Source organism: Carassius gibelio, chromosome B11 (genome assembly GCF_023724105.1).
Source record: "Carassius gibelio isolate Cgi1373 ecotype wild population from Czech Republic chromosome B11, carGib1.2-hapl.c, whole genome shotgun sequence".
NCBI classification, from domain to species: domain Eukaryota; kingdom Metazoa; phylum Chordata; class Actinopteri; order Cypriniformes; family Cyprinidae; genus Carassius; species Carassius gibelio.
In genome coordinates this window covers 2,908,224-2,980,312 of record NC_068406.1, presented here as the reverse complement: position 1 = coordinate 2,980,312, position 72,089 = coordinate 2,908,224, and the positions used below count along the sequence as shown (strand labels likewise).

The 72,089-nt window shown below is 37.5% G+C and overlaps 1 protein-coding gene across 1 annotated transcript; it reads right to left on the bottom strand.

Annotated features, from left to right (window-relative positions):
- Positions 1-13,205: 13,205 nt before the first annotated feature.
- gdf11 (growth differentiation factor 11) lies at positions 13,206-61,664 on the bottom strand. The gene is made up of 3 exons (XM_052568989.1): positions 60,990-61,664; positions 14,056-14,429; positions 13,206-13,866 (listed from the first exon to the last, which is right to left on the bottom strand). The coding sequence occupies exons 1-3, from the start codon at positions 61,405-61,407 to the stop codon at positions 13,486-13,488; spliced, it is 1,173 nt and encodes a 390-aa protein (XP_052424949.1). The 5' UTR covers positions 61,408-61,664; the 3' UTR covers positions 13,206-13,485.
- Positions 61,665-72,089: the final 10,425 nt, after the last annotated feature.

Sequence of the window (72,089 nt, the reverse complement as noted above, 5' to 3'; positions counted from 1 at the left end):
ACTGAACCTTTGTCTCCTCCATCCACAGAACCTGGTGATGATGCCGTACCTCCTCCTCCGGCCATCGAAGACGACAACGACATCTTCCGGGTGAGAGCTATCCTCGACTCTCGACGACGGGGTCCTCAACTGGAGTACCTTGTGGACTGGGAAAACTACGGCCCGGAGGAGCGTTGCTGGGTTAATCGTAACGACATCCTGGACCCCAGCCTTCTCACTGACTTTCATCAAGACCATCCAGACCGCCCCTTTCCCCGTGGCCGAGGTAGACCCCGTCGTCGCACAAGATCCCAGCCATCAGGAGCCGCCTGTGGAGGAGGGGGTACTGTCACAGCCACACCTTCTACACTCCCGGAATCGGACACTTACGCCACACCCACTCGTCCCCAATCACCCGAATTCTGAACTCCTGTGCATCATCACCAGAACCACATATAAAGCCATCAGTCACCATCACTCATCGTCTGGTCTTGCACCGATCTCCTCACTTGCCTGAACGCCATTATTAAACCTACCTGAACTCTTGAACCCTCTTCATCCTCGTCAGTCTTCCTGTCCCCATCGTCTTCATCTGAGCACCATCTGGATCACCGTTCACCATAAGGGAAGTTGTGTTGTCACCGTTCTATCCACGTGTCAAGATTCACCTGTGTCTGAAACCTCTGATTCACATTAAACTACCTTATCACTGAATCCTCTGTGTCCTCGTCTGTGTCTGACAATCAGAGGGCTGTACGTGCATTTCCATAGCAATTACAAATGTATAATGAAATAAGATGAATGTTTTATACAACATTTTTAATATAGAAATATGAACAAAATGAAATGAAACTTGAATTATGAAAGTAATATCACCACTAGGCGGCGGTATTTTATTGTGTTAATAAAGGAGCCTTTTATTCAGTTATTCATCGTTATTTATATAATTAATCATTAATTCAGGAATAAAATCAAAAGGCTGTCTATAATAACTGGCCATTGAATTGTTGTCTATAATAATGGGTCTTTCAAAGAGTGTGATTATTTTTAAGGAACAATACACCAATCACACCTACTGTGAGTCAGTCACAGCGGTTATGTGATGTGGGTTTAATTGGCAGAGAAAATTTTTTTTTTCTATGCTATGAGTTAGCTGGACAGCACCCAATATTTAATTAAATAAACTCAGCTTATTGTGTAAAACTACCTATGTTCACATAAATTAATAGTGGTCTGCGCTTGTCTAATACATTCTCCCCACGCTGCAGTGCACAAAGGTGTGCCAAAGGACCTGGTTTCCCGATAACGATTGATCTTAGCGTTTTCTACGAGTCATTTTGCGATTGTTCGTTCACATGTATTTCCCAACTAGAGGTCTTCACGGGTCCAAACATTCGTGCTCGAACCCGAAAGAGACCCGTAATGTACTACACCAAACCGACCCGGACCCGTCTATTATTTCAACAGTTGGACACTGCAGTTTTCTTTTGGCTATAAATACGCAGTGCTTCCGGCTTTGCTACCGTTGGGACGTTCTAGCTTACTGCTCTGTGCTTTGCTTCTTATTTCTGTACTTTTCTCAGATTTTTCTAAGATTTTTACTTCAGCAGATCAGCACAGTGCTCAAACAACAGATTTTTGGCACAAACGGTAAAACTAAAAACACTGGGACTGGAATAATACTACAAAAAGAAGACTTCGTCTCCCACTGCGAACAGCTTACATTCCGGAGACGGGAAAACAACTGCCTACCAAACAGTAGAGAGAGAAAATGCCTGCTGTTGGATCTACTTGTTGCATGAACTGCTGCAAACTTCTACAAAGGATTGTGATTCTTGAAACAAAGTTACTTTCTGGACTTCCAAAACAGACGGAACACTCAGCAGACCGTCGTCATGGACCCTCTCAGCATACAGCCGGTGAGTCCCACAAATCTTCTGAATCTCAACAGTTTATACCAAGTGTAGAGGAACAAGCCGAAACTGATCACCACACTAATCGATGGCACAAACAGGGAGCAAGACCCAAAGGAACACGAGACATCAGATTGTCACGAGTTTCTCGTATTGCTGCCATAGCTTCCTCTACCCCAGATTCGACTAGGATGACAAGGCTTGTAAATACTGGTATTCTACCACCCCCTATACATCTGGAGAACAGCATTAATATATCAAGCATTAATAAATGTGGGTGAGGAATCCCCAAATGTATTTAAATATGGATCTGATCAGCCAGCAGCAAACACCGCTACTAACAGGCGCTCAATGTGGAGCAGACAGCGACATTCAGCTCAGAGCGCAGCCGAGCCCAGGACTCTGATAGTGGGTGACTCTGTTATCAGAAACATCCGTAGCAGGACTACAACAACATGCTGCCTTCCTCAAGCAACGGTCTCTGATGTGAACAAGGAACTTCAGAACATTTTGATGAAGCACAAAACTGCAAATCGAATCATCATCCATGTGGGGAAGAATGATATTCGGAAAGAGCAGTCAGAACTCCTTAACAAGGACTTCAGTGAACTCTTTGAAACACTTCAGAGACTCAAAGTTCAGTCGTTCATCAGTGGACCACTCCCAGCAAGGGGAACAAATATGTTTTCACGGTTGCTTGGGCTGAACACATGGCTACAAAGATCTTGTAATATAAAAGGAGTAAATTTCATCGACAACTTCAATCTTTTCTGGGGCCATAGACAATTGTTTAAACCGGATGGCCTCTACCCAAACAAACTTGGTGCAAGAGTGTTTAAGGACAATATCTTCTTCTCCCTTCGTCATCCTTCAGCAGAGTGTGTCAATCCATTCAGCACACACACACTGGGTCCGAATCATCATGTGGTTGACATATCCCACAAGGACACTGATAACACCACGCAGCCAAAACAAGCACTGTGGACGGACACCATCCCAGCTGAGCCCTGCCCACAGAGCTCCTCACAGACTGACTGTGATGTATCAAAACAGCTACAAGATTCACCACCCAAGGACGACTTTCTGGAAAACAGCCAGGGAAGCCAGGACAACACATCACAGCCACCGGAAACACCAGAGACACAGCCCATCTCACCAGACACATTATCCCTCTCTCCAGCATCTCCACTTCTGTGCTTCTCACAGAAAATGGAGGAATTGGTGTATGTTGGGACTAAACTCTCCCACTCATTCGCTGCTAGCCCGCAGATATCAACTAAAAAACGGCGGGCCCCCCAACCACCAAAGCCTGTGGGCCCTGTTCCTATGAGAGATCTCTGACCGCTGCCACAACGCCAGGGCCCAAACCCTCTATCTGCTGAAGGTGAACCAAAAACAACTGATAGCAGCTCTCAGTGATATGTGTCGGGTCCCCGCTATAATAGCAGCAACATTGACAAATGCCTACTGAACAAGCGGGAACCCAGTGTGCCTGTAGCTTTCTCTATTTCAGTTTTATCACGTGATAGAAAGTCTAAGGCCTTCTCAAGCCGAAGGGCAAACTCATCTAATCTGCGGCCTATTATGCATCAAACTAAGATTGATGTAAAGACACATAGCACTGCCATCAAGCTAGCACTTTTAAACAATCGCTCACTAAAAAATAAATAATTTCTAATCAATGACTTTATAACCACAAACAATCTGGATTTTATGTTTCTAAATGAAACATGGCTAGAAGACAGCTGCAGTGCAACAATCCTAAATGAAGCAGCCCCTCCTAACTTCACTTACATGAGTGTTTGCAGGACTGTTAGGAGAGGTGGGGGTGTAGCTGCTCTATTTAAAGATGTCTATCAATGCAAGCAAGTGTCATTTGGTCAGTACTTGTCTTTCGAATATCTAGGGATTGTGCTGAAAGGTGCTCCACGCATTCTGTTTATTATTATTTACAGGCCTCCAAAATACTCTCCAGCCTTTGTTGAAGAGGTCACAGAAATATTATCAATAATTTCCTCAGAGTTTGACTGTTTTGCTATTGCAGGGGATTTTAATATTCACATAGATAATGCAGAAAACAAAACTACAAAAGAAATGATAACGGTTCTAAACACCTTTGACCTGATTCAGCATGTGCATGGACCCACACACAAAGGTGGACACACTCTGGATCTAATCATCAGTAGGGGTCTAAACATTTCATCCATTGTTATTAAGGACGTAGCACTATTTGATGACTTCTGTATTTTCTTTGATATATTGATCTCTGCTACCACTGAATCTAGATCTGTCTCTGTCAGAAGGAGATGCATAAATGAGAACACAAGTGTACAATTTATGGAGGCTATATCTTTAACACCAAGCATTTCTGCAGACTCTGTTGATATTCTCCTTGATTCCTTCAACTCAAAAGTTAAGAATGTTATTGATGATATTGCACCAATAATAGTCAGTAAGAAAACAAACAGACAGAAATCAGTTTGGAGAAGATCAAAAGCAGTTCAGACTATGAAAAGACAATGCAGAAAAGCCGAGCGGATGTGGAGGAAGACGAAACTTGAAATTCACTATAGCATCTATAAAGACATCCTTCATGCTTTTAATGTGAAACTAGCCACAGCTAGACAGAACTTCTTCTCAAACCTTGTAAACAGTAACTTAAATAACACTCGTACTCTTTTTGCCACTGTTGAGAGACTGACAAAAGCAGATCTCTTCTTTCTGGGACATTTCCAAAATCCCTAAAAACTGCAGTTGTAAAGCCCCTCCTGAAAAAGACCAATCTTGATAACACAATTTTGAGCAATTTTAGACCAATATCTAATCTTCCTTTTATAGGCAAAATTATAGAAAAGGTAGTTTTTAATCAGCTGAACAAATACTTAAACTCAAATGGATACCTGGACAATTTTCAATCTGGTTTCCGACCACATCACAGCACAGAGACAGCACTCATTAAGATAATAAATGATATTCGCTTAAATTGTGATTCTGGAAAAATATTGGTGCTGGTATTGCTAGATCTCAGTGCTGCGTTTGACACTGTCGATCATAACATACTACTAGAGAGACTGGAAAACTGGGTCGGGCCTTCTGGGATGGTACTCAAATGGTTCAGCTCATACTTAGAAGGGAGAGGCTATTATGTGAGTCTAGGAGAGCATAAGTCTAAGTGGACGTCCATGACATGCGGAGTCCCACAAGGGTCAATTCTTGCACCGCTCTTGTTTAGCCTGTATATGCTTCCACTAAGTCAAATAATGAGAAGGAACCAGATTGCCTATCACAGCTATGCTGATTATACCCAGATTTACCTAGCCTTATCTCCAAATGACTACAGCCCCATTGACTCCCTCTGCCAATGCATTGAAGAAATTAATAATTGGATGTGCCAGAACTTTCTTCAGTTAAACAAGGAAAAAAACTGAAGTCTTTGCATTTGGAAACAAAGATGAAGTGTTCAAGGTGAATGCATACCTTTACTCTAAGGGTCAAACAACTAAAAATCAAGTCAGGAATCTTGGTGTGATTCTGGAGACAGACCTTAGTTTCAATAGTCATATCAAAGCAGTATCTAAATCAGCATACTATCATTTAAAAAACATCGCAAGAATTAGATGTTTTGTTTCCAGTCAAGACTTGGAGAAACTTGTTCATGCCTTTATCACCAGCAGGGTGGACTATTTTAATGGGCTCCTCACTGGCCTTCCCAAAAAGACCATTAGACAGCTGCAGCTCATCCAGAACGCTGCTGCCAGGATTCTGACTAGAACCAAAAAATCTGAGCATATCACACCAGTCCTCAGGTCCTTACACTGGCTTCCAGTTACATTTAGGATTGATTTTAAAGTACTTTTACTCGTATATAAGTCACTAAACAGAGCACTCAGATCATTAGGATCAAGTCAGTTAGAAATACCAAGGGTTCACACAAAACAAGGGGAGTCTGCCTTTAGTTACTATGCTGCCCGCAGTTGGAATCAGCTTCCAGAAGAGATCAGCTGTGCTAAAACACTAGTCACATTTAAATCTAGACTCAAAACGCATCTTTTTAGCTGTGCATTTGTTGAATGAGCACTGTGCAATGTCCGAACTGATTGCACTATATTTTCACTGTTTTATGTTTTATTATTGTTTTATTATTATTATTTTTATGTAAAATAATTTTCTAACTGTTTTTAAATGTTTTAATCTTTTTAAAAGTTTTAAAATTACTTGTTTTATTTTTGTTATTATTTTTCTTCATGATTATTTTACTTTCTTTTATGTAAAGCACTTTGAATTACCATTGTGTACGAAATGTGCTATATAAATAAACTTGCCTTGCCTTGCCTTGCAGTCCACTTTCATAGACATGCAAATAATGCCCAATATCATTATTCATGATTTGTGAATTCAGGTGACGCTGTCCTTTGCGCCGAAATCAGTTTTTTTTTTTCGTAGCCACCCTTATTTTTATAATGCCTATAGCTCCGAAAGTTGGACACTTAGAGGAGTGAAACCGATGTCATCTTTACCAGCTTGATCTGTGAATTTTGTCACAGCAAAGCTCTTGTCCATAAACCCCTTGGTAAGTCCGCCAGTAAGGAATGTGAAAGAAAGGCGTTCTTCTTGTTTAACCTCTATTACCAATAACCAAGTAATTTTCTGGAATAAAAGAACATTGTTTTAGATTGAGCTCGATTTTTGAAAACTTCCACAATATAGCATTTTATCGCGTGGCCATGTTTCTCTTTGCTCTTCCCCCCGTTTATTTGTCTAATATTGTCATAGTCGACCAGAAAAATCCTTAGAAGAGGGCAACTCTACAAATAAACTGTATAATAAACTGATTGGCACAACCATCAGCAGCCTTACACATCTGGGCCCGTATTCATAAAGATTCTAAGAATCCTCTCAGAAAACTTCTTAGCTTAAGAGCGATTCGGGACCGATCTGAGAGCAACTCTGAGTAAGGAAAAGTCAAAAAATTTCATCTTCGTGAGGTGGCGGGGTTGACCCCGTTGCTATGTATGACACAATCTTTTGAAAACTGTGATTGGTTGGTTGTCCATGAAGGAAAAAAATAGTTTTAAGTATAGGGTCTATTCTAATTCTCAATTTGAATTTACATGTGTAAGTTTTCCTATTTGACCGTTCTCTTTCTCACAAACACACACACACACGCACACACACACACACACACACACACACACACACACACACACATTATATGTGTGTATATAAATCCTTTTTTTATTTACCATGCTTTTAATTTCCTATAAGGTATTTGATTGGCTTAGAATGATAAAAATTGTTCCATTCTTTCCAATTACAGTGATTGCTGTCCTATTTAAGTGGCGGTTTGAATGTTGGTTTTAATGTATCAAACATGGAATCAAAACCAAGAAGGGTGAGAAAGCCAAACTGGACAGAGGAACAGTGTTTACTGTTAGCCCAGTTAGTGGATGAACACAAGGCCATTCTTAAAGGAAAATTTGGGCCGGGTGTCACAGCAAGGGACAAGAAGCAGACATGGGAGCGTATAGCACAAGCTATTAACAGTTCATTCCCCCTGCTTGTGCGCATCTATAAGCCTGCTATATTCATAAACGCAGTTTTTTGAGCCTGCAAGGTGGGAATGTCCAGTGGAAATGAAATGAACTGCGACACAGTAAGATGTTCTGAAAGTGCTGTAATTGTTTGTGTGATCACTCTGCTTACAGAAGGTTGTGACACACCCAAATCATCACTATTGCATTGTTGCATTTTCCCAGTTGCCGAATATTGTAATGTAGTGATTACTTTAATTTATATATTAAATTATAAATTAATATATAATCTATACCATCTTATTAACTCACTGTCATCCGTTGTCTGCAACACATTACTTCTGCCTCTTTGTCTTTCAGCCATTTTCTCCCCTGCTAAAGAAACTCTTAAGCCTGTTAAATGTCCTCGTCTGTGCTCCTAACAAGTTTGACCTTAAGACCTCTTTTAAGGGTTAAGATGCTTTCTGAATTACTTTTTTCTTTACTAGGATTTTTTCTTTATTTTTAAGAGTAAACGCACACATTTCTAAGAATTTTCTTAGAATTTTGTCTCTAGGTGCTACTTTTTGCATTAAGATTCTTTATGAATACGGGCCCAGGTGTTCTTAATCTAAGCCAGCCCACAGCACCCTCTCCTAAGGACATATCCCGGCAATATCCTGGTACAGATTGATTTTTTTAACCGCAAGTGGCAAAGGACTAAAATTGGCAAAAATTGGCCAAGGGCCATGCATTTTGTTTTGTAAATCTTTCGTTGTCATCAAGCACAGAAAGAGAGTATTTACACACAATGGGTATCAGAATTTCAAAACATATTGCTAGAGGTGACCATGATTTTAGTACAACATGTTCCTGGCTCAACATCCTCGTTGTTCCTGGAACAACATTCCAATTAACCAATCAGAACTGAGGGATAACTTTTCAGGAAATACCTGTTTGAGGCTTATGATTAGGGTTGGGTCGTTCTGCACTGACTTTAGGAATAAATTATGGGTAGGGTAAGGTTTAGGGGAAGGGTTTGTGTTTAGTCTATATTTTTGGACCGTAATTTTGATCCAGGATCAACAAAAGATGTTGATCCAGGAACATGTCTTGCTTGGCAAATCACAGTGGCCTATTACTAGTGCAGTGCAAAAATGCTTAGTGGAATACGTGGAATGAATTTACTATTAGAAAAGAGAAATGTTAAAGAATAAAATTTTTGAGTAAAGTTCATGTAAAAGTAATACATGAAAACAGATACAAGCAGTTGCTGAATCATGTACCAGACAATTGCACTAAGAATCCACAAAAATGCAAAACACACACTACAATATACTAAACAAACTTATTGAATTAAATAGGCAAATATGGTGAGAGATAAAATAAGTAGTGAGATTGAGGCCCCGTCCACACGGAGACGCGTTTCTGTGAATACGCACAAATTTTTTATCGGATAGGCTTTTCGTCCACACGCATCCGGCGTTTTCGTAAGGTGAAACCGCTATTTTTTGAAACCGGGTCCCAAAGTGGATAAATTTGAAAACGCCGTCTTTGCGTTTTCGTCTGGACGGCTAATCCGTATATTTTCAGAAACGGTCATCAGCCCACGTCTTTCCCCTAGTCAGACACCTCTACGTCTAGTAACAGCAACAAAAACATGAACAAACACTGAACGATTGTCTTTTTATTAACTAACATTAACACAGATTAATACATGTATTATTCCATGTTCGATTGTGTTCCACGCGCAAGGTTTATGAGCATAGTCCAAGTCTTCTTCTCTGTTTTTAGTGTATCTCTGTGGCAGAATTACAGCGCCACATACTGGTCTGGCATGTATACAACATCATTTTGCGGTTTCGTGTGGACGTGGATATTTCTTGAGACGAGGAAAAAAAAGATCGGATTGGGGTAAGCTCCTTCTCCGTGTGGACGGGACCTGAGATTGGACTGTTTGCCTTAATAGTGGATGAGAGCAAGCATGTCAGCAAAAAAGGGCAGGTTTCTGTGATGATATGTTAATTGCACAAATTATTTGTGCTCTTATTACTCTTATTACTCTTATTGCTAATCAGTCAACACAGTCAATGAATTAAGAAAAGGGCATTCATTTTGTATTCTAAATAAAGTATTTATTGTACAAAACATGATCAAACAAAAATAAGGACAGATATAATGATGAAGTATTCTTATTTGCATGAAAACCAAACTACATAATTTCTTTACAAAACATAAAGAATGGTTGAACATGACTAAAACAAGTAGGCAAATCTTCAAAACAGAGTCTGTAAACTGTATATAATGTAGAATGTTTTCATTTGGATTTTTTTCTTTTTTAACATTTACAAATCACAATTCTTTTTTTCTCAGCATATTGTATGACAAAAACATTTAGAACATCACATTATACAGAAGTTTGAAATTGTACAGCTTAACAGGGTAATGGCTTACGTTCTCCATATCATATTTTCCATTCTTTGTATCCTTAAAGGACATTACTATAGAGACCCTGTGGCATTTTATAAGACTTGTACATAATTCAAGTAATAATGTTCTAAAAACATTGATAGAACTGAAATGGCAAGAATAAAAAGTCTGAAGTAATTACATGCATTTGTATTTTTCAGATGTTCTACAATTTGTCGTTTTTTATTTCATAGCAAGGTTTCAAACTTCAAAAGAACTGAAATGGCAAGAATAAAAAGTCTGAATTACATGCATTTGTATTTTTCAGATGTTATACAATTTGTCGATTTTAATTTCATAGCAAGGTTTCAAACTGTTTTGATGAGGTAGGTTTGAATTATTTTGTGATTTAATTTTCAGTAGGAATAATTACTTGTGGCCCATATAACCTTCCTTCTGCTGGGTACCAAGTTAAAATGTTCATTGCTAGTTAATACATAATTCAAGTCCTGCAAAACTTGCCTTTCAAATCAGATGTTATCTAGAATGTTAAGGCTTTATAGACTTCTGTTTTGTGAATTTGATAGTATTATAAAACAGCAATTTAAAACTTCAGGCATAGATGAGCTTTTGAAAATTAAGACATGATTTGTTTTAAATGGCATAAACTCCATAGACATTACTAGGTTATTAAAATCCATCTACAAGGTTCTTGTGCTTAAAAAGGTCAAATAGAAATGGAAATAAAAAATTCTCGTGCCATTTTTACTTCCCATAGTGCAAAATTTATTGTTGGTACATAGAGTGCCCAAAATAATCTTTTATGCCCTTCAGCATGATCACACTGCCATCTTTTTCTCTTTTGTGATATATCTATATATTACTTAGATTTAGTATAAGAAGGCTCCTCTTTTATCCAACATCATAGTGCTTTTGTTTTCAACAATGGGACATATTTGAAGAATAGAAAAGATTTATATTCTACTGTACTACTACCCCTCTCCATCCTTTGCTTTTTCAGCTCTCCCAGAGTTTACTGTACCATTAAAGTTTGGTACGGAACAGGGAATAGTATTTAATTAAATACTTTTACTTTTCTTTACTAATTACTTTTCTCTATATTTCTCTAAACTGCAGACAAGTGTCTTATCTACAAAGGATAGAGTACTGTTGTGATCCACAGTGACATCTGTTCTTTGAATTCATATAAATACATGTGCCAATATAGAGATCTATATGTTATTGTATTAAGTGCAGATGAAAACTCATCTTTATTTAGTACAACTGCATATAGTCATGAACATTTTTATGTTTTATTTTGGTTTACCTTGGCAATGATTTATTGATAACAGATTTTAAAGGCAGAGTTAATGTAAGCAAAGACATTTCTGAAAATAGCATTTCTGTAAAATCGAAGAGTATGGATTTATTTTATTTTTTTTGCACAATTACTGTTTGTGTCACATTTCACTTCTTTAAATAATAAATTTTTAATTTGGTGTAGACAATTAGGTCTACACCATAGTGAAAACAGCTTTAGTGGAGGGGCTGAGGTGCATTTGTCTCTTGTCACGATTTCTCTAATGCATAACATTAGCATTAAAATACAATAAAAAATACATGTAGGAAACCTAGAATGAGACTTAGTATGCTGGCTTAAACACTTTGGACTCAATTTCAAAACTTACAACTGAAAGATGCACACACACACACACACACACACACACACACGTACGTAATAATTAAAAAATATATGATAATATTTTACTTTCCTAAATTATAGATCAACACTAACAACTCCACAAATGAATGAGTGTTTTGTCTTATGATCTATTATATCTTGCACTAAATTTTTATATCATCCTCCATTCCGACAGTATCCCCTTACCAGCTGTAATTCAACAATTTTCCAGCATTTTTATTTTCTATTTTCTCTGAATGTGTAATACTGCAAAAAGCAACAAGACAATGAGGATATATTTGATGTAAAGCAAAATTGTGGACCTGAATCTCAGAACTACCTAACAAAATGCATCCAAAAAAATGTGTGTGTATACAGTGGGTAAAGTAAGTATTGAACACATCACCATTTTCCCCAGTAAATATATTTATAATGGTTGTTGAAATTGAATTTTCACCAGATGTTGTTAGCAACCCAAGTAATCCATACAAATAAAGAAAGAAATACTAATTATTTTAGAAATTAAGTTCGGTGTTATAAAGTGGAATAACCCAGGGAAAAAGTATTGAACATGCTAACTGAAATTTAATTAATACTTTCATACAAAGCCCTTGTTGGTAATGACAGCTTCAAGTCACGCATCGAGAAACTAGTCGTGTGCATTGCTCAGGTGTGATTTTGACCCATTCTTCCACACAAACATTCTTCAAATCTTGAAAGTTCCGTGGGCCACTTTTTTGAACTCTACTCTTTAGTTCTTTCCATAGACTTTCTATTGGATTCAAGTCAGGTGATTGTCTGGGCCATTCTAGCAACTTTACTTTCTTTATCTGAAACCGAATGAGAGTTTCTTTGGCTGTGTGTTTGGGATCATTGTCTCGCTGGAATGTCCATCCTCATTTCATCTTCAACATCTGGGTAGATGGCAGCATATTTTTATCAAAAATGTCTCTGTACATTTTTCCATTCGTCCTTCCTTCAATTATATGCATTTTACCAGTGCTAGACCATGATTTTTTGGGGTGATGTGCAAATGCCATGTGACCCCCAAACATGGTGTGATAATTAATTTCACTCCTCTATCAGAAATCTTGTGAGGAGCACCTGGCGGTGGCCAGTTTATGGTGAAATTTTGTCCTTTCCACTTTCAGATTATGTTCTAACAGTGCTCACTAGAACATTCATATAGAAATCCTTCTGTAACCAATGCCATCAGCATGTTTTGCAACAATAAGGTTGCAAAGGTTATGAGAAAGCTCTTTGCTTTCACCCATCATGAAATGTTTTCTGTGTGACACGTTGGTCAGACAAGGGGCAGGATTGCTTTCTAATTACTGATAGATTTCAGGTGGTGTCTTGGCTTTCCATGCTTTATTGCACCTCCCTTTCGTCATCTGTTCAGTACTTTTTCCCTGAGTCATTCCATTTTATAACACAGAATTTAATTTCTGAACTTATTTGTTTATATGGATTACTTGGACAGTAACTGACTTCTGGTGAAAATTTAATGCCAACAGCACCTTTAGAAATATATTTACTGAGAATGTTTGTGTTTAATACTTATTTTGCCTGCTGTATATGTATATATATATATATATATATATATATATATATATATATATATATATATATATACACACACACACACACACACACACACACACACACATACATACATACATACATACATATACACACAAACACTCAGACAAATACACACACACACACACACACACAACACACACACACAATTGTGGTAGAACTAAAATTCAGATTCAAATAATAAAGTGAGAAATTAGGATCCTGGATCTAAGAGTGCTGTACTAGAGTTAAGAAGGATACAAATGTCTTTTTGTTCTCTGTACATTATGAAATACTATTTCCAAGGAGTGTGAGGACAATAAAAGGTAATTGCAGAGACTTGTAGGTGCTAGATTCATCCCTAATACCCTCCCTCCATCAATTTCCCTTAGCTCAACCAAAACATATTATTCTATGAACAGCCACAACGGTCCACCACCATTCCTGGGATTTTGCCATGGATTATCTGCTGTTTATCATTGAAGTACAACATATTTATCGGTGACATCTTCGTCGGTGTGCAGCATGGCCCTGCCGAGCCTCTAGGATTGGCATGCTGAACCAGATGAGTATGTGGGTACTTCTGCATGAACATGTACTCACACTGGCCTGAACAGTAGTTTGCCTTGTAACGTTTGGGTGCAATGATCCAGTCCCAGCCAAAAGCTTCAAAGTCCACTGTGAGCGGGTAGCGACAACAGCGGGATTCCATGGAGTGCTCATCACAGTCAAGACCCAGATTTCTCCGTGATCGCTTGGTTGTTTCAAGAACCCTGACCTCCAGGAATGGCTGCTGGAGATTACAGGAATAAGGAGACATACAAGAGATGGGTCAAGTACCTTGTATAAATTGTAGACTCATATGCTTCTCAAGTGACATAAAGCTAAAACAAAATAAAAATAAATAATATTTGGCTCAGTATGATGATTATTGTTTCCACTATAGCAGTATTTTTTATCTAGCAGGTCTAAGGGTCCTTACCAGTCCTTCCTCTCCAGGCCTCAGAGATGTCACAGCCAGGTCATTGCCACTCTCGTCATAGGCATTTATATCAATGCCCCAATTTGTGTGTGGTTGCTTGAACCAGTTCTGCAACACATGTTTGAAATCAATGCTCTGCCAATGACCAGCTTGGGAACTAAGCTCGATTTTGAGCGACCGGATGCGGATGTGTCGGCTTCCCTGCTCAGTGATAGGTTTAAGGCGAAGGATCTGCAGATAAACAGTGGACGTTTTCTGGAGTGGACGCAGATAAACCCACAGCTGGGCTTTCAGAACCTTGGTAAACATCAGTTTTGGACTGAACTTGAAGAAACAACAGCTGGGTTTCCCATCCACCTGCACCAGAGGTTCAGCTAAAGGAAATAAAATAAAATGCTATTATTCACTGAAATTGCATTTAAAATGGTCAAATAGTATGACACTATGATATAAACAAAACAATATAAATCTAAAATAGAAATATAGCTGGCAGCAGCTTCAGGAAAACAATACACGGTGGCCACATGCATTTAACCCTTTCTAATCTTTTACCCTTACATCTAATCTGAAGGCGAATAGTAGGCATATTTTGGCATGCTGTCCTGGGGGAGGGGTCCGGGCCCGGAGCAAAGCCCGAACCCAAATAACTCCCCCTATCCCTAATTTGGGATAAATAGATTAGAAGTGAGGAGTTGGGGTGGAGGAGGGATGCCGAAAAACTGTTGTGGGACAGGAGGTAGGAAGAGTGGATATATATATATATATATATATATATATATATATATATATATATATATATATATATATATATATATACGCTTGTGTGCTAGTTAAGATGATTAGCTAAACGAGATGCAACTGTGCAAAATTGGATGATTATCTGATCGTGCTCCTCCTGAACTTTGTTAATAAAACCCCATTCAGATGCTGGTGTCTGAAAATGGAATAATATATGGTGCCAATTGTCATACTTGCAATACAAAATATGACTGAAAAAGAATAAATGATTATTTAAGTATAAATATATCTTAAAATTACCTCCATATCAAACAAATGAGGAAAAAAAACACAGCCTTTTAATTAAATACATATTAAGTACTGTGACTGTAAAAAAAAAAAAAAATATATATATATACATTTTTTTTTTAATAAAATATTTCAGCCACAAAACTTCAAGAGTATAAAACAAACAGACAAAGTTGAAGACAGAGTGAGATCAAAGTCCCAGATGGAGACTGATTACCAGTTATTTATAAATTTAAAATAAATTAAATTTTAAGGGGTCATATGATGCAATTTCAAGTTTTACTTTCTCTTTGGAATGTTACAAGCTGTTTGTGAATAGATAAAATCCCTAAAGTTACAAAGTCTAAAGTCTCTAACCCAAAGAGATATTCTGGTAACACTTTAGAGTAAGGTTCCATTAGTTAATCTTAGTTAACTACTTTAGTTAACATGAACTATGCAAGAAAAATCCTTCTACAGCATTTATCAATCTTAGTTAATGTTAATTTCAACATTTACTAATGCATTATTCAAGTCAAACGTGGTGCCTGTTAACATTAGTTAATGCTCTGTGAATTAGCATTAACTATAAATGAATAACTGTATTTTCATTAACTTACATTAACACACTCTGTCAGTTTAAATCTAGATTAAAGACCCACCTCTTTAACCTGGTTTACACATAACACAAGGATTTCTAGGCTGCATTAATTAGGAAATCCGGGAACACTTCCCATAACACACAATGTACTTTCTACATCATTAGAAGAATGGCATCTACGCTAATATTAGTCTGTTTCTCTCTTATTCCGAGGTCACCATAGCCACCAGATCCAGTCTGTATCCAAATCCAGTTTCAACTAATATAATGATAATGGCATAATAACGCAGGTACACCATTTCAAAGATCAATAAGCTTTTATTTTATTTTATCCCACATGGAAAAAACCTATATAAACATAAATGTTTCAATATAGGTTTTTAATATATGTGACATATATGAAACTGGCCGTTTTCCTATATTATATGTACATATATGTACTAGTGCTGTCAAAATTAGCGCGTTAACGCATTCGATTAATTTGAAATATTTAACGCGTAAAAAAAAAAAAACGCAATTAACGCGGTTGCAGTTTTTTTATTTCCAGTTGTGGCCTATGTGTGTTCATCGTGCAAAGAAATATGGATAAGACCAAGGAATGACTTTTAGACGGAAAGTTTCAGTATAAAACTCTGCCGGATTACTCTTCAGTCTGCCACAAGAAACATTACTCTTCATTCAGTCTGCCACAAGAAACAGCAACATTAAAATCATGAACTCAAATGTCATTGTTTAAAAAAAAAAAAAAAACAATGACTGTAACAGTGCGTAAATCAGACCTTTCTATAATGCTAACGTTAATAAGCTTAAACGAAAATAACGAAATAATTGTGTAGCGGAGTATTTTTTGTACACAGTGCCGCGAACTGTCAATCTCTCCTGTACGCGCGCATCACTGTCCTCCTCAGCTGCAGCAACTTGCGCTCTCTCTCTTCATCAAGCTTTAAAACAAAAAGGGGACAAAAAGATCATATTGTCTTTGTGCATAGGCTATAGATTAATTAGATAAATGAATATTTAAATTTGTGCCTTGCCATCTACAGTATTTTTTTAGAACTTAGAAAAAAGATGCTGCAGCCAATGAACAGCCAGCGGGGGCTGCAGGACGACTCAACCTCCGCAGACAGTTTTTAATGTTTATCAGACAATAAATACTCAAGATTTTGCTTTAGTATAACTCACAACTAGTTTCACACACCTTCTCCGGCCACGTTGAGTTGTTGACACTTAACAGTGGGAAAAGCGACACATGCGCTATTCACTTGTATAACTTAAGGGTGAATGGGTAATGTAGTTTCTGCTCTGTGTGGGATGAATTAGGAAGCTTGCATTGTGAAGGGCGCTCTGAAAATCGGCAGTGCAGGTAAAAGATTAAAACCTCTATTAAAACAGATGTCCAAATGAGCGTACCGGTACGCTACAAGTACGTTCTGGGCGCACGGAGAGGTGGCGGTACGCTCAAGAGCTATATTTGGAAGTGGCGGTACTGAGTACCTGTGCTCTGGCCCACTTAAAGCACTGGCAATGACTATACTTTGGAATTTTTTTGCAGTCCACTTAGAATTCAACATGGAAATCATTTTTGTTTTTTATTGGCATTGATTGTTTTGAAATTCAAATGGTAATTACATGCCTGTGTTTTTATTTCTGTAATAAATATGGCTTTCAAGCCAACAGTTAACTTGGAGGATATTGATGGTTTATTGCAGGTATGTTGTTTACATGAGAAAATCTGTGTTACAACTTAAACAAAAATTCCAATAAACAATAATATTTTGAATTTAAATAGTTTCTTTGTCTTGAGTTTACTTTAATTATTTACATTTTACATTTACATATCCAAAAAGTTTCAGTCTTTTAATTGCGATTAATCGCGATTAATCGCGATTAATTTTAAAAAATTGTGCGATTAATTAGTTAATTTTTTTTAATCGATTGACAGCACTAATATGTACATATATATGTACAAATATATGTATATATATGCACACATATATTTACACATATATGCACACATATATATACACATATGTACACATATATACACATATGTACATGCACACATTGCATTTGGTGGATGTAACGGTGAATGTGTGGATGTGTATGAGCTGTGATGTGAATCTGGAAATGACTTGAAATTGAAAAAAAAGTTTGACAAAATAAAAATTAAAAACCATTTTGTTATACATTTCCTTATTTTCCACTATCTTCCTACAAGAAAGAATTGACCTTGTAAATATTTCTGGAAAACGTGTAGATATCATAGTTAATATATCATGTTAATATATTGCCATAGTTAAATTCCATCACACGCCAATTACATGTGATACCAATTTCACATGTTCGCCACATACATAATTCTTGCATCATTTTTTTTCATTAATTCTTAGTTTTTGCCTTGATAATAGAAAATATGAGCTAGGCATTATGTATGACAGTCAAAAATGAGATATGAGCTACAAAATTACCAGATCCTGCCATTAGCTATATAGAAGACATATCTTGTATGTATAGGGCTTATATGTGGATATGAAGAAGCAATGCAGGAGACCTATATTTCCTGTATATGCACATATATGCACCTCAATTTTACCTATATGTGGCATATATACGAATATATGCAACATATCTACGGCATATATGCAGCATATATGCAGTATATATGCAGCATATACAGTATTGTTCAAAATAATAGCAGTACAATGTGACTAACCAGAATAATCAAGGTTTTTCGTATATTTTTTTATTGCTACGTGGCAAACAAGTTACCAGTAGGTTCAGTAGATTCTCAGAAAACAAATGAGACCCAGCATTCATGATATGCACGCTCTTAAGGCTGTGCAATTGGGCAATTAGTTGAATTAGTTGAAAGGGATGTGTTCAAAAAAATAGCAGTGTGGCATTCAATCACTGAGGTCATCAATTTTGTGAAGAAACAGGTGTGAATCAGGTGGCCCCTATTTAAGGATGAAGCCAACACTTGTTGAACATGCATTTGAAAGCTGAGGAAAATGGGTCGTTCAAGACATTGTTCAGAAGAACAGCGTACTTTGATTAAAAAGTTGATTAGAGAGGGGAAAACCTATAAAGAGGTGCAAAAAATGATAGGCTGTTCAGCTAAAATGATCTCCAATGCCTTAAAATGGAGAGCAAAACCAGAGAGACGTGGAAGAAAACGGAAGACAACCATCAAAATGGATAGAAGAATAACCAGAATGGCAAAGGCTCAGCCAATGATCACCTCCAGGATGATCAAAGACAGTCTGGAGTTACCTGTAAGTACTGTGACAGTTAGAAGACGTCTGTGTGAAGCTAATCTATTTTCAAGAATCCCCCGCAAAGTCCCTCTGTTAAAAAAAAGGCATGTGCAGAAGAGGTTACAATTTGCCAAAGAACACATCAATTGGCCTAAAGAGAAATGGAGGAACATTTTGTGGACTGATGAGAGTAAAATTGTTCTTTTGGGTCCAAGGGCCACAGGCAGTTTGTGAGACGACCCCCAAACTCTGAATTCAAGCCACAGTACACAGTGAAGACAGTGAAGCATGGAGGTGCAAGCATCATGATATGGGCATGTTTTTTCCTACTATGGTGTTGGGCCTATTTATCGCATACCAGGGATCATGGATCAGTTTGCATATGTTAAAATACTTGAAGAGGTCATGTTGCCCTATGCTGAAGAGGACATGCCCTTGAAATGGTTGTTTCAACAAGACAATGACCCAAAACACACTAGTAAACGGGCAAAGTCTTGGTTCCAAACCAACAAAATTAATGTTATGGAGTGGCCAGCCCAATCTCCAGACCTTAATCCAATTGAGAACTTGTGGGGTGATATCAAAAATGCTGTTTCTGAAGCAAAACCAAGAAATGTGAATGAATTGTGGAATGTTGTTAAAGAATCATGGAGTGGAATAACAGCTGAGAGGTGCCACAAGTTGGTTGACTCCATGCCACACAGATGTCAAGCAGTTTTAAAAAACTGTGGTCATACAACTAAATATTAGTTTAGTGATTCACAGGATTGCTAAATCCTAGAAAAAAAAAAATGTTTGTACAAAATAGTTTTGAGTTTGTACAGTCAAAGGTAGACACTGCTATTTTTTTGAACACACCCCTTTCAACTAATTGCCCAATTGCACAGCCTTAAGAGCGTGCATATCATGAATGCTGGGTCTTGTTTGTTTTCTGACAATCTACTGAACCTACTGGTAACTTTTTTGCCACGTAGCAATAAAAAATATACTAAAAACCTTGATTATTCTGGTTAGTCACATTGTACTGCTATTATTTTGAACAATACTGTATGCACATATATATATTATCATATATGTGCATATATGCAGCATATATGTGCATATATACTGCATATAAGTTTCATATATGCGCATATATCCACATATAGGTTCTTTCCATGTGGGATGGCAGATTCAGAGCAAGAAATACCAACATTTTGACTTTTTGTGTATGTTATTTTATGTTTATATGCCAGTTAGGGATGCTGACCGTTTAACCGTTAACAAAAAGTAAACATTTTGACCGATTCGAACGAAGGGGCCGTTCACATATCACATCTTTTTTTGTGCTCAAGTTCGTTATTTTAAATGTGGTTTGCGCGCTCATAATGGAAGAGACGTGCTGCGACGCGCTCATTTTTACCAGTATCGTCCGCACCGCATCTAGTTAAAAAACATCTCAGCTTTTCAGAATGACGCAAGTGCACCAGGCCATGTGAAAAGAACCAACTCAATCAGCTTCTTTCAGGGTGAAATTCCCTGTTGTTTTTGAAAAATGTACCCAAACACTGCAGATTTTTTTTTTACTTTTCTTCGAAAATAAATCTTGTAGCAGAGTTACGGCAAGGGTTTTTTGGTGGTGGAAATCCATTACTGAAACGTCCTTGTTGTAACGGAGATCGCAGCTAATGGATGCTTAGCAATGACAGACGCCTCTGGAGCGCAACTGCCCGAGCGCTTTGGAAAGAAGGAAAGAAAGACGTGCACGCGTGTGTGTGCATGAACCCCCTGGGCGCATTGACACACGCAACTACACGCCAACAGACATATTTAGCAGAGCAAGCCAAATGAAGCAAACGAAAAGTAGGCCCATTTCGAGAAAAAGGGCAAAAGTTACTTGCAAAATATGCTACGCGGTATTAATATAAAGCAGTAGTGCAAGTACAATGCAATATCACTTGAGACGCAAAACATCCACAAGCAAATAAAAGGCGCTTCCCAAAGCTGGTCACTCTAACGAGACATTATCTCTTTATTCCTGGGACATCTGTGCTATCGGAGAGATGTCCGATACTGTCCGATCCTGCAGATTTGCTTTATTCAACATCAAGAAGATCAAGCCCTTTCTTTCGGAACATGCTGCACAACTCCTTGTTCAAGCTCTTGTTCTGTCCAGGCTGGACTATTGCAATGCCCTCTTGGCAGGTCTTCCAGCTAATTCTATCAAACCTTTACAATTAATTCAGAACGCGGAAGCAAGATAAATTTTTAATGAGACAAAAAGGATACATGTCACACCTCTGTTTATCAATTTGCACTGGCTTCCAATAGCTGCTCGCATAAAAGTCAAGGCATTGATGTTTGCCTGCAAAACTACCACTGGCCCTGCACCCATTTACCTAAATTTGTTACTTCAGACTTATGTGCCCTCTAGAAGCTTGCGTTCTGCAAGTGAACGTCGCTTGATTGTGCCATCACAAAGAAGCACAAAGTCACTTTTATGGACTTTTAAATTAAATGTTCCCTTCTGGTGGAATGAACTCCCCAACTCAATCCGAGCAGCTGAGTCCTTAGCCATCTTCAAGAATCGCCTTAAAACCCATCTCTTCCATCTTTATTTGACCCTCTAAACTTATTACTCACTATTCTAATTCTAATCTTTAAAAAAATCTAACTACCTTTCTAATCTTTTTGTATTCTATTCTATTTTCTTTTCATTTATTATGCAATTGTATATGTATGTGTGTGTGTATGTGTATGTGTAGAGACCTATGAGGGGCCGTACAAGCCATAATTCATTCTGCCACTCTCACACACATACATTCTCCATTCACATACATATATTCTTGCTTTCACACACACATTCTCCTTACACATAAATATATTCTTGCTTTCACACACTTACATTCTCCTTACACATACATGTATTCTTGCTTTCACACACTTACATTCTCCTTACACATACATACATTTCTACTCTCTCACACACACATACATTCTCCTTTCACATACATATATTTCTACTCTCACACCCATACATTTTCCTTTCACATACATACATTTCTACTCTTTCTCACACACATACATTCTCCTTACACATACATTTACTTATCTTTTTTTGTATCCATTACTTGCTGTTTAAGCAGGAATTCATTCTCAGACCAGGAAATACATGTGCAAGAACTGATCAGCTCTTCCTCACAATTTTACAGTTATGCTATTCAAAGTCATCCTTTTTCTTTTCAAGTACATATTTTAAGTTTTTAACTTGGGCATATCATTATGCAACCTATGTGTTTTACAGATCTGTGTACAAGTGTTAAGACACTGATTTTGATTGTATTAACAGGGCTTAATGCTAAATAAGTTTTCTACTGGTCCAGTTCGGCCAGTGGTTTAATTTTTTTTACTTGCCCTGGCAAAATTTTCACAGGACTTGCCACAATCAATCAATCAATCAATCAATCAATCAATCAATCAATCAATCAATCAATCAATCAATCAATCAATCAATCAGACTTATTTTTTTCATTGTTGACTGTAACATTGTATTTTAATAAATAATAACCATTTTGCACAAATAGGTACAATAGTTCAAAGATAAAACTAAAATAAACCATTCTTTTTCAGGCCTAACTATTCCAGTTAAGGATGCACTGATCAGGATTTTATTTATTTTACAATCAAATGAGCCGATTCCCATTCTCATTGGCAATTTATTTAGTTCTTATTCTTTTGCTCCTTTTTTTTTGTTTTTACATTTATTAAATGTTTATTTTGCTCTGTTACTGGCCAAACTAACCTTGAGCAAACAAACAAACAATATATGCAACATGAAGCAAGTGCACAAAAACATCAGATGGGCTGAATTAATATTTTATTATTACTATTTATTATTATTAGTTTTATTTCCTTAATTATATGTGTGTGTGTGCACTATGTTTGTACTTTCTGTACTGGAAGCTCCTGACGAAATTTCTTCTGTGTGTAAACACTTGGCAATAAAGCGCTTTCTGATTCTGATGAAAATGCTAATTCAATCTCTGACAGCAGGTGGCGCTTATAGAACACTAGTCTAGCACTGAGTTATTGCTGCACGCAGAGCTGTGCAATTGAATAAATTAGTAAATAAAAATCTAAAAATAAATAAACCGCAATGAGTCTTGGGTTATTTAAATAATATAAAGATATCGCTGTCCCTAACTTGCTGCCTCCCACTTAATCCACTTCCTAAATTAAATGAAAGAAAAATAAATTAAAATAAAAAATTATATACATATAAATATATATATATGTGTGTGTGTGTGTATGTATTTGAGGAGCAGAGAAGAGAGTAATTGCATTTGCTGTCAGTTTACAGTCAAATAGCTTGTGCAAAGTGCTAAATCTTTTATAATATGATTTTTTTTGGCCAAATAACAGAAAAAACTGAGTGCTTACATAGTGACTGAAAACTTACTCATTTACTAATGTAACCTTGGTTCCCTGAGATACAGGAACGATTACTGTGTCTGCTTAAAACGCTATGGGAAAAAGCCTTTTTTCTCCTGAACTGAAGCCTTTATTCGCAGTGTATAAAAGTCTAAATAAAAACCAATGACCAATGACCTGGCAGCAGATCTGCACAAGCCTATGGTAAAAAAAAGCCCACAAGAGCATGCCAGGAGTCATCTGGCTATATAAGCAGGTATTTGCGAATGCAACAGGTTTCTTAGGTTACTTCGTCTGAAGCGATGACTGAGTCATCTGTCTACACAGTATGGCTTGCAATGCAGTCAGGTCAAGACACCTTTATTTATATAGCACTTTTAACAATACAGATTGTGACAAAACAACTGAACAGCATTAAATAGAAAAATAGTGTGTCAATAAAGCAAAAAGGCAGTTCATCATTTAATTCAGTGATGTCACCATCCAGCTCAGTTCAGTTTAAATAGTATCTGTGTAATCAAGTCGATGATATCGCTGTAGATGAAGTGACCCCAACTAAGCAAGCCAGAGGCAATGGCGGCAAGGAATCAAAACTCCATTGGTGACAGAATGGAGATAAAAACCTTGGGAGAAACCAGGCTCAGTTCTCAGAGGGGCCAGTTCTCTTCAGGCCAGATGAAACAAAGAGTTCAATTCCAGGCTGCAGCAAAGTCAGATCATCTTCAGAAGAATCATCTGTTTCCTGTAGTCATATCCATAGGCCATCTAGGATACAAGTGACTGTGGATCTGTCTCTGGGGCTCATCTCATTACTGCACTGACCATCTGATCTGGATACAGACTGGATCTGGTGGCTATGGTGACCTCAGAATAAGAGAGAAACAGACTAATATTAGCGTAGATGCCATTCTTCTAACGATGTAGCAAGTACATCGAGTGTTATGGGAAGTGTTCTGGGTTCCTGTTTTCCTAATTAATGCAGCCTAAAAATCCTTTAACAGATTTAAATATCAGAAATGTGTTAGTGTGTTATGTGTAAGCCAGGTTAAAGAGTTCTTTAATCTAGATTTAAACTGAGATATTGTGTCTGCCTCCAGAACAATAACACAGGTTATTCTAAAGAATGGGCACTATATAGGAGATCTGCCACCCGCAGCTGATTTTGATATTCAGGAATTTGTTGTGTATTTAAGGTGCTCCTGTTACATAAAAACATGGATGCATACATACGCATATGACATGGGAACAAAACATAAAAATTGATTTAGCAAGAATCTGGAACAGTATATTTGATTTATATACAGATTTTGTGCATTTTTATTCTATATAGAACTGTGTAAATAATATATATATATATATATGCATATGTATTTCCATAATACTTGAGAAGACAATAATTAAAGATGTAGAATGATTTACGAAAAATTAATTATAGAACACAGAATTACAGAACACAAGTAATTATTGATATGCTAGCTGTTTCAGCTGTAGATGGCATGGGGGAAAAACAGATTTTATGTCTAGATGTTCTAGTGCCCAGAGATCTGTAGCATCTGCCTGAGGGGATAAGTGTAAACAGGTTGTGTACAGGGAGAGGGGTCTTTTGCCGCATTTCCACCAAATTTACCTGGACTAATTGTACCAGGAACTTTTTTTCCCCAGGAACTATTTCCCTCCAGACCTGTTGTGTTCTGCGTTTCCACTGCGGTCTAAAGTTCTGTGAAGATTATGCAAACAGTCTGGTGACGTAGGTCTGTGTGGGTTTCTCAATACACAGTATGCTAATTTTGGACTTCCATCCTCGATAGTTCGCATTTGACTCGGGAGTGTGATGTCCGCGCCGACGCAAATCCAGTAACGTAATTCTGCAAACAGCAGCGTCCTTGAAAATATCAGTCAGCTCACCTTGGCTACTGCTATTTTTCTCACTGTATATTTACAACAAAATGAAGTAGAATATCAAATACTACTGTCTCCTTTCATTTTCATTTAAACATGAAAATAGCCACAGAAATGTACTTAGTTCAGGGAAATGTGTATATATACAGCCATTACAACGAAACAAAATATTATATAAATTGCTTATTTTTATTTCATTTTAACATATAGATACATTGAGATTACTTTTTAGATTTACCCAAAAGGAATTATATTTTATGTTTAACCACTAAAGAAACATCAGAGCCAGTGGCGAATGTCAAAAGGACTAGCTGAGTTGAGACTGCTCTAGGCAGATACATGGGCACTGAGCTCCTGTTGATCGCATAGAGCTGATCGTCTCTGAAATCGGCGAAACACAGTTTTTTAATAGGCGCTGTCTTTATAAATAAACCACGGATTTGAGTTTTAAACAACTACATTCTTGCCTGAAATACTTTTAAGATTACATTTCATGACGCAATTACAGAAATATTTTGAAAAAGATCCAAATAAATGGTGGTTGAAATCAAAATGCTGCATAAACTCAACAAATCAGAACGTTTAGTGCCTAAGTCCCGCCCCTGAAAGTTCCGGAACTTTGAAAAAGTACTACCTCGCCAGCAGGGACTTTCTGAGGAACATTTTTTTTTACCCGGAACTTTATTTAGATCCTGGTTCCTGCGTTGGAAAGACACTGAGTACCAGCCAAAAGTCTCTAGTTCCTGGGTAAAGTTCCAGCTGTGGAACCACGGCTTTTGATGATGTTACCTGCCCGCTTCTTCACTCTGGAGTTACTCAAGTCCTGAAGTCTGGGAAGGGGCACACCAATGATCCTTTCTGTGGTCCTAACAGTCAGTTGCAGTCTTCTTATATCTGATTTGCTGGCTGACCCAAACCAGACAATTTTAAAAGAGCACAGAACATATTTAGTAATAGCAGAGTAAAACTGTGTCATCTGTTCCTGTGGCAGATTGAACTTTTTCAGCTGACGAAGGAAGTACAACCTCTGCTTGGCCTTTTTCACAATAGAGCCAATATGAATGCCTCACTTCAGGTCCTGAAAGATGGTTGTCCCCAGGAATCTGAACGACTCCACTGCAGCCACAGTTCTGTCTATGACAGTGAGTGGAGGGAGAGTAGGGGGGTTTCTCCTGAAGTCCACAATCATCTCCACAGTTTTCAGCGTGTTGATTTCCGGTGCTGATGGTATGGGTGCTGGATGCGATTTTTCCCAGCCTCACTAGCTGTTGCCTGTCTGTCTGGAAGCTTCTTATCCACTGACAGATGGAGGTGGGTACAGAGAGCTGTGTGAGTTTATTCTGAAGGGTGTCCGGGATGATGGTTTTGAAAGCAGAGCTGAAGTCCACAAACAAGATCCTTGCATAAGTCCCTAGTTTGTCCAGATGTTGGAGGATATAGTGCAATCCCATACTGACTCCATCATCCACAGACCTGTTTACTTGGTAAGTAAACTGCAGGGGGTCCAGCAAGGGTCCAGTAATGTCCTTCAAGTAGCCCAGCACCAGTCTCTCGAATGACTTCATGACCACAGATGTAAAAACAACAGGTTTGTAGTCATTAAGTCCTTTGATTTTTTTTTGGGGGGGGGGGGGGGGGGTAAGGGGATGAGGTGGTGCATTTGAAGCAGGAGTGGACTTCACACAGCTCCAGGGATCTGTTGAAGATCAATGTGAAGATGGGTGATAGTTGGACAGCACAGGATTTTGAGGCAGGCTTGAGAGACACCATCTGGGGCTTTGGCTTTCCTTATCTTCTGCTTCCTGAAGACTTTGCACACATTCTCATTGAAGATCCTGAGTACAAGCTGATAAAAATAGGGGGAAGGGAGGGGAGGGTGTTGTTGGCTGTGCTGTGAGATGGTCAGAACAGATGTGGGGTGTCAGACCAGGCTTATGCTTTTCAAACCGGCAGTAAAACTCATTCAGGTTTTCAGCCAGATATTGACTGGCCTCTGTGCTGGGGGATGGGATCTTGTAGATGGTGATGGCTCTCAGGCCACTCCACACTGATGTAGAGTCATTACTTGAAAGCTGTGGTTTTAGCTTTTCAGAATAGTTTAACTTATCTCCCTATTCAGTGTGTATTTGGCCTGTTTGTACAAGCCTTTGTCCCCACTCCTGTAGGCATCCTCTTTGAACTGGCGAAGCTGTTTGAGTTTTGCACTGACCCAAGGTTTGTCATTGTTAAAAGACAAATAAGTCCTAGTGGGAACACACATTTCCTCAGAGAAACTGATGTAGGATTTCACGGTGTCAGTAAGCTCATCCAGATCAGTAGCTGCAGCCTCAAAAACACTCCAATCAGTAAGTTCAGTGCAGGCCTGTAAATCTTGCTCTGCTTCAGCAGTACATATCTTCACAGTTTTAACTAAAGGCTTAGTAGATTTGAGTTTCTGTCTGTAGGCTGGTAGAAGATGAACCAAACAGTGATCCGAGAGTCCAAGAGCTTCTCTGGGGGCACTGTGGTATGCATCCTTTAAAACAGTGTAGCAGTGGTCCATTATATTGCTGTTTCTGTTGGGGCATGTGATGTTCTGTCTATATTTAAGCAGTTCACGGGGGGAAATTTCCTTTATTAAAATCACAGAGAACAATAATGGAATAGTCCAGTAGAGTTGTTTTATGTGTGTGATCTGATTGGCCAACAGTTCTAGCGCGATGCTCACACACCCATCAGGAGGAATGTATACACTCACCAGAATAAACCCGCGGTAAATAAAAAGGCTTACAGTTTAATGAAGAAAGCTTCCAAATTTGGGCAGCACATATTTCTCTGAAACTGTCAAATCTGTACACCAGCCTTCATTGATATAAAAACATATTCCACCGCCTCTTGTTTTCCCCGATGACTTGGTGATGCAGTCTGCTCTGTACAGCTGGAAGCTCGTTAGATGTAACATACTGTCCGGGGTTGCTCCGTTCAGCCAGGTTTCTGTGAAGCAGAGTGCAGATGAGTTTAAAAAAATCCTTGTTTATGTGTGTGAGGAGTCATAGTTTGTCTGATTCATTTGCTAGGGAGTGGAGATTCGCCAGATGAATGTTTGACAATGGCGTCTTAAATCTGAATTGTCAGAATTTAACGAGCTTGCTGGTGCATTTCCCTCACTTGCCTCACCTGGAGTGCTTGTACAGGAACGTAGTTCCTCCGACTAAAATGTCCAGTGAAACATCTGAATGCTTAAATGTCCGCAGAAAGTTATTTGGTGTGCTATTTCTGATGTCTAGAAGTTTGTTTCTAGTAAAGCTGATCTGAAAAATATCTTGCTTAAAGGGGGGGTGAAATGCTATTTCATGCATAATGAGTTTTTTACACTGTTAAAGAGTTGGATTCCCATGCTAAACATGGACAAAGTTTCAAAAATTAAGTTGTTCGTTTGAAGGAGTATTTCTGTTCCAAAAATACTCCTTCCGGTTTGTCACAAGTTTCGGAAAGTTTTTTCCGAGTATGGCTCTGTGTGACGTTAGATGGAGCGGAATTTCCTTATATGGGTCCTACGGGCACGTCTGCCGGAAAAGCGTGCGCTCCCGTATAGCAGAGCAGAGACGAGACATCCACTGACCAGGGAGCCACTGACCAGAGCGAGAGCGTCGCGGAATGTCACAAAAGAAGTGTTATTTTGGTTGCCAGGGCAAGACAACCTTGCACAGATTACCAAAAGAGAAACAGCATTAAGGGACCAGTGGATGGAGTTTATTTTTACAGAGCATCAACGGAGTTGTGCAAGTGTTTATGTTTGTTCCCCTGCATTTCGAAGATGCTTGTTTTACAAACAAGGCCCAGTTTGACGCCGGATTTGCACATCGTTTATTTCTTAAGGATAATGCAGTCCCAACGAAAAAGGGTCACGATCGTGTGTTGGAACCGCAGGCAGTGAGTAAAACTGCTTCAAATATCTCTGTGTTGTTAACTTAGCTATCGGCGTGTAAGCACATCAAGTAAACAACATGCGATGTTGTCATCAAACTGCACTTTCCACATGTACAGCTTAAAAAAAAAAAAAAAAAAAAAGACGACAAAGTGGACTATCTTTCTCTTATGAATATAATAAAACCAAATCAATCAATCAATCACCTTTATTTATATAGTGCTTTAAACAAAATACATTGTGTCAAAGCACTGAACAACATTCATTAGGAAAACAGTGTCTCAATAATGCAAAATTATAGTTAAAGGCAGTTCATCATTGAATTCAGTTATGTCATCTCTGTTCAGTTGAAATAGTGTCTGTTTTTATTTGCAATCAAGTCAATGATATCGCTGTAGATGAAGTGACCCCAACTAAGCAAGCCAGAGGCGACAGCGGCAAGGAAACCGAAACTCCATCGGTGACAGAATGGAGAAAAAAACCTTGGGAGAAACCAGGCTCAGTTGGGGGGTCAGTTCTCCTCTGACCAGACGAAAACCAGTAGTTCAATTCCAGGCTGCAGCAAAGTCAGATTGTGCAGAAGAATCATCTGTTTCCTGTGGTCTTGTCCTGGTGCTCCTCTGAGACAAGGTCTTTACAGGGGATCTGTATCTGGGCTCTAGTTGTCCTGGTCTCCGCTGTCTTTCAGGGCAGTAGAGGTCCTTTCTAGTTGCTGATCCACCATCTGGTCTGGATACGTACTGGATCCGGGTGACTGCAGTGACCCTCTGATCTGGACACAGACTGGATCTCGTGGCCACGGTGACCTCGGAACAAGAGAGAAACAGACAAATATTAGCGTAGATGCCATTCTTCTAATGATGTAGAAAGTACGGTGTTATGTGAAGTGTTTCCGGTTCCGGTTTACCTAATTAATGCAGCCTAAAAATCCTTTAACGGATTTGGATATTAAAAGCATATTAGTATGTTATGTGTATGCCAGCTTAAAGAGATGGGTCTTTAATCTAGATTTAAACTGCAAGAGTGTGTCTGCCTCCCGAACAATGTTAGGTAGGTTATTCCAGAGTTTAGGCGCCAAATAGGAAAAGGATCTGCCGCCCGCAGTTGATTTTGATATTCTAGGTATTATCAAATTGCCTGAGTTTTGAGAACGTAGCGGACGTAGAGGAGTATAATGTAAAAGGAGCTCATTCAAATACTGAGGTGCTAAACCATTCAGGGCTTTATAAGTAATAAGCAATATTTTAAAATCTATACGATGTTTGATAGGGAGCCAGTGCAGTGTGGACAGGACCGGGCTAATATGGTCATACTTCCTGGTCCTAGTAAGAACTCTTGCTGCTGCATTTTGGACTAGCTGTAGTTTGTTTACTAAGCGTACAGAACAACCACCCAATAAAGCATTACAATAGTCTAACCTTGAAGTCATAAATGCATGGATTAACATTTCTGCATTTGACATTGAGAGCATAGGCCGTAATTTAGATATATTTTTGAGATGGAAAAATGCAGTTTTACAAATGCTAGAAACGTGGCTTTCTAAGGAAAGATTGCAATCAAGTAGCACACCTAGGTTCCTAACTGATGACGAAGAATTGACAGAGCAACCATCAAGTCTTAGACAGTGTTCTAGTTTATTATAAGCAGAGTTTTTAGGCCCTATGATTAACACCTCTACCAAAGACTTTTTGGAGTTCTGAAGGATGCAGTACTACTCTATAGGTACTCAAGATTAACAGGATATTGAGTGAAAACGAGCATTTCACCCCCCCTTTAAGACAGAACAAACAAACAGAAAGAGTACCTGTACCAAAGACCATCAAACCATGGCTGCCCTCCGTGGTGCCAACTGGAAGTTATATTCTAGGTATTATCAAATTGGCCATGTTCTGAGAACGAAGTGGACATTGAGGACTATTGTGCATTAAGAGCCCGCTCAAATACTTGATAGAGAGCAGTGCAGTGTTGACAGAACCGGGTTAGTATGGTCATACTTCCTGGTTCTAATAAGAACTTTAGCTGCAGCATTTTGGACCAGCTGGAGTCTTTTTATTAATTGTGTAAAAAAAAAAAAACAGCCAATAAAGCGTTACAATAATCTATCCTTGAGGTCATGAACACATGACTTAATGTCTCTGTGTTTGACATTGAGAGCATAGGTTGTAATTTAGATATAATTTTGAGATGAAAAAAATGCAGTTTACAAATGCTATAAATGTGGTTTTCAAAGGAAAGATTGCGATCAAACAGCACACCTAGTTTCCTAACTGATGATGAAGAATTGACGGAACAGCCATCTTAGACAGCATTCTAAGTTACAACAAGCAGAGTTTTTAGGTCCTATAATTAACACCTCTGTTTTTTCTCAGAATTTAGCAGTGAGAAAGTATTCTTCATCCAGGTTTTTATGTCTAATTTTCATTTCATTAATTTTTCAAATTGGTATGTTTCTCCAGAAAATTTACAGTGAGTAAATTTCAAAACATGGGTAATAGTCTACGCATTAAAAATGTAAAGAAAGACCTTTACACAAAGGCTCATACTGCATGCTATTGTTATTAAACAGTCATACCTATATATACAGTATATATATATATATATATATATATATATATATATATATATATATATATATATATATATATATATATATATATACACACACAACCTCACTCATACGATTTTGTATCATGTGTCTAGACCCCAGTGACTGGTAGGTTTAGGGGCGGGGTTAGGTATTGGTCATTCACAAATTCATATGAATTGTGCAACCTGTAAAATACTTACAATTTAGCAAAAAGAAAAAAGTATGAATTGGCCACCTCGTGAAATGTTTACGAATTGCTGTGAGATCCGGCTTAGGACAAATGTCTCGTTTGGTTTGGCTTTTGCAATTTTTGCAACTGCATAGGCCTAAATAATATTACATACAATATTATATAATTTGTTTTTTCTCAGGAGAGATGAGGCCCTTCTGAGAGAGAGACAAAGAAACTAGTGAAAGAGACGCGCATCGGGCAAAGAGACAAATACTCAACAAATCAGAATACTTCATAAGACCAATAAAAAATAACATTTTATTGAATTATTAGCCTACTGGAAATTATGTTCATTTACTGTACTCACTACTTGATAGGGGCTCCTTCTGCATTAATTACTCATGGAAGCCCTGACAAAAGTCAATTTAAGTTTTAAAAGCCTAAAAAAAGTAGTAGTCTTAGAGGTTTACGCATGTACGCTTGGTGGAACTTACAGAAACTCTTGCATGATTTCAGAGAAGTTAACACTGAAATGCTGACAAAAGACAGTGTTGTAATGAAGGAAGTGATATGGATGGTCATCTGCATTTTTTGGTCTCTTGTTTCCCATTTTCCTCTTGACAATACCCCATAGGACAATACTCCATTCTCTATGGGTTTCAGGTCTGGTGAGTTTTCTGGCAAGTCAAGCACACCAACACCATGGTCATTTAACCAACTTTTGGTGCTTTTGGCAGTGTGGGCAGGTGTTCAAATCCTGATCAACATTGCACTGGCTCCCTATCAAACATTGAATAGATTTTAAATTATTGCTTATTCCTTATAAAGCCCTGAATGGTTTAGAACCTCAGTATTTGAATGAGATCTTGTTACATTATAATTCTCTGTGTCCGCTGCGTTCTCAAAACTCAGGCAATTTGATAATACCTGGAATATCAAAATCCACTGCGGGCGGCATATCTTTTTCCTATTTGGTGCCTAAATTCTAGAATAACCTATCCTAACATTGTTCGGGAGGCAGACAAACTCTTGCAGTTTAAATTTAGATTAAAGACCCATCGCTTTAACCTGATTTACACATAACACACTAATGGGCTTCTAATATCCAAATACGTTAAAGGATTTTTAGACTGCATTAATTAGCTAAACCAGAACTGAGAGCACTTCCCATAACACCCGATGTACTTGCTACCTCATTAGAAGAATGACATCTACGCTTATATTAGTCTGTTTCTCTTCTGTATCCAGATCAGAGGGTCACTGCAGTCACCCGGATCCAGGGGCAGACTGGCAATCTGGAGCACCGGGACTTTTCCCGGTTGGCTGCTGGCCAATGTGGGCCGGCCCACCCGGTAAACAAATATATATATTTTTTAAATGATGGAAGTCATAATATTACATCTCTTTCCTACGCAAATGGATGAGTGAGTCGATCCAAAAGAGTGTTTTGCCCTCCCTCCCTGTTTAGTTTGGTCTCCCTCCCTGTTTAGTTTGGTCCACTCCATTGGATATCCTGGAACACGCCCCATTTCATGTCTTCTAATTTACAGAGAGAGAGAGAGAGAGAGAGAGAGAGATTTATCCGGTACAGCGAATTTCGCTGAGCAGCAGGCCACTGTATATGTTCACTTAAAACATAACAGACAATTATTTTGAGATAATTTGTTTGTATGTGTTCATTCAGAAGTTACGATACATGAAAGATGAATTAATTCTTTGTACGCGCATAGTCTGAAATGCTGTTCTCAGTGCATGCTTTGAACGAGTGCGTGCAAGCTTCGAACACACGCAAATTGTTTAAAACGCTTAAATCAGCAAGATTTAGAAACAAGTGCAAACGATTAACTATGTTTCACCCCTTCAAGCGAGTGAACAACTTGAATCAAGTTAGGAATTTTACATCACTATTTGAGATAGGGCGGTGACATATTTTTTATATATTTTCGATTTTATGATCCCTGCACCTCAGATCTATCCCGTTTGTGAACCATTGGTTTCCACACTGGTTTCATTCAACAAAATAAATGATTATTTTAAAAGATTGACTCAAAAGAATCATCTGTTCATGAATCGGATCATGAATTTGTATTACAGAGTCAAACATAATCTATTATTGAACATATTGAATGAATAAAGACTTCAAGTTCATCTGTAAAGCACATAAAGCTATCGTTTGAGTTTATAAACTTCCATTTCATGCATGATTCGTATGGATCTGTTAACTGAACATTCATTCATTTAACAACAGTTAAATGAACAGCTGATGCACACATTTTTTTTTTCAACGGAGGATCAGTTGCTTATTGTTTAAAATCCTCAAACTGTATACTTAAATATTAAATTAATAAATGACATCAAAACAGGGGTGGATGCGTTCTGATGTGGTGTGCTACTGAGGGCCAGAAAGTCCAGGGCTACTTTTTAGTCCCAGTCTGCCCCTTCATGGAGCCAATATGTATCCAGACCAGATGGTGGATCAGCACCTAGAAAGGACCTCTACAGCCCTGAAAGACAGCGGAGATCAGGACAACTAGATGATCCCCAGATACATATTCCCTGTAAAGACCTTGTCTCAGACGACCACCGGGACAAGACCACAGGAAACAGATGATTCTTCTGCACAATCTGACTTTGCTGTAGCCTTTAACTGAACTGCTGGTTTCATCTGGTTAGATGAGAACTGGCGCCCCAACTGAGCCTGGTTTCTCCCAAGGTTTTTTCTCCATTCTGTCACCGATGGAGTTTTGGTTCCTTTTTTGCTGTTGCCTCTGGTTTGCTTAGTTTAGGTCACTTTTACACATTTATGGGAATATTTACTTGATTGCACTGATACTATTTAAACTGAGCTGAGATTACATCACTGTATTCAATGATGAACTGCCTAGAACTGTCATTTTGCATTATTGACACACTGTTTTTCCTAATGAATGTTGTTCAGTTGCTTTGACACAATGTATTTTGTTTAAAGCACTATATAAATACAGGTGACTTGACTTGAGTCAAAGACTTCAAAAAGCTGATCAGCAGAAGGAGGCATGAAGTGCTCCAAAATTTCTTGGTAAACGGGTGCAGTGACTTTGGTTTTCTAAAAACACAATGGACCAACACCAGCAGATGACATTGCACATCAAAAAATCACAGACTGTGGCAACGTAACACAGGACTTCAACTGCAACTTAGGCTATGAGCTTCTCCACCCTTCCTCCAGACTCCAAATTAAATACAACACTTGTTCTCATCTTAAAAGAGGACTTTGGAACACTGGGCAACAGTCCAGTTCTTCTTCTCTGTAGCCCAGGTTAGTCACCTCTGATGTTGTTTGTGGTCCAGGAGTGGCTTAACAAGAGGAATACGACAACTGTAGCCAAATTCCTTGACACGTCTGCATGCTTTGACCGCAGCCTCAGTCCATTCCTTGTGAAGTTCACTCAAATTCTTGAATCAATTTTGCTTGACAATCCTCATAAGGCTGCGGTTCTCTTGATTGGTTGTGATTCTTTTTCTTCCACACTTTTTCCTTCCAATTAACTTTGTTAACATGCTTGGATACAGCATTCTGTAAACAGCCAGCTTCTTTGGCAATGAATGTTGTGACCCACCTTGTGAAGGGTGTCAATTATTGTCTTCTGGACAACTGTCAGATCAGCAGTCTTTCCCATGATTGTGTATCCTAGTGAATCAAACTGAGAGACCATTTTAAAGGCTCATCCGGCATCCTCACAAATTCAGTGGCATAAGGTTCACCTCTGTGCTGGACACAAATGCACCCGTTTTGCGAGCAGAAATCGCTGTCCTGCTGGCAAAGGATGCGATAGAGCCAGTCCCTCCAGCCTATATGAAGTCGGGGGTTCTGCAGCCCATACTTCATAGTACCCAAGAAAGGTGGTGGCTCATGGCCAATCCTGGACTTGCGCAAGCTCCCATTCGGGATGTTAATGCAAAAACGTATCTTTCAATGTGTTTGTCCACGAGATTGGTTTACAGCGGTCCATCTGATGGACACATACTTTCATGTCTCCATTCTCCCCCAACACAGGCCATTTCTCCGCTTTGCATTTGAGGGGCGGGCATATCAGTACAAGGTCCTCCCCTTTGAGCTGTCCCTGTAGCCTCGTGTTTTCACCAAGGTCATGCAGGCAGCTCTCCTTCCCTTGAGGGAAGCAGGCATTTGCATTCTCAACTACCTCGACGACTGGCTCATATTGGCCCAGTCCCGAGCTCAGTTGTGTGAACACAGGGACGTGGTACTCAACCACCTCTGCCGGTTGGGGCTTTGGGTGAACTGGGAAACAACTCTCCCCTGTGCAGAGGATATCTTTTCTCTGTGTCAAGTTGGACTCGGTCAACCTGATGGCGTGTCTCTTGACAGAGTCATTTTGGGACAGGTAGGTGGTTCCACTGAAACTGGACAGGGCCTTGCCTGCAGTGGCATATCAATTGCCTCGAGTTCCTGGCAGTATGGCTTGCTCTGTGCCGCTTCAGATCCAGGCTATGCGACAAGCACACTGCGCACACAGCTGGCCTCGGGGTCTACACAAGTATACATTTCCCCCAGTGAGTGAGGCTGTGCAAGATCAGGGAGGAAGAGGAGCAGGTTCTCTTAGTAATGCCATACTGGCCCAGTCGAACTTGGTTCCCAGAACTGATGTTCCTCGTTAGAGCCCCTCCTTGGCCTATTCCTCGGAGGAAGGGGCACCCTTTTTCTTCTGCACAATCTGACTTCCTGGAATTGAACTGCTGGTTTCGTCTGGCCAGAGGTAAACACTCTTAGTGCGCTAAGAAGACCTCAAAAGATATATCTTACCAAAGTTGTTTATGTTCCTAAGTGTGTTCCCTGAAGTCCCCCTTAGGAAGTTTCTTAACACACTGCCTCTTATGGAAGTCGTGGCCTAATGGTTAGAGGGTTGGACTCCCAATCGAAGGGTTGTGAGTTCTAGTCTCGGGCTGGACGGAATTGTAGGTGGGGGGAGTGCATGAACAGCTCTCTCTCCACCTTCAATACCACGACTTAGGTGCCCTTGAGCAAGGCATCGAACCCCCAACTGCTCCCCGGGCCACAGTATAAATGGCTGCCCACTGCTCCGGGTGTGTGCTCACAGTGTGTGTGTGTGTGTGTTCACTGCTCTGTGTGTGTGCATTTCGGATGGGTTAAATGCAGAGCACAAATTCTGAGTATGGGTCACCATACTTGGCTGAATTTCACTTCACTTCACTTCACTCACTCACTCACTCACTCACTCACTCACTTCACTTTTTATGTCCGACGTTACAAGAGCGCTGTCCCGAGTGAAGGTGCTGATTAAGGTCGCATCGATGCTCAGGAATCGATTTTCCACTTCACGCTAAGGTGCAATACAGCGTTAAGAAAGGCAACACATTCTATCCAAATGAAACATTCCTTAAATTATTCCAGTAACATTTATTTTAAGATAGTTTAAGTTATCAGTAAAATATAGACTATAAATTAAATTATCAAATAGTCAGTAAGATGTTCACACGAGATGTTGTGACGGGTAGATGAACCGGATAACCCTCGCTAATCATCCACCCTCCTTATCCCGTTGTGCCACTTGTGCTGCTTCTTGACATGGGTTTAACGAGTTCTAAATTTTTTTTTACATCTATGTACAGGAAAGACAGGGAGGGATCAAAAAAGGGGGGAGGAGTCATGGTTTATATAAAAATCACATTACACTGTCACAGAATCAAATGGTCAAGATTATCAAATGCTCCAGATATCACAATAAATTAAAAAATGACAATCTTCCGGTTATAGCAGAAGCATTTAATCACTATTTAATTGATTCTGTGGCTAACAAATACACTCCGTCAATAGACAAAAGTCAATTCGTTTTTAGTTTAATTAATGTCACAGAATCAGAGGTATCACAGACCATTAAATCACTCAGACCATCAAAATGCAAAGATATTTTTTATATGTATACGGTATTGCTCTAGGCACGAAGTACATCTGTCACATCCCCCATCACCAAAATAATCAACATGTCTATTTCACAAAATATTTTCCCAAGCATGTGGAAATCATGGGTAGATGAACCGCTAATCATCCACCCTCCTTATCCCATTGTGCCACTTGTGCTGATTCTTGACATGGGTTCAACGAGTTCTAAAAAATATGTTTTTACATCTATGTACAGTAAAGACAGGGAGGGATCAAAAAAAAGGGGGGGCGGGGAGTGATGGTTTATGTAAAAAGCACATTACAGTGTCACAGAATCAAATGGTCAAACAATTTATTAGAATGTTTAGGTCTTAAAATCACCCTTTGACCACAAATTTCATTTGTCCTTGTCGTAATGTACAGGCCTCCCTCTGCAGATAACAGTTTTTATGAAAACTTTTAGAAGCTGCTAAAAGAAAGCAACCTTGATAAAGAACTTATCATCATGGGGGATTTTAACATCAACTGGGAAGACAAATCCTCTAGAAAAAAAAAAGCTCAAACAAATCACTTACAGGTTTGATATAAAGTTGTTTGTGGGCAAACAAGAATAACTAACTCTGCCAAGACACAAATCGATCTCATATTTACCAATAGACCTGAAAGAATTGTAAAATAATTTAATATGTTGACAGGTTTATCAGATAACAAACTTATTCTTGTCACAAGAAATCTTGCCAAAGAAAAAAAAAACGTTTTCATCCTTGTACTAGAGGAAAAAAAGAAACTTATTACAATTCCTAAAAATAATTATCAAAACTTTGTAGCTGCAGGTAACCAAATTCAATGGGATGACATTTTATCTTTAGTTGATTGCGAAAAAGACAGCAAAATATTTCTAAAAACACTTGAGAGAACTATTAAAGAATTTTCACAAAAAATCAGGTACAAATAACGCAAAAATACTGTACCAATGCTAAATTCAGACATCATAAAAATAATGAAAGAACGAGACCAAGCCTTAAAAATAGCAAATAAAACTAAATCAACTCATGACAGAGGACGTTTCACCATGTTGAGAAATAAAGTTGTAAGATCATTAAGAAAAGCAAAGGCAGATTTCTTTCTCACTATAATTGAAAAATCCAATGGAAATACTAAAATAATATGGAACCAGCAAAGAAAAATGATAGGTGATCACCCCAAAGAACAAAACACTCCAGATATTACAATAAATGAAAAATTGGCAAACAATCTTCCGGTTATAGCAAAAGCATTTAATCACTATTTTATTGATTCTGTGGCTAACAGATACACTCCGTCAATAGACAAAAGTCAATTCGTTTTAAGTTTAATTAATTTCACAGAATCAGAGGTATCACAGACCATTAAATCACTCAGACCATCAACATTTTTTATATGTATACGGTATTGCTCTAGGCACAAAGTACATCTGTCACATTTCACAAAATATTTTCCCAAGCATGTGGAAATCAGCTATTGTTGCTCCAATTTTCAAAAGTGGAGATCCTCATTCCCTGTCAAACTACAGACCCATCAGTATATTGCCTACAGTGTCTAAGATTTCAGAGAAACTAATAGCAAAACAAATTATTAACCATCTAAATACCACACCCTTTGCTCTCCACCTTATGCAGTTTGGCTTTAGAGCCAATTACTCCACCAAGACTGCGACTTGATTCTTTACTGAAAACATCAGAGCTCTGTTGGACCCAGGTGGGGTTGTTTGTGCGGTGTTCCTGGATCTCAGGAAGGCTTTTGATACTGTTAATTATACAATTTTGCTGCCAAAATTATGCAGTTTTAACTTTTCCTCGGATGCGCTTAAATGGACTGAGTCTTATCTAACTGACTGTCTCCAACATGTCAGAGTGCAGTCTTTTAGTCTGTCTACCGGTCTTCCTCAAGGATCTATTTTAGGGCCTCTATTGTTCTCACTTAATATTAATGACCTCCCGTCCGTCTGTCCTGATGTCTCTGTCCTGATGTATGCTGATGACACTGTAGTATATGTTCATGGCAAGAATATTTCTCAGGTGGCCGAAAAGCTCACTAAATCCATGGATAATATTACAGCTTGGTTAAAACAATCCTGCCTGCAGCTGAATACATCAAAAACAGTAGCAATGTTTTTCACAAAGTCCAATAAAAACTTCAGTGTTGAGCCAAATATTTTCATTTCTGGGGAAAGGCTGCAGATCGTGTCAGAATACAAATATCTGGGGGTTTTGATTGATTCAAAGTTGTCATTTACATGACATGTAAAAAGGGTCTGTAATCCCATTAAATTTAACCTCATGAATTTTAGACACATTCACCATCAAATGTCCACACAGGCAGCAAAAATGTACATGCACTCTATGATCTTATCACATATCACTTACTGTTTTCCCATCTAGTCACAAGCTGGTGTTACATCTCTTAAACCTCTGCAGTCACTTTACAAACAAACTGTTAAAATTCTGGATAAGAAACCAATTATTTCTCATCATTGTCCAATTTTACAAAAACACATATTACTCAGTTGGGAAAACGTGGTCAAATACTCAAATCTATGTCTTCTATACAAAATTATTAATGGTTTATCATCGCCTCCACTCCACCAGTTTATTAACATCCGAACAGCTGATCACAGCAGAACCAGAGGTGCAGCGTGGGGGGATTGTGTCATTCCATTTAGAAAAAGTGTATATGGTCTTACTTCTTTTTCTGTTCGAGCTGCTATTGAATGGAACAGCATTCCCTTAATAATCAGAAATCAAAATACATATTGTACATTTAAGAACCATTTAAAGAAATGGTTTCTTGAATTTCAGATCTGTCAACATTAACACATTTCTAGACCTGCTCTATCCTCTGCTGGCTTCTTGCCTTGTGTGTGTGTGTGTGTGTGTGTATGTCATGTTTTGTCAAGATGTTTGTTTTGATTGTTGGTTTGCTGTATTTCGATTGTACTTTTAAACATAATAGGATTTATTATATGTATTGTACTTTTTTATTGTTATGTGTATTCTTACTGTTTTTAAGGGTGACTTTTAACATCTGTCCAGGGACTGCAGATAAAAAAATAGCCTTCTGGCTAACTCTGGCATATTGGCAGAAATGTTTGTTAATATGCACTGTCCCTGTAATAAATAAATAATTAGATAAAAATAAATAAAATGTAATACACTTTTATATTAATGGTATAAGGTACTTTACAATCGGAATTGATTGGCAAGCAGCTGCAGTTACTTCTGTTTAATGCGGTATTGATTGCCATTGGTTAATGTTTTCAATAAAAAGCAACCTATCTACAATGAACAGAGAGAGAGAGTTAGATACGGAATATGCTGGGGAAGAGGGCACCAAGCTTCTCGTCAGAGGAACTTGAAGTTTTGCTGGACCTTGCCACCAGGTCGGAGATCACACCCCTATGGTCCACTATAACCTGCACGTTTATGGCCACATATCTCTTTCGCGATATGTTCGCCTGATCAATCACTGATGAACTGGCGATAGGGATGAGTGTGCCATCCACCAGGATGTAATCCCGGCATTGCGCAGAAGGGCGTTGGTGACAGTTTGGACGCACTAAAGCAGAATTTCACCGCGTTAGCCTGGCAAGCGCAGGTCTGAGAAGGACCAGCAGCTCCATAATGAACTGTCTTGGGAGGCAATTTTTTTTGGACACCACCATGCTTACCCATTTATAGATCTTAGCCATTTAGAGCCAAATTGTTTGCCAGATTTTAATCATCAAAAGTGATTGCCAGTTCGCTTAAATGACATTACGAAATAGCCTAGGCTAATTACCACCATATTAGTTCTGATACCACATAAAGTCAACTTCATGAATAGGCCTGTATCCATTGCGATCATTTTTTATTATGAGTCTTAAAATGTCCATAACATAAAATCATTGTTGAGCCACAACATTGTCAACATGCAGCAGCGCTGATTTCTAAAGACTACTGCACAGTGGCGGCGACTAGCGTCTTGAACTCAAACAACGCTAAGAGAGAGCTTACGGATTGTCCAGACCAACCTTACGAAAGTGTGACTTACAGAATATATACTTAGCATACGAATACGGGCCATTACTCTTCTCTAGGTCTTTGTTAGGTCCCAGTTTTCTTTGTCAACAATTAATCCTTTTGATACAGTGATTTGGAAGATTTGTTTTTATCTACCTCTACTGGTTGGAACAAAAGAATTAGAAGGCTGTTTCAGGCTGAGTTAACTTCTCTCAGATGTGTCTCACTGTAATGGCCTATACTAAAAAAATCCATGGAAGATAGTGTGAACTTTGTCATCTACATATTTAATAACTAATAAGGTAAAATATGTTTCTTATAAATTACTACATATTTTTTACCCTGTTAAAAAAATAAAATAAAAAAAAAACGCTTCCAAATAGTCTTAATGTTTATACTTGATTAACTGGGGCCCAGGTCAGGAAGCAGACAGACTGGCTAAACCAACCGTCTGCTATCTGCCTCAAGTCACAGAGGTCAGATAATTCTCAGCATATAGAGACTCTTTCACCTTGATATCACACTATAGAGACTGTGTCTGTTCCCCGAACTAGAAAATAAAAAAAACGTCCAAACCAAGTTAAGATTAACAATTTGATTTTCATAGGTTCAACAAATAAAAAACAGATACAATAAAGATAAACAAATGATAAAGCTTGACTTATTGAATATCAGATCCCTTTCTACGAAAACACTTTTTGTAAATAATATGATCACTGATCATAATCTAGATGTGCTCTGTTTGACAGAAACCTGGCTAAAACCTGATGATTACATTATTTTAAATGAGTCCACCCCCCAAGATTAATGTTATTAACATGAGCCGCGTCTAAAAGGCAAAGGGGGAGGTGTTGCTTCAATTTCTAACAAAGTTTTCAGGATTTCTCAGAGGGCTGGTTTCAAGTATAACTCGTTTGAAGCAATGGTGCTACATATAACATTATCCAGAAAAACAAATGTTAATGATAAATCCCCTGTTATGTTTGTACTGGCTACTGTATACAGGCCACCAGGGCACCATATAGACTTTATTAAAGAGTTTGGTGATTTTACATCCGAGTTAGATAAAGTTAGCTGCAGATAAAGTTTTAATAGTTGGTGATTTTAATATCCATGTTGATAATGAAAAAGATGCATTGGGATCAGCTTTTATAGACATTCTGAACTCTATTGGGGTTAGACAACACGTTTCAGGACCTACGCTGGCAGCCATATCACCCTGGAGCCCAAGACCGGTTGCCAACTGAAGCTAAGCAGGGCTGAGTCTGGTCAGTACCTGGATGGGAGACCTCCCGAGAAAACTAGGTTGCTGCAGGAAGAGGTGCTAGTGAGGCCAGCAGGGGGTGCTCACCCTGTGGTCTGTGTGGGTCCTAGCGCCCCAGTGTAGTGATGGGGACACTATACTGTCAACAAGCACCATCCTTCGGATGAGACATTAAACCGAGGTCCTGACTCTCTGTGGTCATTAAAAATCCCAGGATGTCTTTCGAAAGAGTAGAGGTGTGACCTCGGCATCCTGGCTAAATTCCCCCATTGGCCTCCAACCATCATGGCCTCCTAACAATCCCCATATCTGCTGGTTGGCTTCATCACTCTGTCTCCTCTCCACCAGTAAGCTGGTGTGTGGTGGGCATTCTGGCGCACTATGGCTGCCGTCGCATCATCCAGGTGGATGCTGCACACAGGTGATGTATGAGGAGATACCCCCTGACTATGCACTATGTAAACTCCCTGGCTTTATACTCATCACATTTGCCATACAGGGTCATATGGGTGTTTGAATCCTTGAAAATGCTGGAAATTTAATGCAGTGTTTTCAAGGTTAATTATAAAAATGCTTGGATTTAAAGAAGTGCCTGGAAATGCTTGCCTTGGGTTTGTATTTGCTTTCTTTACTGAATGGGTAACCATGGTTTCATTATATAAACAGCTCCGCTCAAGTCTGAGCACTCACTCTCCCCTGACTCCCTGGTGATCAAAGGTGCTCACCTCCACTGCTAACTCAACCTGGATTGACTATACATAAGGACAGAGAGAGAGATGATTACAATTATTTGGAAGAGTTATTAAAAGTACACTTAGTAAGGATCAATTTTGGTTATATGGTCCTGTTTTCTTGAAGAGCAGGATTTTTTAGATGGACAATGTGCTCCGGACTTTTAAATTAAGTGTTCCCTCCTGGTGGAATGACCTCACCAACTCAATCCGGACAGCTGAGTCCTTAGCCATCTTCAGGAATCGGCTTAAAACACATCTCTTCCATCTTTATTTGACCCTCTAACTTTAACACTCACTATTCTAATTATATTCTTTAAAAAAATCTAACTACTTTTCTAATGTTTTATATTCTATTTTCTTTTTATTAATTATGCAATTGTATTTGTGTGTGTGTATGTGTAAAAACCTCTAACACTAGCTTGGTCTATTCTTATTTTATTCTATCTGTTTTCTTTATATTATATTATTTAAAATCCCATGCTAGGTGTACTGTGTTAACCTAACTGAGACTTGTTATAGCACTTATATATCATTGCTCTTTTTGTTGTTTTTGGTTGCTTCCACTGTCCTCATCTGTAAGTCGCTTTGGATAAAAGCGTCTGCTAAATGAATAAATGTAAATGTAAAAGCTAGTTAATCCTTTAGAACACAATAGAACTTGGATGTAGAATACTGCTAATTCTGAAAAGAAATGTGTTCTTCACTGAACCAGACAGCAGAAAAACTAGTTTACAAGTATAGGCTACTTTGTTTTAAAGAGCAAAAACCCCTCTTTAATATGACACCAAACATAATTTACCTCTCATTGTTGAGATACTTCCCATAAAAAAAGAAAAACAAACTATACTACCAAATTACTCACACAAAACTTCCTATTAATATATATGATATTCATATTATCCACTCACCATTAATATTGCATATTAATGATACTGAAAATTTATTAGAAACATGAGAAAATATCTACTTCGTTGAATATACAGCTAAACAAAAATAAACAGCTTTCAAAATGCAAGGCAGGTTTCAATCCCCAAATATCATGCATTAGCTACCTCTCTTCCAGTGTGTAACTCGTCGCAGGAGCTTTGACGCAGGCATTTTGAGTAATAATTAAAATAATCAAATGGCATCATTTAGGTTTTTCTAAAGAATGGCCATAAGGATAAGTTGTATAAGTGAACTCTGCTAACCTAGCTACAAAAACAATGCAAAATAGCTAATGCTATGTTATTTGACTTTAGCTGACTGAGTAGCTAGTGCAGTAGGTGACAATCTGACAGACTTTATAATAGCGACAACGATTATGTTATCTTATTATAATATTCATTAATCTAGGTAACGTTAAATCATCACACTATCCTCCTGCACCCACACCTGCTCCTCTGCCTGAGTGCCGCCAGCGCTGCCATGGCTAGTCACCGCTCCTCCATGTGCTATGTTCACCTGTTTTTGCAAAATGTCGTCAATTCTGCATTTTATTTACTTCATCTGTGATAAGTATGCGAGCACATGTCTGTTTTCTCTTCATGAACCGATTTTGGACAGGCTTCTGAGGCAGAGTAATGGTCTACAGCATGATCTACAGCTAAATATAGAAGTGTTGTTTTCTGAGAGATCACCCCTCGCCGTGATACCTGTAGGGGACCGCTGTTCTATCCCTCAAGCGAGGGACGAACACCCCTCAGAAGAAAGGGAACACCCTTTGCTGCTAGAGCCGCAGGGGACTGCTGTTCATTCTTCAGCAGAGGATGAACACTCCTGCTACTTAAATGGAGATGGAGAAGGAGAAGATGAATGAGAAGGAGATGAGAAAAAAGGGGGCTGCTACTTGACCTGTTAGCCAGCACTCCAAATGTCCTGAATGCCCCTCAACTTGCACGTGTAAGTGTTTATGAATAGATTAAATGAAACAGCATAGACAACAGATCGCTGTTTTTCAATGGAAAGCTTATAAAGCCTGTATTTGCTACATTTGTGTAAGCAGTACACATACAAACATGAGCAATGGAAACGCTGTATATACCAGATCCATCGTAATAACGAGTCATAAACAAATCCACAGCTGTAAATCACAACTGTTTAGTTAGAAAGGTAACACTGAACGACATCTCATGGAGAACGTTTAGTCCAACGAAGCGATAACACTGTAATATGGATCATGATTCCTTTGTTTACATTTCAGTTCTTCAGCGACAGAACTGTTTGTGTTCGTTATGGAATAACTCACAGTCAGAAACTGCATCTTTGTAGTAAAAAAACGGCATGGTTTTGCAGTGTACAGTGTCAGAAACAGAATGAGATGATCCACCGGAAAAATAATTAATGAAAGATAGGCGAAAGATAGTATATTTGAATTTTGGCGCTCCCTCGTGACGTGCTCTGACGTACCTGCCAGCTGATGGAGGCGGAACTTATAGCGATCGCCTTTTTCTGTTTTTTTTTTTATTTTATTTTATTTTTCAACAGTTTTTATATATGTGAGAGTGTGTTTTATGTTGAATATGAATGTATCTGCATGATTACCATCTGTTTGAGTGCAAATCAGCCCACTCGCTATTATTGCATGATCACAGCTATCAAAGTGAACACATCTATATGAATATAGAGAGTGGATTATTTACTATATGGCGCATTTGTGTTATTACCATCTGTATAAGTGGCCATCAGCAGATCAGCACTTATTTGCATCGTAATTCATTGTAAATGTTGCATTTCTAGCAAACATAGTATTTTCTGTAATTGGCAAACAAAGTTAAATCTTTTTTTATTTTTCTTATTATTCTTATTTTTCTTACTCAAATTATTCTTATTGTATTTTTCTAGTGCTCAAATAAATCACTTATATGATGTCTAAGTTTCTGTCTAGTGTTTTATAGTTGAAAAAAACTATGCAGTGGTAAGTTTACTGACTAAATAGTTTGTAGAAGCCTTCAATACTATTGGGAAATATATTTTTGTATATTTGGGGGGTGGGGGGTCTAGACATAGTCTCATAAAAATATTTGCAGGAGTCAAATTTTTCATGACATCTTATTCAGATTTGAAATAGAAACCCATGAGACATGTGGCTTTCAACCTATTACTTTTCTAGATTGCTCCAGGACTCATTTCATGAATTTTTATATAAAAAAATATAAAAAAAATAATGCACTTCAGTGTCTATAACTTTTAATATTTTTGAGAATTATCAAATCTGGTTGATAAAAATAAAGCCCAAAGGGTCTTCTTTCCAAAGACACCAACATTATGTTTGTAACACACTGAAGTAGGAAACTGTATACAATTAAAAGTTAGGTAGAGCACTTTCAGCTGTGAGTCCCATAATGGGGGGTGCTGGCTAACAGGTTAAATCAAGAGGGGACTTGCTATTCTCTACCTTGCATTTAGAGGGTACATTAAGGACATCTCAATAACATTATCTTTCTCTTTTGCAGGAATGGAACAAGGACAATTTCGGGGGGTCTTCACGCTACTCTCCTACAGCTCATACCAAGCTCAGGGACATGCTGCTTGTTCTTGCGGTTCTCCCGCTGGAGAGAATACCCTTCACTGCTATTACCAATTACTTTAATCAAAGAGAGGCCTGCTATTCTCTGCGTCATTAGAGGGGAGAATACCACTTTGCTAGCCAGTAGGCTATATTAAGGATATCTCAATAACAATGTCTTTTCTCTTTGCAGGACTGGAACAAGGTTGGTTTGGGGGGTTCTTCTTTAGTCAGTAATATCTCTCATTATGTTTTGGGGGTTAATATTAAAGCTCTTCTATGTTCAATTATTCTTCAATAAACTTGCCAAAGTAGTTCCTGTCTGAAATCGATTGAGTGTTAGTTCAGTCAAGCCATGGAGGCATAGGCTGTGACCAGCTTATACAGGACATCTCAGGGAAGTCGTGGCCTAATGGTTAGAGAGTCGGACTCCCAATCGAAGGGTTGTGAGTTCGAGTCTCGGGCCGGCAGGAATTGTGGGTGGGGGGAGTGCATGTACAGTTCTCTCTCCACTCTCAATACCACGACTTAGGTGCCCTTGAGCAAGGCACTGAACCCCCAACTGCTCCCCGGGCGCCGCAGCATAAATGGCTGCCCACTGCTCCGGGTGTGTGCTCACAGTGTGTGTGTGTTCACTGCTCTGTGTGTGTGCACTTCGGATGGGTTAAATGCAGAGCACAAATTCTGAGTATGGGTCACCATACTTGGCTGAATGTCACGTCACTTTCACTGTCACTTTCACTTTACAGTCCAATGACTACCACCATCCTATTAGACACGGGACATATATATGTGGCACCACTGCTCGGTAAGTATGCTCAACGGCTCCCAACCCTCCCTCCCCATTATAAGCATGAGCATATTACTGTGCACCTTCTGGTTGTCGTCTTCTTTGTTTCACTTCACTAAGGCTTTTAAATCTTAGCTGCCATGGACCTCACTGCTGAGAGACACTCATTGTAAAAAGTTATTAAACCTGTTATACTGTATTATGGCAACTTTTTCAAACTAAATTGTGATAATACCATATACCGTGATAAAAGCATTAGCAATTGATTACAACATGAAAATTTGATACCGGCAAATCCCTACTCCAATGGTTTGAGTCTTACCTATCAGATAGATCCTTGAACGAATCTTGTGGAGGTGAGGTGTCCAAGTCGCAATATCTAACTACCGGGGTGCCTCAGGGTTCAGTTCTTGGACCATTTCTATTTTCTGACTACATGGCATCATTAGGTTCTGTCATTCAGAAACATGGCTTTTTATACCACTGCTATGCTGATGACACTCCACTCTACCTCTCATTCCCTCCTGATGATCCAACGATAGCTGCTCACATCTCAGCTTGTCAAATAGACATTCCTTGCTGGATGAAGGACCATCACCTTCAACTCAACCTTGTCAATACAAAACTGCTTGTGGTTGCAGCAAACCCATCATTTCATCACAATTTTACCATCCAGTTAGGCACATCAATCATAACTCCATTAAAAAATAACCAGAAACCTTGGAGTTATGATTGATGATCAGATGAACTTCTCAGACCGCATTGCTTAAATTGTCCGGTCCTGCAGATTTGCTTCAACATCAAGAAGATCAGGCCCTTTCTTTCGGAAAAACATGTTATTAATTATTATTAATTATTAATGAGCCAAAAAGAATGCACTTCACACCTTTGTTTTTTAATTTGCACTGGCTACCAATAGATTGGTTAGATCAAGACCACTTGAATGTGCCATCACAAAGAAACACAAAGTCACTTTTACGGACTTTTAAATGAAATAATCCCTCCTGGTAGAATGATCTGCCCAACTCTGCCCAACTGAACGAGTCCTAAGCCATCTTCAAGAATCAGCTAAAAACAAATCTCTTCCATCTTTATTTGACACTCAAATTCTAGCACTCTCTATTCATATTCAATTCTCAAAAAAGCAAAAAAAAAAAAAAAAAAAAAACACTTTTCCCTTTTAGACTTGCACTCTATACAATACATTTCTTATTATTATTATTGCTCTTTATTTCAGACTCATGGTCCATATGAAAAAAAGAAATTTAAACTGCTTGTTTTCTTAAAAAATAAAATGCAGAACTTTCCATTTTATATCACCCTGTCTACATATGTGAAAATGAACAGACATCCCCCAAAGATCACTAAAAAAGCACAAATAACAATCTTGAAAGAGGTGAGAAAACATAGCAAAAGATCCCTAGAAAACTGCAAACTGTGAAAGTCCTTTTTAATGGGTCAATACAAGAATGTTTTCCATGAAGGGACAATCTGTTGAGAAAAAAGGAATGTCTCATGCCCAAATAATCTAATTGTTCTTCAAAGCTTCTGTGGAAATGTTTTGTGGATTGTATACATGGTAGAAAGCAAGTGTGTCTCTACAGAAGTCTTGTATTAAAATACTTGACTATGTTGGATAACCTGTAAAATGATTAGATTAGGATGCATATACCATTACATAATCCTGAAGATTAATCCATAATTCCAGTATGTTCATTTGTTGTGTGATTCAGCACAATTAAAATAGTTTAACATAACTATGCTTAAAGGGGGGGGGGGGGTTATACTGAGTTTTTTATACTGTTAAAGAGTTGGATTCCCATGCTTAACATGGACAAAGTTTCAAAAATTAAGTTGTACATTCAAAAATACTCCTTCTGGTTTGTCACAAGTTTCGGAAAGTTTTTTTCGAGTATGGGTCTGTGTGACGTTAGATGGAGCGGAATTTCCTTATATGGGTCCTAAGGGCACTTCTCCCGGAAGAGCGCGCGCTCCTGTATAGCAGAGCACAGACATTCACTGATCAGAGCGAGAGCGAATTGTCACAAAAGATGTGTGTTTTTGGTTGCGGGGGCAAGACAACCCTGCACAGATTACCAAAAAAAAAAAACATTAAGGGACCAATGGATGGAGTTTATTTTTACAGAGCATCGACGGAGCTGTGCAAGTGTTTTTGTTTGTTCCCTGCATTTCGAAGATGCTTGTTTTACAAACGTCGTTGCTGCTGCTGCTCTCGTTCAGTTTCAGCCTCGGGATCTGATTCTGGATCATAAATAAACAGCTGAATCTGACTGTTAGCCATGGTTTGTTTTGGATTATGTTTTTTTTTTTTTCCTCACGGTAATGTCACAACTTCCAAACGCTCTCAACGCAAAAGCCTACTCATGCTTGTGATTCTTTAGCTCCGCCCACACGTCACGCCTCCAGTGGCTCGTGTTTTTCCGAAAGAAATCGGCACAGACTATTTTTCTCTTATAAATATAATAAAACTAAAGACTTTTTGGAGATATGAAGGATGCAGTACTGCTCTATAGGTACTCAAGATTAACAGGAGATAAAATGGAGTGAAAGGAGTGAAAATGAGCATTTCACCCCCCCTTTAAATGCTTAATATAGTGTGGAAAAGTGTCAAGGTTTTTTTTTTTTTTTTTGAAAGATCAAGGCAATGTCATATACTGCTTTAAAGGAGAAAAAAATATGGATAAGGACACAAGATAAGAAAAAAAAAAAAGTAAATGGCCCAGATGCACACCAACATCTGTTGACACTACACAGAGTTTCCAACTTGAGAAATAGATCTCAGCTGGCAGCTTCAGTAACACTTTAGATTAGAGAACACTATTTACTATTAACTCTTGGTCAACAGTGAATATGTGTTTCCTAATCTAAAGTGTTACCACAACTTCTTTAACTTTAACACCAACTTTATCTAAAACAGACTACAATAATTTATAAAATCTGCAAAGTTATCATTGCTGCACCTGGAGGATTTTACTTTTGATCACTGTAACATTTTAAATGTTATTTTTTTTTCTTCTGTTTTGTCTTTTATCTGTTGTTGAATTATTTACAGGTGCTTCATGGAATTTATTGTTTGTACTAAAACACATAAATACCATAACAAGTTTACAGATATTCAGAAAGCATGTTATTTTCACTTGCTGCACTTTTTTCGCCGAAAAATAGTGATAAAATCAATTATTCGAATTTGAAATGTGCATTCCATGTCAGAATGTCTGTTTTTGTTTTGGGCTGTGTAATTTCACCCACTGCCTATGTACCCTGTAGTATTTTGATATCCCAAGTTGCTAAATGGTGGAAAACACAGCATATTGAAGCCATGGAAAGCCGGCAAACTGGATCAGAGATCACAGATTAAACCCAATCTAAATCTAAAAAGTAACGATCTAAAGAGAAACAACACTCTGCAATATTTTGAATTAGTACCCATTTTAAAGGCGACAGAACTTGTAGGCCAAATATGGTAACCCATTCTTAGGAATTAGTGCTATGCATTTAACCCATCCAAGTGCACACACACAGCAGTGAGTAATGAACCTACAACTTGAACCCACACCAGCAGTGGACAACTATTTTGCTGCAGCACCTGGAGAGGGATTGGGGGATTCAATGCCTTGCCCAAGAGCATCCCAGTTGTGCGTTGCTAAGGTGGAATAGGGCACTGTTAATTCACTCCCCCATGTACTGAGAATAGAACCAGTGCCTTCAGGTTACAAGTCCAACTTTCTAACCATTAAGCCACAACTGCCCCCTAAACTGCTGACAGTCAATGTTATATAATGGAAAACTTATTTAGCAAATATTTGTATTTATTTTCCTTGATAATATTGACATCATAATGCACATACTAAACCGTGTTTGAGTTTGTGTTTTTATACATTGCAAAATAAATATTTGCTCAAAGGCCACAAAACAATGAAATGTTAATTTGATTATTCTAGCAACTTTATGCAAAAGCATACTTTTCACAGATCATGCTATAAGCTCTTGAATAAAACATTAATTAATTACAAAATGTTTGGGAATCCAAAAGCCTCTGTATATATTTATATGGGGTGTTAATACAAGAGGTTACGCAACATTACACAAGTTTTTACCTTTTTAATGCCTCCAGAGTGCCCAATTCTCACATCAAAAAATGGATTTTAAATGCTTTCACACTATTTTAATGTGAACTATTGCATTTATTAAAAAAATAGTAAATAAATAAAGAGATAAAAAATATATATGAATTCTAATGGAGAAAATAGCTCATTAAAATTGTATAAATATTGCAAAGTAAAATTCCCTACAAAATCATATATATTAATAAAAAAATATTATTGAACAAAAATATTTACATTGGTTTTCCTGAAGAAAAAAAAAAAAAGTAACATTTCAAGGCTTCGGTCACTTTTGACCGTGAAGAAGGTAAGTGTGACTCCCAAATGAAGAGGGTCAGAGGGTTAATCATATTTCATGAACTGTATATTGATATATCTGTTTCAGATGGTTTGATGGTTAATACTTATTTTCAAGATGGAAAATTAATATAGAAAACGAGAACACATTACAGATAATGACTTTTAGTTCTCTAGGGACTAATACTGAATGATGGATGGGGGAGGGGATTAAAACAAGTCAGAGATTTTGGACTTTTATTTATGTGTAATATCAGAGTTTTCTTCTGTAGGCAATACCTGATATGTTTTTGTTACATTTCAACCAATTTCAACTGAACAAATAGATTATCATCAAATTACTGTATATGTGTTGTGAGATAGTGTAATTGTAAAGAAAACTACAAATCCTACATGACTGAAAGTAAAAATGTAGGTGATATTTCAGTAATATATCACCTGCTGTTGGTTCGATAAACAAACAATCTGTGGTAATCATGTGGTAATACCTGCTGTGGTCTGGGTTGACATTTTGTAAAATTTTTTTTTTTTTTGCATGAAATATATATTCCTATTTTCCTAGTAGCAAATGTCAAAACACAAATCAAAGGATGTGTGACGTGTGCTAGAAAGCTAAGATTTTGGCTCAAGGGTATCCCTGTGCACCTCTACAAAATTAATCATTCTGACACGTTCACGACCCTTCTAATAAGGCAGGGGCCACAGAGCAACACCCCACCCCCCCACCATCCCAGCCTATGCTGCCCCGCTCCTTCTTTGTTTGGCCCTCTATCCCAGGAGATCGGAGAGCTGAAGTGGGGGGAGGACATGGGACAGAGGACTGGTGTGTGCTGAGAAAATGGGGGGTACAGATTGCAAGTGACACCCTCATTCAGAATGCTCCTGGGGGACAGGGCCAGGCACAAGACTCCTATCACAGTTTAGGCAGTGCAGCCCCCAATGCTCAACAAAAGCATATCCTGCTTGCTCCCCATAATAATGGGTGTATTTAGCTAGTGTACTAAAAATGTTTTTAAAACTCTATTGTATACATAAACTAAGCGCAATAGCAATATATACACAAAAGTGCAGATATGAGATTGCTTATGATCATACTCATTCATGCACTAAGGAATACATTAGAGCCACCAGAATCAAGAACAGTGATTAAGGTGCAATCTTACTGATGCACAAAACAAGAAACTATAAAATATTATTATTATTAATATTATTATTATTATTATTATTATTATTAATAATAATAATAATAAACCTGGAGAAAACTGACTTATATCAGATATACTAGAGAAGTATAAACAATTTCTTGACAGATGGCTGATCCATTGGCTACAAAATCTATGCAGATTTATGCAGATTTGACATTGATAGTTTCCCTAAACCTACTTAAATGCTATGCAATAATACTTGTTTTATTTTAGATTTACCGTTACCTACCATACTGTCTATTAACTTTTGGGAAAGGCTTAACCAAATTTAGTCCATATTTATTCTGTACAGTTCTTTCTGCTATGACAATTAATATTGCCAATATTTCACCATACAAATATTCTGAAATATTTAAAGTATGAATTAAACTTGCCATAAAAACTCCCTTTAATATGATAGCATGTATTAAATCTTGAAAATTATATTGACTCAAATGTACATATACATAAAATATAATTTCCTCAAAATGTATATACTTGTCAAAATGTACACACACACACACGTGGAAACTCTCAATGCTAAGGCAAATAACTGATAAGTCTAAAGATGTTTGTGTGGCTCCATTTTAGTTTCCATTTAAAATAAAAAGAACATGTGAGCTTTATTTTTCTGTTCCCCCTTGGCTCAAAGATCATTGTTGGGGCCTAATTTTAAATGGCAATCTGTCTGAATAAATAATTCATGAAATGAATTAATTTATATTCATGTTTGCTGTCATTATTTTTCTTTTTGGCACTGAAAATGAGATGACTGACAGTGAAAAAGGGGCGTCTTCTGACCTCTGTGCTCCTCATTTTCTCTCTGTATATCCCATATGTGATGGTGCAGACTTTGTTGATATTACTCAACAGATATGTTCAGTATTGCTGAATTACCCAACCCCCACCCCTTTTTTTTTGTAATAATAGTTGTTTTCATGTGGTATGTGTGGTTCTGTTAATATAGCTGTTTATCATGTAATTCTTCATTAACATGACTTATTAATTTGAATAATTATGTATTTAGCTTGGCTTCCAAATTAATATTGGGTATTCATGTTTTGAAGCTGTATATTTGTAAATACATATCACTGACTAGATGAACAGAGCACATGGATTTTTATACACTGTAATGCATTGCCTTCTCACTTATTCAATTCTATTAATGCATTTTCATCACAAGGGTAACTTTTAGATTTTTCACAATACTGTTGAAATGAAATTATTTTTTAGTTGGTTTGTTTGTTTGTGTTTGTTTTACAAATATTTAACCAATGATAAGCATTAAATAAAGCTTGGCAGTAAAACTACGTAATGCCGTTGGATCCTTAAAGGGGACATATGATGCGATTTAAAATTTTCCTTTCTCTTTGGAGTGTTACAAGTTGATTGTGCATAGATAAGATCCCTGCAGTTGCAAAGGCTAAAGTCTCAAAACCCAAGAGATATTCTTTATCAAAATTAAGACTCTGCCATGCCCCCCTAAAACGGCTCATTCAACGATCACGATGTGGAAATATTTGCATAATGCTGCCCCAATGTTCATGCAAAGAAAGAAGGCGTGGTTTCAATAACCAAAGTTAGTGTTGAAGCAGCTATGTTAGGGAGATGCTGTGTGTTTCTAAGCAAAAGCAAAAACACTTTATTTAGCTTTGCGAAAGTAGATGCATTTAGGAATCTTTAAGATTAAAGTAATGTGATTTTATTATAGTGATTTTGACTTTATTCCTAAAAAGAAATGTGACTTTAATCTTTAATTATTTTTTTTTCAGTCTGACATGGCTCTGAAGGCTATTACTGCATGCAATGCATGAAAAATTTATAAAAAAAAAAAAATAAAAAAAAATGTAACAACATAATTTAATTCTTTATTAATAATCTATTATTTTCTGAATCAGTTGATGATCCTGACTGGTATCTCCTCATTGGAGATGCCTTTTGAGAGAAATGCATCTTTACGGATTACATACTGTAGGCTAATGAAAGAAATGTTTTTTTAAGTATATTTATAGCATTCTATAGATATATTTATCATGTCAGTGAGGCAAATATTTGCTGAGTTTCAAGACTTCAGAATGCCACCCTTTTTTTTTTTAAAGCACAATATTTTGTTAATATTGTAAGCTCACACAAATAACAGTAGACACTTTGCAACTCCAAATGATGCAAAATGAGGTGTTCCACTCTTATTAAGAAATAAAAAAATGCTAGTGATTGCGTTTGCCATGTCCTTCATAGTACATTTCAGCTTCCCCTCTTCGCACAAACGATGGGATATATATCCCAAATTTATTTTTATTATTATTATTTTTTTTGTATTGTAAAAATGCATGAAATCGAGCGAATGAATTAGGAAATAATATACACAATTTATAAATCGAGTGAACGAAATAGTAAATTGAGGGAATGCAATAATAATCATGTGCACGTTTTATTACATTGAGGGAACAAATTAATAAATCTTGCACACGATTTAGGCCTAATATTTTTTTCCAGCATGTCATGTGCGGGGCTCCGTATAATACAACCACTTTGCCATTGAAAAAAAAAACAAAATTAACTATTTTAATGGCTGCAGCAGCAGCTGTCTAATGGGGAAGAGGGAGAGAGAGAGAGAGTGAGAGAGAGAGAGGACACGGGCTCAGGTCAGACTCCGGCGGAGAATTCTGATAAGCTGTCGGGCCAGGTCGTGCAGGGCTTTGTTCCCTTGTTTCAATAAAAAGTTCCTCCTCGGCTCGATGGGCCCCCAATCTGCCCGATCCTATATGCAACTGCTTACCCAGATGCTATGCCCCTGGATCTCCGTCATTTGCTGGTCAAAAATATTGTCAACCCCCGATATTTCAGTGCTTAATTGTGCTATGGGATTGTTTTATTTATAACCTTACATTATAACTTAGTTCTGGAAGTATTTTTCCAATTCATTTTTATCATAAGGTTTTTAAATAGCTCTTTGTTTAAGAGTTACAAGCCATGAACCAAATCAACCAGAAATAATTAACAACATTACAGACTTTGAGGTTGAAAAAAAAATACAAATAAATTTAAATCAGGAAATATAATGAGGGTAAGCACTACAATACCATGAAACATTGTGAAATACATACTGTACCTTGAAAACATGAAAAATATTAAACTATTGATTTTTTTAAACTATTGATTTACTCCAAAATTTACATATTATGCAAATAAATATTAAAGAGCCTAGGGAATGTTTGAGAGCCTGGGGGGAAATAATGAGAGCGGGGGAGTGAATACATTACATTAATATTTTTTATTAATTTGTCTTTATGACATAAATCATCCATGTTTGCAGTTTCACTCTGTTCAGTGCTCTCTGTGGTTTCTTCCTCTTGTCAATTACTGTTCTACCTGGAGTAGTCACTTACTCTATCAAAGAGAGGTTTTGATTGATAAACTAACTATGATCCAAGATCTTAGTTTCTTTTTTCTTTTTTTAAAGGCTGAGTGAAAGACATAGTCTGGGAAAATTCCAAAGCAGATTGCTAATTCAGATTTTTTTTACATATATATATATTTAATTGCATATTTAGGCACATTCCCACAAAATCTTACAATTCATCATATTTTTTTATGGACTATGGTTGCTGGCTAAATCCCCAGATAATACCTAAAATGTCATTTTCAGTTTGAGTCAGTTTGAGTAAGAGAAAGGGATATATACAGTATGAGATTTAAATTAGTTTATACTCACTTTACTATTCACTCAGGCATTACTTGATACAAGAACAGCACATATATAACTCCAGAGAGATCCTTACAAAATACAGTCCTTATATTTTTAGGTTATAATACATAATACTACAAAAGTTTTGAGTTGGCAGTATGTGTGTGTGTGTGTGTGTGTGTGTGTATATGAATGTATATATATATATATATATATATATATATATATATATATATATATATATATATATATATATATATATATATATATATATATATATATATAATTATATTTATGTATTTGAGATGCTGTTTTATTTGTCGCATGTGATGACTTCAGTACCTGCTTATCTGGGTCTGGAATTGCTCCAGAATGGGAGGAGAAGCACTGAACCGTGGGAAGAGGAAAGAGAATGAGAGAAAGATAGAGAGGCATTCTTGAGAGAGCAGTGAAATTGTACCCAGGGTATAATGGACTTCAGTTCAATTTAAAGTTTATTAGCCAAGAAATGGACTACATGAAGTGTTATTTCTACAACACTTCTGTTCTTTAATTACCTCACTCATTATTTCATGTTTACAAAACAGGAAAGAAAAACATGAGTTTGCTTTATTCCTTTATTCTATTCCTCTTTCACTCTCTCAGATTAACAGAAACGACTGAGAGTAGTCTAAGACACAGGTGTTCACATGGTGAAAAAATACTAAAAATACTTCCCACACACTTCCAATTGATCAGAGGATGGTTGAACAACAGTCTTGTCTTTTTAACATTCTCTCTTCTAATGTTTATGGTTCCTGCACCTTCAGGAAATTAGCCTTTTATAGGGTCAACACAATAAAAGACCTTTGTTTTTTTTCCTAGTTGGGAGTGGTTAGTGGGTTGGTGTTTGTGAATGTGTGTATATGTGTGTAAGTGACTTTGTGTGTGAGAGAAAAAGACATTTTAGGTGGGGGAGGCACTGCTTGTACTGTGGTTTTATCTCCTACCCATTCTTTTTGACATTTTAGGTGGGGGTAGTAGTGTTTAATCTACTAGTTCTCTTTTGCGGCCAAAGAAAAAGACCTGAAGAGGTTAATTGGCTCCTCATCCAATATATCACATTGCTGTGAACTCTCTGACCCTTCTTGTCAAAAGGAGGCCTTTTCCTCTGTGTCCTGATGAATGTGTGTTTCAATGGGAGTGTACTGCAGAGTAAAAGTTTTGGAGAACAAAAAGAGAAGTTATGGCAAATTATATATCTCAGATAATTAAATCTCTCATAACAATGAGAGCTCTACATTTATTATTTCTAATTGGCACAGTTTGGTGGCTGTTAGATAGCTAATGGCTTCCTTAACAGACAAAAAGCGATAAAGCAACAAATTTAAAAGTAAAAGTATAATGTTGTCCACCAAAATGTGAGCACAGAATAATTACCACTTTTTGGAAATGTATTCAGATTGCATTATGTTTAAAACAGCAATAATAAATCAAGGAGATGGGTGATTGTGTGGGAGGGAGGTGAGGGTATAAGCAGACAAATTTTGACTAAACCCAAAAACCACAGGTTGTTATGAAAGCACTGTCAAGGGAGAAAGGTCTGGTCTGAATATATAGACTGGCAACAACTGAGCTCTAGTGGTTGATTTTCTACCCTGGACTGTACACATGCACAGCCAAATTCCGAACAGAGGCAGAACAAAACATTGCAAAACTGAATGTATTATAATATCATATAATACATAATATCCACTTTTATCATATAACACCCAAAATATAAGCTTGTGATAGTGGGAAAATCTATCAAGACACCTTCCTTTGAATGTACTAGAGCAATGTGTTAAGTAATGTACTTTACAATATTGTGTATATTTAATCTTTATATGGACTATTACATTAGTCACCTACTAGTAATGTGCATACTGTAGCATACATTAAGAGAAATATATATACATTAAGAGAAATATAATATATATATATATATATATATATATATATATATATATATATATATATATATATATATATATATATATATATATATATATATATATATATATATATATATATAATTATAATTATTTTATTTTTTTTAATGTCACAAGCATTTGCTTTTGTTAGCCAGTGGAGAACTGACTGCTTGTGTGATAAAGAATGAGAATGGGAGACGATCATGGATGCTGTGATGGGAGAGCGAAGCTGAAGAAACAAGGATGACTGAAAATAATAATAATAATAATAATAATAATAATAATAATAATAATAATAATAAAGGAAAAGTAAAGATGAACTAAAAGAAAACTACAAAGAAACAACAAATCTTGGAAGAATATAGTAATGGTTTAATTGTTATCATATTCATATTATATAAACTTTAAAATGTATGTGATATATTATATACACAAAACAAGAATAAAATTATAGTAAAAAAGGAAGTAGAATAAAAGAAGAGAATAAAATGAGAGCCCACTAAAAACTCAAATTAGTATTTAAAAGGGGATGCAGCAAAAAAAAAAAAAAAAACATAAATGTGACTAATTACAACTGCTCTATGACCTTTTGAAATCTTACAAGTTACATTTTCAAACAAACAAATAAATACACTTGATTTTTGAAAATGACTCATTAGTCTTTAGAATATATATATATATATATATATATATATATATATATATATATATATATATATATATATATATATATATATATATATATACAAAGCCATCCATGAGCTTTGCAGCCGTTAAATGATAATTTATGTGATTCGTCTCTTGAATGTAAAGAGCGTTCGTTATGCCAGCGGGAACGTGGGATGTGTGATAATCAACGCAGAGGTTAGTTAGGGGAACACAAACCTATCTTTGTTCACCCTGGTCAGAAAAAAAGAAACTGATTATTTGCTCGGCTTTTCATCTGCCTTGTGCGGAATACATTATGTGTGTAAATGCTGTTGAACCCCGTCTATTCTCAGCGAAAAGGTCAAACACTCCCCTCGACCCAAACTCCTCCATGGGCTTTGTGTCCACAATAAAGTGAAAAAAAAAAACGGGGTATGCCTATAACTTCACATTTAAAGGCAAGCGCAGTCGTAAGGCGCTGCTGCTGTAAGGCAAACAATAGTAGTGTTTTGGGATACTTTCAATAGCAGAGACTAAAGGCAGCAGAGCCTGTTTGTGCAAGACGGTTCTTTGAAAACTGCTTTATATATATATATATATATATCTGAAATGATAATCGATAGGCCTACTTCATTTATTTAACTTACATTATAATGTACTCTGAAGCGACATTGAGCGCATCTGCCTATATCATTTCTTTTTACATTGTCCTTATTAATTAATTACACGAGCGAACCAGGTGAAGGCAGATTTCAAGTTCTCTGTGTGCGAGTGTGTGTATACCTATCTTTCTGTCTATAAATAATTACAATGTTGACATTTATGATAAACCTCACGCATTTGTCCCATACAAAAAATAGTAATAAATAAACGGCCATTTGAAACTAAACTTTTAATAGATGTGGAACTGCCTGTCTCTAAAGAGGGCAGAAAATGTTAAATAGTTTTAGACCAAAAAAACAACAACAACTAAAAGTTCTGCAACTCACGCTCTGAGGCCATGGTGATGACGGATTCGGTAGTGGCGTGATACTCATCGGCGTCCATGAAATCCTCTAGGGAGGATGCGTCCCCCTGGAAGTCGTGATGGTCCAGAAGCTGCTGCAGTGGAGGTGCTTTTGGAAGAAGCTGATTAACCACCTCTCTGCTGATGTTGGGCGCTTGTTTTAAGCGCAGTTTGCTAAGGATTTGTGATTTGATTGTTTCCAGCCTTAAGACTTTACTCTGTTCTCTCCAAACGCACGCTGAACACTCTAGAGAGTCCACATCCTCCAAACCAAAGAGAGAGACTCCAGCATCCGAGGACATCTCATTCAGTGGAACCTGAAAGAGGTCCGGCTCATCGCTCCCGGACAGTCCCAAAGAAATAAGAACCGTCAAGCACAACAAAAAGTTATAGCTTGTCATGATGTTAAATTGTCAGTATCAAAGGTTTTCCTCTTGACTTTGCAAGATACTTTGGTAGCCTACTTATCTTGAGAATATTTATTCGAGAAAAAAAATAGTTACCTAAAAATAAATTAAGACGTTTTAGCAGAAAATATATTCCATTTTATACGGACGGGTATAATCGGATTCTTTAAAAAAAAAAAAAAAAAAACGTTCCTTTTTGCATTTCAGTTTGTGTTTTTAAGTCCTTTAATCAGCTACCTGCTTCACTGTCTGAAAATACTTTAGCATGTCTCTTTCAACTGTACAAATGCGTCTATAAAGCCCCCTTTATATATCACTGCTGCCTAGTGGCGTAATCCGTCTCTATTGGCTAACATTTCAACAAAAGGTTCACAGGTTTGTCACTGAATCTAGAGGGAGAGAGACAGACAGACACAGAGAGAGAGAGAGAGAGAGAGAGAGAGAGAGAGAGAGAGAGAGAGAGAGAGAGACGTTTGAATCTATTTATTTGTACAAAAAAAAAGAAATTATTTTTTTTCTCAATTGAATAAATACATATCACAAAATCACAACATATATCTTAACACTCCAAAAGTAAATAAAATTAAAGGAAAAATAAAATAAAATATTGCTACACAACATATCAAAAAAATTGCCTACCAACATATTTAACAATTTAGAATTAGATCTTCCTCATTATCTATAGAACATAAGACTTCACTTAAACCCCATGTTTCCATAAAAACAACCAGATTTTTTGTCAATTAAAACAAATGAATTCCGCTATGATCCTTGAAGTCACAAACAAACCCTCTTAACATTCTCTCTGGGTCAACGAAAGCATCTTCTTTTATCATTCTTTTCCTTGTTACCCATATTGCTATTTTAGTCTCCACTATTAAAAAAATTATTATGCCTATTCTTCTCTTTTCAGAAACCTTTCAGTCCATAAATGAAAACGGTGTCATTAAACTCTTCGCCTAATTCTTCAATCCAGGTTTTTAATGTCTGAAAAAACCCTCTTTCAGTCTAGAACATTATAAAAACAGATGATCAGTTGATTCTTCTAAATCACAGAAAGGACATTTATTTTCTACAGTGGGATCAATATGCGCCACGTGTCTGTTTGTAACTACTGCCCAATGTATTATTCTCCATTGTAGGTCTGCAGTTCGTTTTTCAATGGGAGATTATTATTATTATTATTAGATATTATTATTTATACTGACAGGAATCAAGTCCGTCAGATTTATGAAACATGTAATGGATGCAATTTTTTCATCTCTACCTTATTGCCCTTATCATTCCTTATCATCGGAACCCAGGAGAAGGGATTTTGAATGAAGAGGAGGAAGAGGAACATTTTCCTGAACTTCCTGTTCCAGCTCATGTGGAAGAAGAACCACAAGAGGTCACTCATTTCCTCTGCACTTTTCCACCCGTCATGATGCTTTAAATCCTTTGTCCTAGTGCATCCAGCTCTTGCCATTGTTTTCTGAAGACTCTTTGAATTAAGCACTGTTGCCTGAAGTAAGGGATTATGAAAAAGAGGTTCTTCCCTAATCCAGAATTCAGAGTCAAACCAGTTCCTTTCCACTTTAAAATTTGATGTCCATGTTTTCAGCATCGTTTTATAAAAAGCAGAAGTGTCTTTTAAGTCCACTACTGTCAGATTCATTAAAAACAACTGTAGATAATATTTAAAAACATCAACTATGTGCAAAAGGGCTTTAGCAGTATCAGTCCAGCACCTCTTTGAATACAGCAACTTCTGTGCCACTTGCAGACTGAAGGTTTTGATTCTGCTTTTAATGTCTATTAACCCTTGTCCACCTTCATTCACTGGCAGGAAAAATATGGCAGCTTTAGTCCAATGTTGTCCAGTCCAGAAAAAATCCACCAATCTTTTCTGCAATTCCTGAATTATGTCATCTGGTGGATCCAAGATGTTCATTTTGTGCCACAGTGCCGAAGCTGCTAGATTGTTGGTCACCAAAACTCTTCCCCTTAGGATAGCTGTGGTAGCACCCACGACCACTTAGACAACCGGCTACACATCTTCGCCACCATTCCTTCCCAATTTTTTGTCTTACATGTCCCTTAATAAACCCCTAAACATTTAAAGCCATCTTTACTTCATTTAACACCACCTGGGAGCACTGGTGGATTTTTACTTTGTCCACAAAAGAAACCTTCACACTTTTCCCAGTTCACTCTGGCTGTTGACGCATTTTCATAAATTTTCAGTGTTTCCATTAAAACAGACACATCTCGTTCATTCTTAATAAAAATTGTAACATTGTCAGGGTATGTAACAAGCTTAATAGGCATTGTAATAATTCTAAAACTCCATATACATCGGGAAGAAGGAGGCGGGAACCGGCGCACAATCAAAACATTTTAATATTCAAAATAAATACAAAATGGCGCACCAGGCCCTTGCGGACGACTGGTGCGTGCAAATAAAAACCAAAAAATAAAATATGTCCCAGGCCTGGTCCTCTCTCGTCCTTCACGGTCGTCGCTCCAGTTTTACATCCTTCCATCTCCTACGTGGGACTCGATACTGGCGGTGGGGCGCAGGTGCAGCTCATCTTCAATCACTACACCTGGCCTCACTCCTCGTTCCCACGCCTCTCGGCCCCGCCCCACTCGCCACATACCCCCATCGCCCGTCCCCGGCAACTCGCTCCAGCCCACCGCCTCGAGCGTCCATGGCGGCACATACTTCACCTGCTTGAGGGCACCGCGGATTCACCACAGCGGCGAGGGATCTTCAGCAGCGCGTCCCTCCTTCTCCCGGGCTTCGGCACCACTGTAATAATACTAAAACTCCATATACATCGGGAAGAAGGAGGCGGGAACCGGCGCACAATCAAAACATTTTAATATTCAAAATAAATACAAAACGGCGCACCAGCCCCTCGCGGACGACTGGTGCGCGCAAATAAAAACCATAAAATAAAATATGTCCCAGGCCTGGTCCTCTCTCGTCCTTCACGGTCGTCGCTCCAGTTTTATATCCTTCCATCTCCTACGTGGGACTCGATACTGGCGGTGGGGCGCAGGTGCAGCTCATCTTCAATCACTACACCTGGCCTCACTCCTCGTTCCCACGCCTCTTGGCCCCACCCCACTCGCCACAGGCATCTCAACTGTAATCCCTTGGAGTGTCTTCCTTAACTTGCAAAGAAGGGGTTCAATGGCCAATGAATACAACATCCCTGATAGCGGGCATCCTTGTCTGATTCCTCTCAGCACTGCAACAGGCCGACTGAGCCCACCACCCACTTTCAACATAACAGAAGCATCCTTATTACAGCATCTGAATCCATGAAATGAAACTCTGACCAACACCAAAAGCTTCAAGCGTTTTAAACAAGTAAAAATGGCTAACTCTGTCAAACGCTTTCTCCTGGTCAATTGCGAGAATGCCAACATTTTCACTGTTCAAATTTGTAATGTCTTATTATGTCTCTTACAAGAAACAGATTGTTCATTATTGTTCGATTAGGAATACAATATGTTTGATATTTATTGACCATATATTCTAAAAAAGGGTTCAATCTATAAGCAAGACACTTTGCCAAAATTTTGTAATCTGTACATAACACAGCCACAGGTCTCAAATTTATTTAACATAATACCAAGATCACCTTTTTTGGGTAATAGAGATAGATGCTATTAGCTGTTTACTCTGTTCATCGGAAAGAGTCAATAAGTCTTTATGTAGTTCCTCAATGCATCCCTTATCACATTGTCCTTCTGGAAATAAGTCTTTGTAAAAATCCAAAGCAATTTTTCTCATTTCATTTGGATCTGAAATCACATTCCCATTTAAATATTTCAAATGCAACATCATTTTTTTTTTCTCTTTCTTTCTTCTCAAGATTAAAAAAGAAGGAACTAGGTGCATCCATTTCTCTCACAAATGCAAAGTGAGCTCTAATTAAAGCCCCCTTTGCTTTCTCGTGAAATAAAGAAGCTAAAACTCTTTTCTTTTCTTCCAGCTTTCCAACTGTCTCAACATCACCAACAATTAATTCACTTTCAATCGGTTTTATCTCTTTTTCTAATTCAGAAAGTTTTTTTTATCCTACCATTTGTGCTATAAATATAATTTTTAATTATAAAAATATAAAATTCTAATTTGTGCCTTACCTATATCCCACCACTGAACAATATCCTCATAATTACTTTTCTGTTTTTTCCACTCCATCCAAAACACATTAAACTTCTCACAAAAAAAGCACATCTTGTAGCAATTTCACATTAAAATGCCAGTAATAGCTATGACTTTGTGACTTTTTTACATTTATATCAATTATACATAAATGGTGATCAGAAAACCCATTTGGACAAATTGTAGCTTTTAAAATTCTATTACTTTTACTTGTATTAACATAGAATCTGTCTAATCTGGCAGTCCTAATATGGTCATGAGAAACCTTTACCCACGTATATTGTTTAACTGTAGGGTGTTGCTGTCTCCATACATCAATTAAATTAGAATTTCTAATAACATCCTGTAAACATTTGGCAGAAGAGGGGTGAGGTTCTTCTCCATTTCTGTCCAAAGTAAAATTTTCTGTACAGTTCCAATCACCTCCTGGTTGATCAACCATGTATTTTCATCACAATTTTGTTTTAAAAAATTAAATTATTTTTTTTAAAACCGTGTATCCTCTCCGCTCCATTATTTGATGCATAAATGTTAATAAAAACAAAAACCAACCCATTTATACTTGCTTCTATTTCATTAACAGACACATTAGTTATATCAATCGTCTTTGAAAATAAAATAGCAACTCCTCCACTAACATTTGTACCATCACTCATATATAAATCGCTTCTCCACCCCATTTTCCAATCCACTTCAATTTTCACATCACTATGCGTCTCTTGTACAAATGTTACATCAAAATTTTTGTTTTGTATATATTCATTTAAACATGCTCTTTTCCTACAATCTCTTCCCCCGTTGATATTAATAGATCCTATTCTAAGGCTCTCCATGAAAAAAGAGGGAAGAAAAAGGGAAGAAAGCTAGACAAAAGGGATAGATAGTTCACCATTTGTGCTTCCTTCATAACTCAACTATAAAGAAATTAAAATATTTTTTTCTTTTCTCAAGTTTGTTACCATTTTTTTTTCAATCTGAATCTCTTTCTTCTGCTTAGCTCTTCATAACTGACAGCCTTTTGTATTTTAATCACTGAAGCCAAAAACTTTTTCACATCAGGAAAAAAATCTTTTACTTCTACTTTTCTTCCAAATGTTTCATCAAGGAAATCATTTATATCTTTTACAGTATACAACTCATTCTCGTCATAATTGGAAGGAATATCTGACATTTCAGAAACACGATCATCTTCAGCCATCTCTTCATTCACATCAGTGCTTTCAGAGAACTGAGACAAGGGTATATCGAGTCGATTCTCAACAGTGTTGAATTCAACCAAACTTTCAAGAAGAGATTTTTTCGCGTCACTAGTCCCTGCCTCTTCACAACTCCTCTTCTTATTTTCTCCCCCACAATAATTTTTTTTCTCTTTTTTCTTCCCTGATTCCTTTTCAGCCAATTCCTTTTGGCCTCTGTTTTCAGTAACGCTACGTTCTAAATTATTTAAATTAAACCTTTAGCTAAGAAAAACACAACCAAAAAAAAAGAAAAAAGAAACGGGAATAGTAAAGGAAAAACTACCCCCACAACGCTCCTCTCACCCATGAGACGCTCACATTTCCCCCAAAACCCCCAGCATGCACAGAGAGAGAGAGAGAGAGAGAGAGAAAGAGAGAGAGAGAAAGAGAAAGAGAGAGAGAGAGAGAGACTTTTGACTTTTAAAACACTTTAATTATATAAATCAATACAAGTTTAAACACAAATCCAAAAAAAAACATTAAAGCTGCAAGCAGCGATGAACGGGCCCTCGCACACGGGCTCACCGGCAGCGAGTGGCTTTAGTAAATAGGTGAACGGTGAGAAACATGCATTTAAACTCATAAATATAAGTGGAATATATCAAAGTTTACTCCATATTTGTGCCAATCTTGGTGTTGCCAGCAGGTGGTGCTCTCATTATAATGGACTATTGGCCTTCAGATGTGTTCAGGGCAGGTCTCTTATCGAACATGTGAAGTTTGGGGAAGATCGAACAAATTATGCCTGAGTTACAACAACTTCTCTTGCTGTGGCGAGACATCAAAATTTGTCATGACGCCATGGACATGCCCTTTAACAAAAACTCAAGATATCCACAAGTTAAGATTGCACAGGCCTTTAGATTAGACTGACTACAAAAAAATACATTAATCTCAAAAAAATTCTAGGAGTAGTTTGTCACAGCATACAACATGTCACTTCCTGTTGCCAATAGGTGGCGCTATGACTATAACTGAATATTGGCATGTCAATTTGTTCAGGTCAAGAGTCTTATCCAACATGTGTAGTTTGGGGCAGATTGGACATTGTATGTCCGAGTTACAGCAACTTCCTTTTTCATGGCGAAACATCGAAATTTGTCAGGCCGCCATGGACACGCCCTTTAACGAAACCTCAAGTCCTTCGCAATTTAACATCGCAATTGGCTTTAGATTACACTGACCAAGTTTTGTTTTGATCTGAATAAATCTCTAGGAGGAGTTTGTTAAAGTACAACCCCTGAAAACGGCAAAAACAACACCAATTTTGCAGGGAAAATTCAAAATAACCGACTTCCTGTTTGGATTCGGATTTTGTACCAAGAGACTTTTTTGTAGGTATTGGTGGGTTACATGTGTGTACCAATTTTTGTACATGTACGTGAAACATAGCTCGAGGCGCACTCTGTTGAAAGGGTATAGGTGGCGCTATCGAGCCATTCTGCCACACCTGATGGAATATTGGCCTTCAGATCTGTTCAGGCCAGGACTCTTATCACACATGTGAAGTTTGGGGAAGATCTGACATTTTATGCCCGAGTTATAACATGTTTTATTCCCATGGCGAGACATTGAATATCGTCATGGCGCCATGGACACGCCTTTTAACAAAAACTCAAGATCTTCACAAATGAACATCGCACAGGTCTTTAGACTAGACTGACCTCAAAAAAGACATTGATGTCAAAAAATTTCTAGGAGTAGTTTGTCGCAGCGTAAAATATGTCACTTCCTGTTGCCAATAGGTGGCACTATGACTATAACTGAATATGGGCATGTCAATCTGTTCAGGTTCGGAGTCTTATCAAACATGTGAAGTTTGGGGAAGATTGGACATTGTATGTCTGAGTTACAGCAACTTCCTTTTTCATGGCGAAACATCGAAATTTGTCAGGCCACCATGGACACGCCCTTTAACGAAACCTCAAGATCTTCACAATTTAACATCTCAAAGGCCTTAAGATTTAACTGACCAAGTTTGGTGTTGATCTGAATACATCTCTAGGAGGAGTTTGTTAAAGTACAACCCCTGAAAATGGCAAAAACAACGGCAATTTTGCAGAGAAAATTCTAAATAACTGACTTCCTGTTGGGATTCGGATTTTGTACCAAGAGACTTTTTCGTAGATATTGGTGTGTTACATGTGTGTACCGATTTTTGTACATGTACATGAAACATAGCTCGAGGCGCACTCCGTTGAAAGTGTATAGGTGGCGCTATAGAGCCATTCTGCCACACCCGGTGGAATATTGGCCTGCATATCTGTTCAGGCCAGGACTCTTATCACACATGTGAAGTTTGGTGAAGATCGGACATTTTATGCCTGAGTTATAACATCTTTTATTCCCATAGCGAGACATCGAACTTCGTCGCGGCGCCATGAACAAGCCTTTTAACGAAAACTCAAGATCTTCACAACTAAACATCACACAGGCCTTTAGATTAGACTGACCACAAAAAAGACATTGATGTCATAAAATTTCTAGGAGTAGTTCGTCGCAGCGTAAAATATGTCACTTCCTGTTGCCAATAGGTGGCGCTATGACTATAACTGAATATGGGCAGGTCAATCTGTTCAGCTTCGGAGTCTCATCAAACAGGTGAAGTTTGGGGCAGATTGGTCACTGTATGTCTGAGTTATAGCAACTTCATTTTTCATGGCGAATCATCGAAATTCGCCAGGCTGCCACGGACACGCCCTTCAACGAAAACTCAAGATCTTCGCAATTTAACATCGCAAAGGCCTTTAGATTAGGCATACCAAATTTGGTGTTGATTTGAAGAACTCTCTAGGAGGAGTTCGTTAAAATACAACACATGGAAATGACCAAAATTACACAAAATATGCTCATAATATTTAAAATAACCGACTTCCTGTTGGGTTTAGAATTTCGCTCCAAGAGTCTTTTTTGTAGGTATTGGTGTGTTACATATGTGTGCCAATTTTCGTGTATGTACGTGAAACATAGCTGGAAGGCTGTTGATTTTCTTGGTATAGGTGGCGCTGTCGAGCCATTTTGCCACACCCTCTTCTGAATCCTATATCAGACGAAAATTTTCACCAGGTTTGACGCGTGTGCAAAGTTTCATGACTTTTTGATCATGTTAAAGCCCTCAAAAATGCGATTCATTCGGGAGAAGAAGAAGAAGAAGAAGAAGAAGAAGAAGAAATATAGCTGCAAGCAGCGATGGCGGGCTCAAGCCGTCAGTGCAACGCCACCCCGGTGGCATCGGGAAAACTGTGCCCAGCGGGCATAAGCATTTACAGTTACCCTCTGGCAATCAAATTTTAAGGGATATGGCAGTTAAAGGGTTAATCCGACCCATCTAGACTTTGAAATCACATATACAGAACAATATATATAACTTTAGTAACACTTTATTTTAATATATATAAAAAATGTATAAGTCGTAGCTGAAGCCTAAATGAACACATTACAATTGGTTTATGACTGCAAGTCTTTTTCCTCAAATGCTATTGAGCTTCAAATTTGCGTTTGAGCCCATTTGAAAAAGTAGCATAATTTACATATGACTTACAGTTTGTTTTAATAAATGTCAAACATTCAATTTAATTGTGCATTATAGCTGTCACCTAGATGAACAATTACAGTTGTTTTTATGACTGTAAGTCATTCTCTTCAAATGCTACTGACGTTAGAAAAATGTATAACAATATCACATGTAACTTTAGAGACGGTCCCTAAATTTGAGACTCTCGAATGTCCAATGTCAAGCCAACTTTATGCCTGTTTTTGTTTTGTTTTTTACTTTCTTTTTCTTTTTTCTGTGCCGGATTGCTGATGTCCTTTACCCGGGCATAGATGTCCATCCATCAATTACGAACATTCATCCGCAAATGTCCGAGCGGTCGCGAGCGCGGAAATTTTTTTTTTTTATGAGCAACTGGGATGGTGCCCCCTCTGGGAGTTGGTGCCCTATGAAGACTGCGTACTCTGCATATAGGGAGTGGCGGTACTATCTGGAAGATATATTCCTCAAACCGTCGTACAAGAGGTGATGCTAGTACTTCAAGAATCTCTCAAAACCTATCTGTTCATAAAGCCTATATATAAAGTCTTAATATAGTATTCCACAATATGTTGTGCTATTCTAATATTATTGTGTTTTTTATTGACATTGTTATTTGCCATTATTTTTTGTTTTAATATTGTTACTGTTGTTACTTGCTGTACGGTGACCTTGAGTGGTTTGAAAGGCGCCTCAAATAAAATGCATTATTATTATTATTATTATTATTATTATTATTATTATTATTATTATTATTATTAGCTGTACACTTGATAACAAAATTTAATATAAACTTTTGCAATTTTATATATATATATATATATATATATATATATATATATATATATATATATATATATATATATATATATATAGTGTAAAGTTTTCTTTCATTGCATCTTGAAATAATTGTTTCTGAGTTCTGTGTTTGTTTGTTTTTTTTTTGTTTTTTTTTTATTAATTTATTATTATTTTTTTTTTTTAGGAAGATTACAGCCTTTAATCTCCTCAAAATAAATGTGCATATAAACCATGAACAATTTAATTATAGCTGTATTTATAAAATGCTTACTAATGACTATTAATTTTAGGAGAAGGCTATATAAAGCAGCAACTGTTGATGTTGAGGCCTAAGATATTTGCAGTAATGATGAAAAAACAACAACAACAACACAAAATTACTTATTTTTTTCTGCTGGTGATTAAAGAGATGTTAACTCTAAGATGTTTCTCTCTCTCTCTCTCTCTCAATAATTTATTAGTGTTTTGTAATGATTTTATTGACCTATAATTCTGGTGATTAAAGAGATGATTCAGTCTCCCTCCCTATCTCTGTCTCTCTCTCTCTCTCTCTGACACATAGCCCATCCCCTCTCCCACACATTCACACAAACTCAGCACACACACTTAACACACACAAACACACACACACACACACACACACACACACACACACACACACACACACACACACACACACACACATTACCCACAGTGACAGAGGGACAGTGACATCAGATGTATGATAGTTTTTTAATTTTCTATCATCCATATAGTGTTGTATAGTCATAAATTTTCATCAGCATGAATTGTCTTCTATGTGTAAATTTTTTTGAAGTGTTTAGAAGCTGCACTTAAAAAAATAAAAGACATTTACTGGTTCCTTTTTTACTGTTATTTCAAAAAATCACCATGACAAAACCATTCAAGCTATCCAAAATTCATTCGCAACTTTTCTGTAAGA

Coding starts and splice junctions, on each gene's coding strand:
- gdf11 (XM_052568989.1), bottom strand. CDS start 61,407: ATGACAAGCTATAACTTTTTGTTGTGCTTGACGGTTCTTATTTCTTTG. Junction 14,430..60,989: donor CATCACCATGGCCTCAGAGC/GTGAGTTGCAGA, acceptor TATTTCCTTTAG/CTGAACCTCTGGTGCAGGTG. Junction 13,867..14,055: donor GGCCTGGAGAGGAAGGACTG/GTAAGGACCCTT, acceptor TGTAATCTCCAG/CAGCCATTCCTGGAGGTCAG.